Here is a 72089-nt window from a genome sequence, read left to right on the forward strand (position 1 = left end):
GCACTCTCTCCAATTTGTCCACAACCTTCTTGTAGTGGGGGGGGGCAAAACTGGACATAACATTCCAGATGTGGCCTCACCAGTGCTGAATAGAGGGGAATAATCACTTCCCTCGATCTGCTGGCAATGCTTCTACTAACACAGCCCAATATGCCATTAGCCTTCCTGGCAACAAGGGCACACTGCTGACTCATATCCAGCTTCTCATCCACTGTAAGTCCCAGGTCCTTTTGTGCAGAACTGCCACAGATACAAATCCAAAATCACACCGCAGTATCACATAAAACATGAAAAACATATGCCTATTTCTAAATGTCCAGAGTTTTATTTTAATGGATTATCAAAAAATAGGAAACTTCCACAAGTGAGTGAGCACCCAGGTCTCCAGTGAATAATTCACCTTTTCCCTGAAAATGTTTTTCTTTCTATATACATTGTCTAGGTTATTTACTCTTGGCATAGATGCAACAAGAAAATGAGCAGCTTGGACTTTTGAAGAGTAGCTGCTGAAAAGAACTTGAGAAAGACTGTGAGTCTCAGAACATGTATTTCTTGATTGGTGCCTACCCTCATCTCATTTAGTCAGAACACAATCTCTTATCAGTGCAGTGGGCACAGGGACATAGCCAATTTCTGGTTGACATTTTTGTACTATATTTTCTAAGTGTATTGAGAGACTATGATAGTTCTCTTTTCTCTACCAATTTAACACAAACCTTGTTTTATTATTTGACCCATTTCACTCATGGAAAGTAAAAGGACATTTCAAAATACAGTTTGAGACTCCCTAATTATACCTGGGTTCAATCGACATTCTTCTATGGACAGAATCAGCACATCTCCAAAATGAGAATATTCAGTTCTCTGTCTCCAGAGTTCAAATGTGCTTCTGGTAAGGACAATACTGTACTCCATTTTGACATTTTTTTTTTTTTTTGGTCAGTGGAATGAAAATCTGAGGTGGTTTTGGCAGCTGCAAGAAACAAATGTTGAGGTTTGAAATGATTTTTTCCCCCCAACCAGGGCATCTAGCTGAGTGGCTGCCTTTCTGACTGGCTACACCATTGGTGACTCTTTGTGGTGTACTTACATAACCACAAGTCAAACTGATGTGGGGTCAGCCTGCTTGCAGAAGATGTCTTAGTCTTTTGGAAACATCCAGTTTGCTTCAGTACATTTCAATATGACTTTCACTGGCAATAATGTTTGCTGTTGCTTGCTGTATGTAGTAGAATTTACAGTTAAATTAAATATCCATTGGTAAGGAGGAAGAAGTTCAGTTGTCCATTTTTGTTTGAACTGGCCTTGGAACAGACTTTTACTTGTGCATGATCTCACTATATATTAGTTCTCCTTAGACCAGTTTCTCAGCTGCACAGAAACAAACTCATACATTGATACACACCAATTCTTTCTTTGCAAATATGGCCCAGAATGTTTCTTAACCTAATGATGCTTTATATCTTTAGCTTTGTTATTTTTTTAATTAAAACATGTTAACAAAGCCTAAGAAAAATAAATGAAACTACTCACAAGGAAATTAAATTGAGAAGCTAAACCCATTTATAATTATTGCATTTCAATTAGGCTGTACTAGGGCTGGGTGAATAGATAGATAAAAAGAAACAACCCTGATGTCTGAGTTTCATAAATGTTTCCTGTGTCCTGCCTGTGAAGTCTAGAATATTCATGATAAATAACATTTTAAAGCATACAAACATTTTTATGCCAATTACTGCACTAAAGAATAAAGTCATAATATTACATCATAGAATCATAGAATCATAGAATATCAAGGTTGGAAGGGACCTCAGGAGGTCATCTAGTCCAACCCCCTGCTCAAAAGCAGGACCCATACCCAATTAAATCGTCCCAGCCAGGGCTTTGTCAAGCCTGACCTTAAAAACTTCTAAGGAAGGAGATTCCACCACCTCCCTAGGCAACGCATTCCAGTGTTTCACCACCCTCCTAGTGAAAAAGTTTTTCCTAATATCCAACCTAAACCTCCCCCACTGCAACTTGAGACCATTACTCCTTGTCCTGTCCTCTTCCACCACTGAGAATAGTCTAGAACCATCCTCTCTGGAACTACCTCTCAGGTAGTTGAAAGCAGCTATCAAATCCCCCCTCATTCTTCTCTTCTGCAGACTAAACAATCCCAGTTCCCTCAGCCTCTCCTCATAACTCATGTGTTTCAGATCCCTAATCATTTTTGTTGCCCTTCGCTGGACTCTCTCCAATTTATCCACATCCTTCTTGAAGTGTGGGGCCCAAAACTGGACACAGTACTCCAGATGAGGCCTCACCAATGTCGAATCGAGGGGGACGATCAAAATGTATCCAAAGAAAGGATAGGCCAGACCCTCAGCTGATGCAAATCAGCATAACTTCATTGCCATCAGAGGAGCTATATTTATACCATAGCTTCATAGATTTTAAGGCCAGGAGGGACCATTATGATCCTCTAGGCTGGTCCACTGCAAAACATGGGCCATGGAGTTTTACCAAGTGATTCCTGCATCAAGCCATAACTGAACTAGACCATATATTTTAGACAGAAATCCAATCTTGATATAAAGACTTCAAGTGACAAAGAATCCAACATATCCAAGGTAAGTTGTTTCAATGGCTAATTTCCCCACTGTTAAAAATTTGCACCTGATTTCTAGTCTGCATTTGTCTAGCTTCAGTTTACAGCCAACATATTTTGTCACCTTCTCTTCTAGATTTCTATTAGAAATCTTCTCCCCATGTAGGTTATTATAGATGTGACCAAATCATCTCTTAACCTTCTCTTGGATAAACAAAATACATTGACATCCTAAGTCTCTTACCTTACAGCATGTTTTCCAGACCTTGAATCGTTCTTGTATCTCTTTTCTAAACTCTGTCCATTCTGAACCCTTTCTTCACTAGCTGAGGCTTTGGTCCAATGTTTCTATTTTGAGATTAGTTCAAGAATTAGAATTTAGCTCAATTTGGGAGAGCCAATATCATACTTAAATTATGTTTTAATAGCCTAGTTTGTTAGTAATTTTCCTTTATTTGAGAAACCTTTTTTCTTTAAAAAAAAATTCAATAATCTTAGAACTAATTAAAAAATACTATACATCTGAAACAGGAGCAGAATATTTTCAAATTAAATCTGTTTTTACATATAAAGTATTATTTTATAAAGACAAACTCTAAAAAAATCATGTCAAATTTTCTTACAAAATGGTGGGTATTATTTTTTTAAATTTCTTAAAATAAAAAACATATTTTATCCCCAATTGTGCACACACTTATGCATATACTTAATAGTAAGCATATAAATAGAGCCTCCAACTTCCGTGGGGTTACTTGCATGTATGAAGTTAAGCATGTACATACGTGCTTGGAGGCTTGGGGTCTTGATGTTTTATAAATGTTAAAATGCACTTTTCCATTTCAATATTACAGTCATTATGAGATAATCCTTTGCAATTTTTCTTTAGTTGTGTCTTTGATTAGAAATGAAATTTTAAATTCATATGTTTGTTTTCCCAAACTGAAAATGGTAATGCATGATTCCCTCAAGTTGTTTAGGACAATTAGTTTGAATGGATTTCAGTGTATTTGTTGCAGTTAGCTTTTGTTACGTGCTTGTCTCCTAATTTTGTAACCTTAAAGTAGCATTTGGATTGGCCTCACGTTGGCAAGTGATTACACCATCAGTCTGATCAGTACTCTCAGGAGTATAAAACACAGATCTAGGGATGGATTTTCAAGCAGAAGGTTGCAATTTTATAAATTTTAAACTTTATGGTGGGGAGGGACTAATTCCAGGCATTTATTTGCATCCTGTTGTCTCCTTGCCTAATAACTAATTTTCAGGGCCAGATGTCTTCAGCCTAACCACCTCTGAATCCTCTCACTCTCCCTCTGCGACGGGGAATGAAGATACACATGAAGGGTACCTAAGTCTGCAAAGACTTACAGTCTCCCCTTCTTTCTCTAGGATAATAGGGTTCACCTCTCATCTCCTAGGTCTCATGATTACCACTTGGAGTTGGCTTCCTTGAGCTCTTCACTCCCGCTGGATACCAGTCACAAGTTGTGATGACAGGTTTCAGAGTAACAGCCGTGTTAGTCTGTATTCGCAAAAAGAAAAGGAGTACTTGTGGCACCTTAGAGACTAACCAATTTATTTGAGCATGAGCTTTCGTGAGCTACAGCTCACTTCATCGGATGCATACCGTGGAAACTGCAGCAGACTTTATATATACACAGAGAATATGAAACAATACCTCCTCCCACCCCACTGTCCTGCTGGTAATAGCTTATCTAAAGTGATCATCAGGTGGGCCATTTCCAGCACAAATCCAGGTTTTCTCACCCTCCACCCCCCCACACAAATTCACTCTCCTGCTGGTGCTAGCCCATCCAAAGTGACAACTCTTTACATAATCAAGTCGGGCTATTTTCTGCACAAATCCAGGTTTTCTCACATCCCCCCACCCCCATACACACACCAACTCACTCTCCTGCTGGTAATAGCTCATCTAAACTGACCACTCTCCAAGTTTAAATCCAAGTTAAACCAGAACATCGGGGGGGGAGGGGTAGGATAAAACAAGAGGAAACAGGCTACCTTGCATAATGACTTAGCCACTCCCAGTCTCTATTTAAGCCTAAATTAATAGTATCCAATTTGCAAATGAATTCCAATTCAGCAGTTTCTCGCTGGAGTCTGGATTTGAAGTTTTTTTGTTTTAAGATAGCGACCTTCATGTCTGTGATTGCGTGACCAGAGAGATTGAAGTGTTCTCCGACTGGTTTATGAATGTTATAATTCTTGACATCTGATTTGTGTCCATTTATTCTTTTACGTAGAGACTGTCCAGTTTGACCAATGTACATGGCAGAGGGGCATTGCTGGCACATGATGGCATATATCACATTGGTGGATGTGCAGGTGAACGAGCCTCTGATAGTGTGCCTGATGTTATTAGGCCCTGTGATGGTGTCCCCTGAATAGATATGTGGGCACAATTGGCAACGGGCTTTGTTGCAAGGATAAGTTCCTGGGTTAGTGGTTCTGTTGTGTGGTATGTGGTTGTTGGTGAGTATTTGCTTCAGGTTGCGGGGCTGTCTGTAGGCAAGGACTGGCCTGTCTCCCAAGACTTGTGAGAGTGTTGGGTCATCCTTTAGGATAGGTTGTAGATCCTTAATAATGCATTGGAGGGGTTTTAGTTGGGGGCTGAAGGTGACCGCTAGTGGCGTTCTGTTATTTTCTTTGTTAGGCCTGTCCTGTAGTAGGTAACTTCTGGGAACTCTTCTGGCTCTATCAATCTGTTTCTTTACTTCTGCAGGTGGGTATTGTAGTTGTAAGAAAGCTTGACAGAGATCTTGTAGGTGTTTGTCTCTGTCTGAGGGGTTGGAGCAAATGCGGTTGTACCGTAGAGCTTGGCTGTAGACGATGGATCGTGTGGTGTGGTCAGGGTGAAAGCTGGAGGCATGCAGGTAGGAATAGCGGTCAGTCGGTTTCCGATATAGGGTGGTGTTTATGTGGCCATTGTTTATTAGCACTGTAGTGTCCAGGAAGTGGATCTCTTGTGTGGACTGGACCAGGCTGAGGTTGGTGGTGGGATGGAAATTGTTGAAATCATGGTGGAATTCCTCAAGGGCTTCTTTTCCATGGGTCCAGATGATGAAGATTTCATCAATATAGCGCAAGTAGAGTAGGGGCTTTAGGGGACGAGAGCTGAGGAAGCGTTGTTCTAAATCAGCCATAAAAATGTTGGCATACTGTGGGGCCATGCGGGTACCCATAGCAGTGCCGCTGATCTGAAGGTATACATTGTCCCCAAATGTGAAATAGTTATGGGTAAGGACAAAGTCACAAAGTTCAGCCACCAGGTTAGCTGTGACATTATCGGGGATAGTGTTCTTGACGGCTTGTAGTCCATCTTTGTGTGGAATGTTGGTGTAGAGGGCTTCTACATCCATAGTAGCCAGGATGGTTTTATCAGGAAGATCACCAATGGACTGATCATCGATCATTGATATCAGGAAGTCAGTGGTGTCTCGAAGGTAGCTGGGAGTGCTGGTAGCGTAGGGCCTGAGGAGGGAGTCTACATAGCCAGACAATCCTGCTGTCAGGGTGCCAATGCCTGAGATGATGGGGCGCCCAAGGTTTCCAGGTTTATGGATCTTGGGTAGTAGATAGAATATCCCAGGTCGGGGTTCCAGGGGTGTGTCTGTGCGGATTTGATCTTGTGCTTTTTCAGGAAGTTTCTTGAGCAAATGCTGTAGTTGCTTTTGGTAACTCTCAGTGGGATCATAGGGTAATGGCTTGTAGAAACTCCTGTTGGAGAGCTGCCGAGCAGCCTCTTGTTCATATTCCGACCTATTCATGATGACAACAGCACCTCCTTTGTCAGCCTTTTTGATTATGATGTCAGAGTTGTTTCTGAAGCTGTGGATGGCATTGTGTTCTGCACGGCTGAGGTTATGGGGCAAGTGATGCTGCTTTTCCACAATTTCAGCCCGTGCACGTCGGCGGAAGCACTCTATGTAGAAGTCCAGTCTGCTGTTTCGACCTTCAGGAGGAGTCCATCTAGAATCCCTCTTTCTGTAGTGTTGGTAGGGAGACCTCTGTGGATTAGTATGTTGTTCAGAGGTATTTTGGAAATATTCCTTGAGTCGGAGATGTTGCTTCTCTACAAAAGAAAAAGGACACTAAACTTTCTAAACTACTACATGCTACAAGGGGCCACAGCAATGGTTCCCTCAACCCACCTAGCAATATTGTTAACCTATCCAACTATACTCTCAGCCCAGCAGAAGCAGCTGTTCTATCTCGGGGCCTCTCCTTCTGCCCCTCCACCCCCACGAACATGATACAGTTCTGTGGTGACCTAGAATCCTATTTTCGACATCTCCGACTCAAGGATGGACTACAAGCCGTCAAGAACACTATCCCCGATAATGTCATGGCTAACCTGGTGGCTGAACTTTGTGACTTTGTCCTTACCCATAACTATTTCACATTTGGGGACAATGTATACCTTCAAACCAGCGGCACTGCTATGGGTACCCGCATGGCCCCACAGTATGCCAACATTTTTATGGCTGACTTAGAACAATGCTTCCTTAGCTCTCGTCCCCTAATGCCCCTACTCTACTTGCGCTATATTGATGACATCTTCATCGTCTGGACCCATGGAAAAGAAGCCCTTGAGGAATTCCACCATGATTTCAACAATTTCCATCCCACCATCAACCTCAGCATGGACCAGTCCACACAAGAGATCCACTTCCTGGACACTACGGTGCTAATAAGCAATGGTCACATAAACACCACCCTATACCGGAAACCTATTGACTGCTATTCTTACCTACATCCCTCCAGCTTTCATCCAGACCACACCACATGATCCATTGTCTACAGCCAAGCTCTACGGTACAACCGCATTTGCTCCAACCCCTCAGACAGAGACAAACACCTACAAGATCTCTGTCAAGCTTTCTTACAACTACAATACCCACCTGCAGAAGTAAAGAAACAGATTGATAGAGCCAGAAGAGTTCCCAGAAGTTACCTACTACAGGAGAGGCCTAACAAAGAAAATAACAGAATGCCACTAGCGGTCACCTTCAGCCCCCAACTAAAACCCCTCCAATGCATTATTAAGGATCTACAACCTATCCTAAAGGATGACCCAACACTCTCACAAGTCTTGGGAGACAGGCCAGTCCTTGCCTACAGACAGCCCCGCAACCTGAAGCAAATACTCACCAACAACCACATACCACACAACAGAACCACTAACCCAGGAACTTATCCTTGCAACAAAGCCCGTTGCCAATTGTGCCCACATATCTATTCAGGGGACACCATCACAGGGCCTAATAACATCAGGCACACTATCAGAGGCTCGTTCACCTGCACATCCACCAATGTGATATATGCCATCATGTGCCAGCAATGCCCCTCTGCCATGTACATTGGTCAAACTGGACAGTCTCTACGTAAAAGAATAAATGGACACAAATCAGATGTCAAGAATTATAACATTCATAAACCAGTCGGAGAACACTTCAATCTCTCTGGTCACGCAATCACAGACATGAAGGTCGCTATCTTAAAACAAAAAAACTTCAAATCCAGACTCCAGCGAGAAACTGCTGAATTGGAATTCATTTGCAAATTGGATACTATTAATTTAGGCTTAAATAGAGACTGGGAGTGGCTAAGTCATTATGCAAGGTAGCCTGTTTCCTCTTGTTTTATCCTACCCCTCCCCCCCCGATGTTCTGGTTTAACTTGGATTTAAACTTGGAGAGTGGTCAGTTTAGATGAGCTATTACCAGCAGGAGAGTGAGTTGGTGTGTGTATGGGGGTGGGGGGGATGTGAGAAAACCTGGATTTGTGCAGAAAATAGCCCGACTTGATTATGTAAAGAGTTGTCACTTTGGATGGGCTAGCACCAGCAGGAGAGTGAATTTGTGTGGGGGGGTGGAGGGTGAGAAAACCTGGATTTGTGCTGGAAATGGCCCACCTGATGATCACTTTAGATAAGCTATTACCAGCAGGACAGTGGGGTGGGAGGAGGTATTGTTTCATATTCTCTGTGTATATATAAAGTCTGCTGCAGTTTCCACGGTATGCATCCGATGAAGTGAGCTGTAGCTCACGAAAGCTCATGCTCAAATAAATTGGTTAGTCTCTAAGGTGCCACAAGTACTCCTTTTCTTTTTGCAAGTTGTGATGAAATTACAAACTCATGTACAATTTTTAGAGCCTGTCTTACTCCTTATTAACCTAAAACCAGGCCTCCAGGATGCTGTAAAAAAGGGAAAATACCCTGCCAAAAATCTTGCTATGAGTGAAAAAATTCCTTCCTGATCCCCAAAACTAGTGATTGGTCAGACCCACAGCATCTTGGTAACACAAATCAAATAATATGTCTATAATAGGGTAGGGAGCATGGGAAGCAATCACATCAGATGATTACCTCATGCCCTGAAGGCTTCATACAAAAGAAAGGAAGGGGGATGAGACATGAATCTACTCTCCCCTCTCCCATCATAAATGTCTAGGTAGCAGGGAAGACACAGGGAATTCTGTCCGCGTCATCTTTCCACAACCCACACTGACATGATATCCACATGCATTCTAAGTCTGGGGGAAGGAGGGAAGGCTGCAGAGGCATTCTGAAACTGGGTAAATACAGGAACTCCTCACTTAACATTTCAGAGTAGCAGCCGTGTTAGTCGGTATTCGCAGAAAGAAAAGGAGTACTTGTGGCACCTTAGAGACTAACAAATTTATTTGAGCATAAGCTTTCGTGAGCTACTTAATGTTGTAGTTATGTTCCTGAAAAATGTGACTTTAAGCGAAAGGATTTTAAGCAAATCCAATTTCCCAGTAAGACTTAAAGAAAATGAGGGGGTTAGGTTCCAGGGAAATTTTTTTCACCAGACAAAAGACTATATATATATATATATATATACACACACACACACACACAGAGTATAAGTTTTAAACAAACAATTTAATACTGGTACACAGTGATGATGATTGTGAAGCTTGGTTGAGGTGGAGGAGTCAGAGGGTGGGATATTTCCCAGGGAATGCCTTACTGCTAAATGATGAACTAGCAATTGGTGGAGCCCTCAAGGGTTAACTCTCACACACTACAAGGCAGCAGGAAAGGAGGGAGGGCAGACAGAGACAGAGACACACACCCCCTGTGTGTTTGAGAGATAGAGATGTGCATTTCCCCTTTTAGTATGAAGCGTGGGGTCAGAAGTACACTGCCTTGTTAATTAGATCAGCAAGCTGAGACTGGACCGCAGCTCCCTCTGTCACCCCCCCCGCCATGGAAGATGGGGTAAGCAGGGTGTAGGGGGGAGGGGGACACCCTGACATTAGCCCCCCTCTTCTTCCCCTCCCCCCACACAGCAAGCAGGAGTCTCAGGGAGCAGCTCCAAGACAGAGGGCAGGAGCAGCACATGGCAGTGGGGGGAGGGACAGCTGAACTGCTGGCAATTGATTGCCTGCTGAGCAGCAGCTGCACAGGGAACTTAGGAGAGCGGGGAGCTGATAGGGGGGCTGCCGGTCCACCCTGATTCCAACCACCCACCAGCTGGCTTCAACGGGCTGCTCTTCCTGCAAGCCGTGGACAAAGCAGGCGGCTGCCAAACGACGTTAGAAGGGAGCATTGCACAACTTTAAGACTAAGAGAGCCACAGAAAGGAACATACAGGCTAGTGAAGGGAGTGTGTGGTGGTCTGGCAGTGTTTTGGTGCTCGTTGGGCAGGGCCAGCTCTAGGCACCAGCAAAACAATCATGGGGTACCAGCCGTGCAGCCCCCAGAAATGTGCCCCTGCCACCCCAGCTTGCCTCTGCTCTGCCTCTGCCTGTTCCCCTGAGTGCACCGCCGCCACTCTGCTTCTCCCCTCTCCCTCCCAGGCTTGCCACATGCAAAACAGGTGTTTCGCATGGCAAGCCTGGGAGGGAGGGAGGAGAAGCTGAGCAGCAGCGTACTCGGGGGAGGCGGTGGAGAGGAGGTGAGCTGCGGCGGGGAGTGGTTCCTCTACCCCTCCCGTTACTTCCTGCGCTCCCCCTCCATCCTTGCTCACCTCTGCTCCACCTGCTCCCCTGAACGCGCTGCCTCTCCCTCGCCTGAGAGGGGCGGGGGAGAAGTGGAGCAGCGGCGTGTTCAGGGGAGCAGGCGAAGCCGAGGTGAGCTGGGGCGGGGGGTTGTGAGGGAGGAGCAGCAGTAAGCAGTGGGAGGGGGAAATGCGGCTTGCCTGGGGGAGGAGGTGGGGCTGGGGATTTGGGGAAGGGGTTGGGAAGGGGAGGAGTTGGGGCAGAGCTGGGGGTAAGGGGGCACCTAAAAAAAGCGGGGGAGGCCAAAAATTTTTTTGCTTGGGGCGGCAAAAATGCCAGAGCCGGCCCTGTCATTGGGGGGTTGTTTTCCTGTGGGTGGTTGTGTTTTGGTTTGGTTTGTATTTCCCGGAGTAACAGGACTTAGGTCAGAAGGCGATGATAGATACAGAGGCAGCAGTAGTAGTGAATGAAGATGACTGGATGTAGAAGCTGCAGCACATACATGATCCTGGAGGGGGTACCTGAAAAGAGTTTTGTCTGCATGAAGTGCCCACTGATAGAGCTGATGGAAGAAAAGATCAGAGGATTGGAGATGCAGGTGGAAACTGTTTGAGTTTAGAAGGGGGTTCGAGTGGATGATGGAGCAAAGACATGAGGAGGCTGAAGGGAAAAGCTCAGACTTGCAGATGAAAGCAGTACCAAAGAACTCTGAGGGAAGCCTGCTGGGTGAGGAAAGTTGACAGTGGAAGCATGTGACTAAGAGAACCAGGCAAAGGTAAAGACGGGCTAGTGAAGCAGAAACAGAGCTCAGGAACAGGTTTGCGGAGTTGGAAAATGAAGAAGGGGCACAGCAGGTGGTCACTGAAGGTGATAGGGAAAGGAAGAAGTCCGAAGGGAAGAAGGCAAGAGTCAGTGGAGATAACAACACCAAATATGAGCCCCAGGAAGATACAGGATGGGTTGCAGAGGATTGCAAGGGACAATAGGAATCGAGAGGACTTGCGACCCGAGGGAACAGGGGATAGACTGGAGAATTGCACCATTGCCAGGAAAAGGCAGGTCTACATGATTGGGGATTCCTTACTGAGAAGAATAGACAAGATTGTAACAAGAGCTGATCCAGAGAACAGAAGGGTGTGCAGTCTGCCAGGTGCTAAGATACGGGATGTGGATCTGAGGCTGAAGAGGATCCTAACGGGAGCGGGAAAGAATCCACTGATTGTCCTTCATGTGGGAACAAATGATATGGCTAGATTCTCTCTGGAACATATCAAGGGAGACTATGCCAGGCTGGGGAAGATGCTTAAGGAAATCGAGGCTCAGGTGATCTTCAGTGGGATTCTGCCTGTTCCTAGAGAATGGCAACAAAGGTGTGACAAGATTTTGATGCTCAAAATATGGTACAGGGACTGGCGCTATAAGGAGGGTTTTGGAATGTATGGCCACTGGGAAGCATTCATGGACAGAGGACTGTTCTCTCGGGATGGACTTCACCTGACTAAGGAAGGAAATAAACTTCTAGGATGGAGGATGGCATAACTGGTCAAGAGAGCTTTAAACTAGGAATCTGGGGGAGACGGCTGGGAGATGTCCAGGTAATCTCCACGCTGGATTTTAACATTGAAAGGGAAGAAAACAAAATAAGAAAGGATATAGCCATAGGTAGGAGAATGGACATAAGGAGGAAGGGTAGTGTGGATACCAGTCTAATAGGTCATACTGTTGGTAGAATGTCTGTGCTTAATCGGGTAAAGAATGTGAGTGAGGCCAAACAGCAAAAATTAAGATGTTTGTACACTAAGGCAAGGAGCCTAGGTAACAAAATGGAGGAACTAGAGCTACTGGTGCAGGAAGTGAAACCAGATATTATAGGGATAAAAGAAGCATGGTGGAATAGAAGTCATGACTGGACTATAGGTATTGAAGGGTATGTGCTGTTTATGAAAGACAGAAATAAAGGCAAAGGTGGTAGAGTAGCATTGTATATCAATGATGAGGTAGACTGTAAAGAAATAAGAAGTAATGGAATGGATAAGACAGATTCTGTCTGGGCAAAAATCACATTGGGGAAGAAAGCTACTAGAGCCTCCCCTGGGATAGTGCTTGGGGTGTGCTGTAGACCGCCGGGATCTGATCTGGATATGGATAGAGACCTCTTTAATGTTTTTAATGAAGTAAATACTAATACTAATGGGAATTGTGTGATCATGGGAGACTTTAACTTCCCAGATATAGACTGGAGGACAAGTGCTAGTAATAATAATAGGGCTCAGATTTTCCTGGGTACGATAGCTGATGGATTCCTTCACCAAGTAGTTGCTGAACCGACAAGAGGAGAAGCCATTTTAGATTTGGTTTTGGTGAGTAGTGAGGACCTCATAGAAGAAATGGTTGTAGGGGACAACCTTGGTTCGAGCGATCATGGGCTAATTCAGTTCAAACTAAATGGAAGGATAAACAAAAATAGATCTGTGACTCGGGTTTTTGATTTCAAAAGAGCTAACTTTAAAAAATTAAGGAAATTAGTTAGGGAAGTAGATTGGACTGAAGAACTTGTGGATCTAAAGGCGGAGGAGGTCTGGAATTACTTCAAGTCAAAGTTGCAGAAACTGTCAGAAGCCTGCATCCCAAGAAAGGGGAAAAACAATTCAGAGACAGGAGTTGTAGACCAAGCTGGATGAGTAAGCATCTTAGAGAGGTGATTAAGAAAAAGCAGAAAGCATACAAGGAGTGGAAGATGGGAGGGATCAGCAAGGAAAGCTACCTTATTGAGGTCAGAACATGTACGGATAAAGTGAGAAAGGCCAAAAACCATGTAGAGTTGGACCTTGCAAAGGGAATTAAAACCAATAGTAAAAGGTTCTAAAGCCATATAAATAAGAAGAAAACAAAGAAAGAAGAAGTGGGAGCACTAAACATTGAGGATGAAGTGGAGGTTAAGGATAATCTAGGCATGGCCCAATATCTAAACAAATACTTTGCCTCAGTCTTTAATGAGGAGCTTAGGGATAATGGTAGGACGACAAATGGTAATGAGAATATGGAGGTAGATATTACCACATCCGAGGTAGAAGCCAAACTTGAATAGCTTAATAGGACTAAATCGGGGGGCCCAGTTAATCTTCATCCAAGAATATTAAAGGAAGTGGCACATGAAATTGCAAGCCCATTAGCAATTTTTTTTAATGAATCTGTAAACTGAGGGGTTGTACCGTATGACTGGAGAATTGCTAACATAGTTCCTATTTTTAAGAAAGGAAAAAAAGTGATCCGGGTAACTACAGGCCTGTTAGTTTGACATCTGTAGTATGCAAGGTCAATTTTGAAGGAGAAAGTAGTTAAGGACATTGAGGTCAATGGTAATTGGGACAAAATAAAACATGGTTTTATAAAATGTAACTTGTGGGGGAGGAATAGCTCAGTGGTTTGAGCATTGTCCTGCTAAACCCAGGGTTATAAGTTCAATCCTTGAGGTGGCCATTTAGGGATCTGGGGCAAAAATTGGGGCTTGGTCCTGCTTTGAGCAGGGGGTTGGACTAGATGACCTCCTGAGGTCCCTTCCAACCCTGATATTCTATGATTCCCTCTTTGAGAAGGTAACAGATTTTTTAGACAAAGGAAACACAGTGGATCTAATTTACCTCAATTTCAGTAAGGCATTTGATACGGTTCCACATGGGGAATTATTAGCTAAATTGGAAAAGATGGGGATCAATATGAAAATTGAAAGGTGGATAAGGAACTGGTTAAAGGGCAGACTACAATGGGTCACACTGAAAGGTGAACTGTCAGACTGAAAGGAGGTTACTAGTGGAGTTCCTTAGGGATCAGTTTGGGGACCAATCTTATTTAATCATTTTATTACTGCTCTTGGCACAAAAAGCAGGAATGTGCTAATAAAGTTTGTGGATGACATGAAGCTGGGAAGTATTGCCAATACAGAGAAGGACCGGGATATCATACAGGAAGATCTGGATGACCTTGTAAACTGGAGTAATAGTAATAGGATGACATTTAATAGTGAAAAGTGCAAGGTCACGCATTTAGGGATTAATAACAAGAATTTTTGTTATAAACTGGGGACGCATCACTTGAAAGTAACAGAGGAGGAGAAGGACCTCGGAGTATTGGTTGATCACAGGATGACTATGAGCCACCAATGTGATGTGGCTGTGAAAAAAGCTAATGCGGTCTTGGGAGGCATCAGGTGAGGTATTTCCAGTAGAGATAAGGAGGTGTTAGTACCGTTATACAAGGCAGTGGTGAGACCTCATCTGGAATATTGTGTGCAATTCTGGTCTCCCATGTTTAAGAAAGATGAATTCAAACTGGAACAGGTACAGAGAAGGGCTACTAGGATGATCCGAGGAATGGAAAACCTGTCTTATGAAAGGAGACTCAAAGAGCTTGGCTTGTTTAGCCTAACCAAAAGAATGCTGAGAGGAGATATGATTGCTCTCCATAAAATATATCAGAGGGATAAATACAACGGAGGGAGAAGAATTATTTAAGCTCAGTAATGTTGACACAAGAACAAATGGATATAAACTGGCCATCAGGAAGTTTAGACTTGAAATTAGACTGGCTTCAAGCCTAAGCTTGATAAGTTTATGGAAGGGATGACACGATGGGATAGCCTAATTTTGGCAATTAATTGATTTTAAACTATTAATGGTAGATATGCCCAATGGCCTATGATGGGATGTTGGATGGGGTGGGATCTGAGTTACTACAGAGAGTTCTTTCCTGGATGTCTGGCTGGTGAGTCTTGCCCACATGCTCAGGGTTTAGCTGATCGCCATATTTGGAGTCAGGAAGGAATTTTCCTCCAGGGCAGATTGTCAGAGGCTCTGGGGTTTTCCGCCTTCCTCTGCAGTGTGGGGCACAGGTCACTTGCTGGAGGATTCTCTGCACCTCAAAGTCTTTAAACCACGATTTGAGGACTTCAATAGCTCAGACATAGGTTAGAGGTTTGTTACAGGAGTGGGTGGGTGAGATTCTGTGGCCTGCGTTGTGCAGGAGGTCAGACTAGACGATCATAACGGTCCCTTCTGAGCTTAAGGTCTATGATTCTATGAATCATCAACTTATTTGTCTGAAACACATGTAAATAAATATGTTAGAGATGTTCTTTAAATCCCACAGTGGTCTGGTACTCAGTTTTCTGAGAGTCCACCTGTGACTTGTTCATGACATTTAGAATCAGCTGGGAAGACGATTCTGTTAGAACCTAAGTTTGAATATGATGCATTTACTTATCCTCTTAAAACAGTCAGGATTTATTTCACTGACATGTAAAGTCAGTGTAAGTGAGTGGAGAACTATGTTCAGAGCATCCGGTGATGGGGGGCTCCGATAGCTGAAGTATCCATTCTTTGCTATCTATATCTGCTGAAAGTATCTCACAGCCTGTGAGTTGCAATCTTCAGGAAATAATACAAAACACTTTATTTTATTTAGCATTTCAGTAGCTAGTTTTGTGTGTCAATTTAATCTTTGTCATTAAATTGCCTAGTCGCCACAGTGGTATGCTATAGACAGCAAAAAAAAAAAAATACATAAGAATGAATAATAAAGAAGATGAAGAAAATTCAGGAAAAGGAGCGGAGATGTTCATGCTAAACAAATATGTAACTGCTCTGAAGACAAGAACTCTCAATCACATGGAAGTTGATTTCTTTCCTAAATGCTTCACCACTAAATACATAACTACATATTCACAACAATAATTACTTCTGATCTTTAATAGTAGTTTTATTTCCATATTGTAGGAAATATAATGATACATATGGTAGTAATTAGCGCATGTTGAATAGTGTTTACTTCTTCAAAGTGCTGAAGGGCATTAAACAATTATTAATTAATGGATTTAGCCCATTGTATTAAACTATTTACCTTTTTCTTACTTAAATGCTCTCACCAGTCATCCCTCAAGTGTATATAACATTTTGGGTACTGCCTTAGTATACAGAGATTTTGTTAAAGACATGCTCATATAACAAAAAGGTGGCTGAAGAGAGTGATAGTAGGACCCCAGCTGATGCACCATGACCATATGCCAGAGAAAAAAATGCAGAAGTAACTGCTTGGTTTAACATTCTCAGCCATCAAGGGAGGCCCAGTTTAGACAGTCCCCTCCCTCTCTCTATCTGTGTGTCTTTCTCTCTCCCTCTCCCTTTGTTAGATTCACACACTCTGCTTTTCCAATTGCTTTAGCCTGAAGCAGTTGACATTTACCCCAGCTAGATAATCGAGGAATAACATTTGCGTTACAGTTTAACATGACCTCTGCCTCTACAGCTCTTTTTAGATTACCTTCCAAAAAAAAATGGTTGCTGACACTATAGTGAGGCAGGAGGTGGGTGGTGGGGGAGGTGGGGAAGAAAGAAAAGGGAAGCTTATTATTGTAGTGGTGCAGTCAATGTCAGGAGAAGCTGCACTGCCCTTTTCAGTTGTGGGTGAGCAACTATTAAGGAAAAGGTATTAAAAAGGAGGAACAACTGTGATGCGAGCGACACACAGGTTAAGCTAAAAGCAAAGGTTAATGGATTGACTGTTACCTGTGTATGAGGCTTAATGTTGGCCTATACACAAGAGGATTGCTTCTAGGTTGTATTTTTTTCCATGAAACTAAATTAAAGGGCTAATTTATTCCAGCATAAAAGAATGAGATGGCTTTTTCCCCCCTCAGAAATACACAAGGGCATATTTTCAATTCAAAATCTTTGCTCTCTAGTTACATCACAATCAACATGCTTATGCGTGGGGGTTGGGGAGAGGGATGGAGAAATAACCAATATATTTAGCAAGAGTTTCTCACATAAAATCTAAATGGAGTAGTTGACAGGACTGGTTGAGATAATTGAACATATGCTAAAATAGTTATTTAGTATTCTTAATGAAAATGAAAATAGGTTGATTTCACACAGAAATGGAGAAATATGAAAATGTGAATATTTTCAAAGAATAGGAGAATACAAAAATAGTTATTTGCTCTAACTTTCTAATTTCTGTCTTTAGAAATAATTTTTGAAATGTGCACAAAGCAGAAGTTGCATCTCATTTCCTAGTGATTTTGGACTGAATTTTGGAGCTTACATAAAATAAAAGATTTATTCTTTTATCAGTCAGTCTGTCTATCTATCTAGCTCACCTACATGTGATGAAGATAAATTACCTCCATGAATTCCACAAACTCCAGGACAGAATAAATAAGCTCACATAATTGAATGTTGTTATTCTCACTGCTGTTATTTCAATAAAATGGCATACCTATTGACTTAACACTTTGATTTCCGTAAGTTCCTAAAAACACAACAAAATTTGGCATTTTATAAAGTTTTCACTGGTGTATCCTAAGTGCACTAAGTATTGTGGAGCAGCCTTGGAGAGCTGCTAAGTGTGTTTGCGTGAACTCAGTCAATACCTTTCTGTCCCCCAGAAGATGAAATAATGGGAAGACAAAAACATTTAAAGGAAAAACCACAGTACCAGCTTTAGACCATGCAAAGTGCTTTTTTAATCATTGTGCAGATTTCATTATCTAACTTATATTTTTTAAAAGTACCATCTTCTATTTGTACCAGTCTTACGAATATTAAAAAAGTCTCAAAAATAATACGGAAGTTAGAAGTGGAAAAAATAGTCAGACTGGGAAATTTTTCAAAATGATGTTAACAATGCACCCACAATTTTGCACCCAGTTATTTGTTTCTGCAATTTTGTGAGTGCAAGTCATTTGAGGGGACAAATAATAGAGTTTAGAAGTCTTAATTACTTAATTAAGGAAAGCAATCAAGTAGATGTTTGTATACTATAATTTTCACCCTCAAATGATTGGTATTTGCAAAATTGTCGGTGCAATTTTAGATCCCACTTTGAGGCTCATATGAAAATCTTTCTTGTCATTGAGTTTCCCTGCCAGTGCTGGATTGTTTCCTACAGTACGTTTTCTGGTATTTTGTCCAGTTTAGTTTTAAGTATCTCAAGTGACTTCCATCACTTCTCAAGAGAGTCTGTTCTGCAGCATAATAATACATCTCACTGTCAGGAAGTGTTTCCTGGTATTCATACTTATACTCCTGGGTAATGCTCTAAATTATTTTTCAGTATACTTGAGTCCAAATTATGACCTCAGTTATACCTTTGAAGTAAATATGATTGCACTCATGTTCCGTAACTGAGACCAGAATTTAACCCTTATTTACACCCTTCAAGTATCTGTTGTGATTCCTTTAGTTAGCTCTTAGCCAATCTGTTGTTTTCCAGTATTATATCTTGTATTAAGGATCCAAACCTGCAGTATTTTCTCAGGCAATTCTCCCACTGAAATCAATTATTGAACTCTGTTTTTTTTTCCATTGAAATCAATGGGAGGTTTGACCAATTACAGATTTCAGGATCAAGCCCAAACCATGCAATACAAAGGGATAAAAGTACCTCTTTTTCCGTTGTCCTGCTGTAAGAGATTAGCATGCTAATGATCATGAAAGATTTATTTCTTCGGTCATATTAGCAATTTTTTTCATACCTTTGTATTTGTTTATGCAATTTGTATAGGGTACATCTATATTGTAAAAAGAAACCCTGTGTCTCAAATCTCAGAACGCAGTTCAACTGACTTGGGCCTGTGGGGCTTGTACTATAGGGCTGAAAATATCAGTATAAATATTCCCGCTCAGATTGGAGCCTCTGTGATCCAGTGATGGGGGAGGAGCTTAGAGCTGGAGCTCCAACCCAACTGCTATTTTCAGCCCCGTAGCACAAGCCCCAGGATCCTGAGTCTGTTGGCTTGGGCTCTGAGACTCACTGTGGCAGAGTTTTCTCTGCAGTGTAGACAAGCCATCTGACTCCTTCTGTAGCTTAAGTCCCATGTAGGGGACTAGTTGGACAGATCAAGGAATGTCAGCACACAACATTGGATACTCCAGACTGGCCTCTGACATGGGTGCCTTGGGTCCCCTGACTCCAACTGAGTGCTCAGTCACTGGAATTTTTCAAATGAAGCTGTCAGACTAGTCATACCTTCATGTCTACTGATGTGTTTCCCAAATGCTAACTGCAAGAGTGTCCCTCACAAGAAGCTACAAATGAGCTAGGTGATGACCATTGGGCAACAGGAAGAACCTAAACAGACACAAGAAACATACCTGATATCAGACATGAAAAAGTTGTTTGTTTATACCTACTCAAGCTAGGAAGAAGTTGGAGAAAGGAAACTACACCAGACAAGGGACAAATTATGCATATTTTGTATTTTATACTAAATGTTTTGTACATCAATAAAAATTGTAGACAACATCTGGAACCGCACATTGCCAGGAGCATTTCAGATCAAGAAAACCAGAGGATATCATGATAAGCTTTGGTCTGTGACTTTCACATAGAGCTTGGGACAGGAGGAGTGGAGTGGAATGATCTCTATTGAATGGGAAGTTACCAAGAACAGTGTTCTATCATTGCAGACACTTACAAATAGGAACAGAAATAACCAGGGATGCTACCTGCAGACATGTCTACTCAGCATTCCTATTAGAAATCAACTCTACATTAGGTGCAATGAGCCACCAGCCAACTTTGCCCTCCAGGATGTTAAAAGGATGATGCCAGCCCACATCATGTCAGAAATTAAGTGGAGTGCAAGCTTCATCAGGGACAGAGGAATGAAAGCTCTAGCTGATTCAGTTAAAGACATCCTAGCGAAATGGGTTTACCAGAAGTTAGCTTGCCTGGTCTGGGCTAAGATGAGAAGACACTTTACAGTGACTGATGTTCATTCCACTTAAGCACTGCTACACACCAAGGCATTGGGGCTGCTGGAACCCAGCACCGAACAAGGGGCTATGGTTTACAAATAGAATTAAAAATCAGTTAAAGAACTGATCAGTAAAATTTGTTTGCAATTACATGACATGATATCATGAAAGGAGAGATAATACAGTCGCAAGGGAGAGTATGCCAGGGCAAGGGAAACATATCTATATAAACAATAGGGAGGACACTCTCACTAGCTACATGCAAAGCAACCAAGATAGAGACCCTATTTGTATGGGGATTACTGGCCTCAACAGGCCTATGGCAAACATAAAATATTACCTTGTCATTTCAAAATCCCACCCACTCTGCCATTCACTGGTGGCAGAACTTGATGTGGAACAATTGAGGAGGGACTCCCCTTTCCACCCCTATCAGCAAATGGCAGGATTCCTAATGAAACTCAAGCAGGACACAGCGGCTAATGCCCCTGAATCTTATGTGGGATCAGATTACTCCCTCAGCAATCACCTGGGTAAAGGTGTTAAGGAAGAGATTTGAAAGGTGGAGTTTATAGATTTATTTACTTTGTTGTTTAGGAAATAGCAGACAGAGTAACGGGGCAAAACAGACAGAAAAGACGAAGACAAACCCCACAGACTTAAGGTGCCTCAAACTCTTGAGAATTGGTCTGTGACCTTCTGCATTTATGAGCATATAATTTGTGTAAGGAGCCCCAAGGGATGCATTTCCTGTTTCAAGTATGAGGTCTTAATAGTGAGGGCTAATGCTGCATATGGTGGAATAGCATGGTTAAGGTCTGACAGAGAATTTAGACAGAAGGCAGCAGAGAAGCATGAATTATCCTGGGGTTAATTTTGGTTAGAGTGTATGACTTCTTATCACTCCCCCCTTCCAGATGACATTCACAGACAGTGGATTGTCAGTGCCCAAACCATGGCTTCAAAATGGAAATAGAAAAGCCAATCTGTGCTTTGCATTTAATGCTGTGAAATGTTTTTGCTTCCAATGCAGGCACAAACACTGCTATAGGAGGTGCAGGGATCAGCATAGAACATGCTCCTATTATGGGGGCAAATTTTGTTCCAAAACAGTGCTTCCAAACCCAGTGCTGTGAGAGATGCCACAAGGGAAGCCAATAACCATGGGAAAGGCTCCTTCTCTAGTTAAGATCCAAGTGTTTTGGAATTTGTTATTGGACTATCCCAAGACAGAAGTTTCATCTTATTTATGGAATGGATTTTCAGCTGGTTTTCAAATCCCATATGAGAGTGACATGCCACTTCTAGGCAAACCACTTGAAGTCCATTAAAAGTTTTGAGCATATAGTAAGGGCAAAGATCACTGTGGAAGTGGCAGCAGGCAGAGTTCCAGGCCCCTTTAAGTTCCATCCATCATTAGAGGTTTTTAAGACCTGGCTTGATAAAGCCCTGGCTGGGATGATTTAGTTGGGGTTAGTCCTGCTTTGAGCAGGGGTTTTGGACTACATGACCTCCTGAGGTCTCTTCCAACCCTAATCGTCTAAGATTCTTTAACTCTCTTGGGTTTCATTTTGAAGGCTATTTTGATAAACCTATGCCCATGGGTGCTTGGAGTGTCCTATGCCTCTACCTCCTAAGTGCCCTATGCCCATGTGTCGCTTTAAAAGGATTCAGCTCCATGTTGGAATGGGTGACTGTGTGTGAGAAACTGTGTCACTTCTTATTTCCAGGAAGATTAGGAACAAGGAGATGAAAGTACTTGGTTCAGACATTCCAGAACCTAGCCTCGGCATGGAGAGGGCAGAAGACTCCGCCCATAGTTCAACATATCTGGGATTGAACTAGACACAGTTCAGGATGTTTCTAGGTTACCTGCAGCAAAGTTGGAATTGCTCAGGGCACTGATACCAGCTCTCAAAGGGGAAAAGAAAATTATGTTGAAGGAACTACAACTGGTCTTGGGGAACCCAAACTTTGCATGCTGGGTGATGGCTCCTGGTCAGGCATTCTGTGTCTGCCTGGTGTCAGACTCCTCTGGAGTGCAAAAATCCCACCACTTTGTCAAAATAAAGGGAAATGAAGGAAGATTTAGAAGTATGGGAAAGATTTCTGGAGCAGTTTAATGGGATTTCCATATGGCATTCAGACTGGTTGCTCAAGATTGAGCTGAATGTAAAATCTGATGCCTCAGAAGGAATAGGTTTTGGGGTTTGTTTTCAAGGACAGTAGTGTGCACAGAGGTGCCCAGAAAGCTGGTTGGTTCAGGTCATTACAAGGGACATCATTTTCCTCAAGTTATTTTTTTCCTATAATGGTGGCAGTCCCTATTTGGGAAAAGAACACTCAGAAAAAAAAAAATCTGTTTCTGGTATCACAGTCCATCCACATTACAAATAGACAGTTAACTAAGACTGCTTGGTTAATGAAGCTGGTGAGGGCCTTCATTTTATACTGCCCGAGTTTTAACATATTTTTTTCATACAGTGATGTCCCAGGAGTGGATAATGGTGTTGCTGATGCTCTATCTAAATTTCAGGATGACAGATTCCGCTTGCCAGTAGGGATCCAAGGGTGTTGCCCCCAACAACACTGAAACCTTGGCTCATGGGAGCTGTGGGACAAGTCAAGGACTCAGTTGTCCCATAGACTCTAAGGGCCTATAAGGCCAGCCTTAATGAAATTTAATGAAAGTTAATGAAATTTAGGGGACAGGAAGGGCTTCTTTGGGATGTGTCATAAATATAAAGGGAAGGCTAACCACTTTTAAATCCCTCCTGGCCAGAGAAAAAAAGCTCTTTCACCTGTAAAGGGTTAAGAAGCTAAAGATAACCTTGCTGGCACCTGACCAAAATGACCAATGAGGAGACAAGATACTTTCAAAGCTGGAGGGGGCGGGGGGAAACAAAGGGTTCTCTCTGTCTGTGTGTTTTTTCTTTTGCCGGGACCAGAGCAGGAATCCAGGTCAGAACTCCTGTAAAGGGTTAATAAGCAATCTAGTTAGATATGTGTTAGATTCTGATTTGTTTAAATGGCTGATAAAATAAGTTGTGCTGAATGGAATGTATATTCCTGTTTTTGTGTCTTTCTGTAACTTAAGGTTTTGCCTAGAGGGATTCTCTATGTTTTGAATCTGATTTCCCTGTAAGATATTTACTATCCTGATTTTACAGAGGTGATTCTTTTACTTTTTCTTCAATTAAAATTCTTCTTTTAAGAACCTGATTGCTTTTTCCTTGTTCTTAAGATCCAAGGGTTTGGGTCTGTGTTCACCTATGCAAATTGGTGAGGATTTTTATCAAGCCTTCCCCAGGAAAGGGGGTGTAGGGTTTGGGAGGATTTTGGGGGGAAAGACATTTCCAAGTGGGCTCTTTCCCGGTTATATTTTGTTAGACGCTTGGTGGTGGTAGCAATAAAGTCCAGGGACAAAAGGTAAAATAGTTTGTACCTTGGGGAAGTTTTAACCTAAATTGGTAAAAATAAGCTTAGGTTTTTTTCATCCAGGTCCCCACATCCGTACCCTAGAGTTCAGAGTGGGGAAGGAACCTTGACAGGGGGTGACCCATATTTACACACAATGTGGTGCGATATGTGGTGTATTTGGCCCACCAGGTACTGGCTCCCTCCACCATATTTGGCTGTTTAGAGGGCCTATCCTGCTGGAGTAGGCTCTCAGATTTCCTAGGTAGAAACACTGACCAGATATTAAAGACCTATCACACATCTGCAGTGGTGGGAGGAAGGCCATTTTATTTATGTTAGCATTTGTTGTTGCCTTCTTTGGCACTTTTAGAGTGAGTGAGATGGCGCCTTTGGCATCTGTAGACAGGTTCCAGCATGCATTGAACTTCAAGCATCTATGACTATTTACAGGAGCAGTGTTCCTGCACTTAAGGTGCTCAAAAATGAACCAGAAGGGAAAAGAGATTTATGTGGTGTTGAAGGCATGCTGATGGATGCTTGTGTCCTACATAGGCAGTAAAAGATTTATTAAAAATGTGGGGCTCACAGGTGGGCGCCTGCTGTTCAGTGATGGCTGCTTCCTGACAAGGTACCATTTCACTGTAATACTGAGAAAAATCTTGAGCTATTGCGGTCTTGACCCAGGTAAATTTGGTATTCATTCTGTCCAGATCAGGACAGCAACATCAATGTCTGTAGAGGGTTTAGGTCTACGGATGGGGCTGGAAATCAAGGTTTACAGGACTTACATCAGCATCAGGGATACAATGGCAGGGAATGGTAAAACATAACTAACTCAATGCACTTCTTTGTTTCAGAGGCTACCCAGAGCATATGCACTATTTGGATTTGCAGGCATTCTGTAGTGCATTGGGTCCAGAAGAGGGCAGCAAAGATAGCTGCCAGATCTCCGCTGCGTGTCAGGGCCTAAACTTTTTGCATCCAGTTGTTTGGCAGAAGAAGAATGCAGTGGGATCACCTTATGACTCTTCTGCACTCACCAATGAACAACATGAACCCACCTCACAGCCTGGTTATTCATCTCATGGAGAACGATTTCGGGACTTCACAGGTGTCAACTTAAAGGATAAAATCTAGAGGGATGTTGGCTTGATGGCCAGAGGTCCGGTTAGTATGGTCAGACATGCTTATGATGTGGGTTCGGTGGGGAGCTGCAGAACCCAGCCCATGTGGACAAAGTTAGGAAAAAAGTGAATAGAGAGGTCATCAGGATATTTCTGGAGATGGCAGTTCAGTGATACAGCATAGGGGCATCTGTTAAATCAGCCTAAATTTTTCAGGGATGATGGTGTACATTTGTCAGAGGGAGGCATTGACATATGGCTACAGAATGTGAAGGAATGGACTAGGCAGGAGTTGTGACAGCAGTCAGCATGGTTGGGGGAGATCAAGCTAGTCACTGGTGCCCCCTGTGATTGGTTCCCAGTGTGGTTGAGAGAATAATGAACAGTTCCCAAAAGTAAAATATCTGGGATTTGGTGATGGATCTTGGGCTCATGGGATAGGGTAAGACCTTGTCAGATAAAGTCAGATCTTGTGGTCCTCACAGGCTGAGCTCCCCACCCTTCTGCACCTTCTGTCCCCCTCATGGGGTGGAGGAGTGCTAGGAGGACTCAGAGTGAGATGAACCCTGGGAAGGTAGGCTGAGGAGTGCCTACCTTAAGTTACAGGTTATATGGTAAGGAGCCCTGTAACCCCTGCACTAGAACCAATTAGTCTGGTATAGGAGAATATAGGTGATGGGCAGATGGCACTTCCCCTGTGTTTAATAAAAGTTTAGCCACTTAAAATCCAGCCATGTGTCTGTCCTCATTTCACCACTGTGTCCAATCAAATGGTACCCACCTTCCTGAATGGGTGGAGGAACTTTAGGAAGCCAGCAATGAAAAGGAACAGCTTCAGCAGTGAGGGAGGGAGGGAGACACTCACTGGAGACAATAGGTAGCTCCTCCTCCCCCAAGAAGTCTCTGGCACCTATTGGCCAGGTGGGAGACAGGGATTCTGATTGACCAGCAATCTCCAGCTCCTATGATTTAACCTGGAGCGGGGCAATCTGGAGTCTCTTCCATCTTAGAATCATAGAAGATTAGGGTTGGAAGAGTCCTCAGGAGGTCATCTAGTCCAACCCCCTGCTCAAAGCAGGACCAATCCCAGCCAGGGCTTGGTCATGCTTCATTTCAGCTGCCCCATCCTACCCACCCTGTACTAGGAATCCAGCCTAACAGATGTTGTGGATGTAATAGATTGCCCTTTTAGGGGCCAGAAAGGATTTTTTTTCTCCCATGGGTCAATTGGCAAAAGACCAGGGAGTTTTTTTACCCCTCATTACAGACACAGTGGGTTATGCAGGAATATGCTTGGTACCTAACTGAGGTACTTGGCTGAGTTGTTAATTTGTTACAGCTTGTGGCTAATTTCCAGTGCAGTTAAAAGGATCAAATGAACAATTCCTAGAGGTAACAAACCTGGGATTTTCATGATGAGTTGTGGGCTTATGGGATAAGGTGCAACCTCTTGGCTCTCATGGACCCCAGACCTCATGACCAGGGAGGATGGTAGGACTGCACCCTGATTCCTGAGGGGTAGGCTGAGGAGAGCCTTTCCAAAATTATAGGTTATATGGTTGGAGCCCTGTAACCCGTGCACTGGAACAAATAAATGCCTGGTATAGAAGAGTATGGGTGATGGGCAGGTGCACCTCCCCCACATGTTTAAGTTTAATAAAAATTGGCACATGCTACTTACAATCCATCCATGTTCCTATCCTCATTTCACCACTGTGCTTGCATCAAGGCAAATAGAGACTCAGGTTCGTCCCTAAATTTTCTGTCAAATTGTCTGGTAGTTGCATTACTGCCACCAGTGATCCACCAGTGATCCATCATGACCTCATCACCCTACTCCTCTCCAGCACAAAGTAGCAATGTGTTACAGAAAGAAAAATAGCAGACAGAATTTTGGCTGCTGCATGGCACAATCTGCCCAAATGGAAATCAACAGGTAAATTAAGTAAAAAACAAATGCACCTTAGTGGCTGCTCAGGCCATCAATACTGTGCTGATATCTGTTGTCTGATGAGTACACTGACCAGATACTGCGTGTTTGGTTGCCCACTGATTAATCACTTTTTCAGATACACACTGAGGTCTGACTGTTCAGCACCATGAGGGTCTGAGCATGGGATGTGGAATTTTCAAAGCCAGATGGGTATTTGCCCCATAAGGGCAGCCCTGAATGGGTCAACCCCTAATATCCTCATCTACACATGTAAATAGCCAATATCCATCCCCTCAGTGTGTTCTTGCTAGGCAAGGCAAGATGGTGGCTGCCACCAGAGCAAGGTCAAGAGTTGGAGCAATACCAGGATAAGATCCAGGCATGTGGCAGCATCCAATAATGGCCATGGGGATGGTAAGCACACGCATGCTGGGGAAAAGGAAACCAAATTGTACAGACTCAGAAATATAGTAGAACTCCTATTTTATTAACTAATTGGGGATTGGAGAGTTCATAAAATCAAAAAATTGATTACAGTAGATCTGATGCATAAGTTACATTATCGTGCACTGCATCCCTTTCTTCTTGTCCTTCACTCCATGTAAGGCATTGGAATACAAAAGGAAATTGACTAGTTCTTCATCCATATCATTTTTATTATGTGATTTATTTATTTTTCCATTAGGAAACTGGTCTGTATAACCGATGGTTCATAAGTTTGGTATTTGTAAAATCAAGGATATACTGTAGGTGTGATTATCAAGGAGGTAACCTCCACCATGAAGTGCTTTTGGACCCACAGTCCAAAACACATCCACTGTTGAGTTACAAATAAAGAGATGCACAGAAGAAGCCATTTGCAGTGCAAAACAGTAAATGTTATTGATTCTACAAAACCCAGGAACTACAGCATATTCTTGAGCATCATTTAGTTGGACCTTAACTATTTGCTAAACATTTCATATATAAAGACATACATCACTCTTATAACATCCACAGCCCAGAAGAACAAGCAGTGGTGCGAGATTCAGGAAAATCCTAATTTGATCAGGTTCCACATAAGTCATGACTCCTGTATGGCACCTCCTTCAGTCAACCCTACTGCAGGTGAATATTGTTTTTCAGGATGAACCTGTACCCCTTGACTGCCTGCATCTCAGTTAGGTCATAGACTCGTGTAGGAAGTTACAGGTACATCCCACATCTCTGAGCCATGCCATGCCTTGACTTCATCCTCCTTTCCTCACTTGCCTCACAGAAACATAGGAATTGCCATTCTGAATCAGACCCTAGGTCTATAGAGTCCAGGATCCTGTTCCCAACAGTGGCCAATATCAAATATTTTAGAGGAAAGTTCAAGAAACCCTACACTAGGCAGATGTGGAATAATCTGTCCCCAGTGGAAATCTCATCTTAATTCCTAATTATACTAATTATAGATTGGTTTAATCCCTGAAGCATGTGTAGTAACCATTATATGTTATGCTAGCATTGTCAGGTATCATATAGTAGCCAGTAGCTGGTGCAGCCCAGACCCAGAAGTACATAGCCAAGATGTACCCTTCCTCAAATTCCCATGCCTCTACCCTACTCATCCTATCCCCAGAAAATCCAGTTCCATCACACTCTAGTCATAGCTCCCAAACCACATTGAGATGGCTTGTTCTCTCTGTTTCTCTGTCTCTACTTCTTTCTCACTCTCATTCTTTCTTACCTATACTGTCCTGTATTTAAGAGCAAATTTTAATATTTGGGGTGGGATTCTTGGGTGTGAGGTGTGCAGAGCAACCAGTGATGAGTAGCTAATACTTGAATGTCTTAATCTTCATCTGCCAATTTAGTGATGCCTGTGACACTATGGTATATGGTTTTTGTGAACAAATTACTTTTTGTTTGTTAGAAAATACATTTAGAAAAGTCTAATCTGGAATAAGAAATACTTTTAAAAGTGAAACAAAAGTTAAAAAGTTAAAAAAATTAAAAGTTTTGAGTTTATTTCTGTTAACACCCTTCTGTAAACACTGTTACCTTGGCAATCTCTTTGAAGGGATGAGCCTTTGACTTCTTTAATGTCTTCTTGAATTATTTAGATTCAGTAAGAAAATATTGAAGAGAAGAATTACAGCCCAGTACAATACAATGATTTCTGTAAGAAATAATTTTACTAGAGGATAGAAAGCCTGGTTCTAAAGCCCTTATCTAAGCATTAATTGCAGAAATTGGATGGGTATGGCACTCATGTGACTTAGAGTTTACAGAGTCACGCCCTCAGTAAATTAATTTAAAATAAGGGGCTTGATTTTTCAAGGTACTGAGTGCTAGATTCACAAGCATGATGTAGGCACGTAACTGCCCTTTTAGGTGCCACTGGCATTCACAAAACATCTGCTCAGCTGTGATTTAACCATGCAGGCACTAAAATTACCTAGGTACCTAAGTTTCCACTGGTAAAGTCCCCACAGCACATGAATTTCTGCCTGTGGGGATGTGCAAATTCACCTAAGCCCGGATACCACTGAGCTGCTTGAGAAATCTCACACACACCTAAGACCTGGTGGGGGTCTCAAACTAGGCATTCCCTCATCTAGTTTACAGGTAGGGTCCAATCCAGTAGGCATGCTCACAGAATGCCTAACTTGCATGAAAGGCAATAGTGATACCCCCACTATACCCAATTGAACAGTGATTAGAGTACTCATCTAGGATGAACACTGTAAATTACAACTCTGCCTGATTCAGAACATGGACTTGAACCTAGGTTTGTCTCCTTCTGAGAGTGAGTGACATAGCCACTGGGCTATGGGGTATTCTGAGGTGCCCTCCCTCTCAATCTCTCCTGTCAGAACTGTTTCTCTTTGTCTTGCATGCTCAAAGATTCATTGAATGAGAGAAAGGGGGGAAATGGTTCTTTAGGCCAGTGCACTTAGCTAGGAGGCTAGAAATCTGGTTTTAACTCTGTTGTCTGAATGAGGCGGAGGGGATATTTGAACCCTAGTTCTCTATGTCCTAAGTGAATGCACTAATCACTGGGGAAATTTTTTTTTTTGAGAGAGAGAAAGGACTGATTTGAATTCCAGGAGATGGTTCATAGCTATGAATTGTGAACTGAGATAAACGCTTCCCTCTGGCCAGGATTTAGGCACCCAACTCCCTCTGAGGGGTGGGATTTGGGACACCTTCTCTTCAGCATCTTTTAGCGGCTAGTTTTAGGTGGCTCCCAACTCAGCATGCTGGCCTCTGTGAATCCCTTTTATAAGCATCTAACTCTTCCCATACAATGTGCGGGGAGCCTGGAGGCCTTGCTTCAGGTTGTAAATCACATGGGGCAGCAGGATGCCCAAGAGTTAGGCATTGCTATGCTCAGCATTGCAACCCATAAGTCCCCCTTATGAATCTAGCCCTGAGTGCCTCTTATTAGGAACTGAACATCCTCAGTTCTCATTACCTTCACTAGTGGCTGAAGGTGCTTGGTGCTTTGCAAGGCTGTGTTAAATTGGTTTCTATTAAAACCTACAGTAGCTCTAATATTTTTTTTTAAATGCTCTAAATGATCAATTCATTCATATTATAATTGCTTATAAATTGCTTGATTCATTTAACTTAATCATTTGTACCTTCATCTTCTTCATCCTGTTGTGCTTCTTCCTATAAATACAGTCAATTGAAAGATGAAGTTTATGAGTAAAAGTTTATCTATCGGCTAAGAAATCAAAATGGCAATTCATTGGGAGATTGTCATTAAGCTATAATCAGTATCTAGCTGACTTTTATATATGTTTGAATCCATACCACACAGAGAGATGATGAAAATAACAATGTTTTTCTTCAGTGTAAAGATTAATATTGTAATAGTTGGTTTAATTCTTAGTTTAACAACACACTAAGGCTCTACTTTTCAGTGGATACATTTATTTCAAGGTACTTAGAAGCTGACTTTTATGAGATTATTTTGGCAGTGATTATTTTTGTTGAGAAATGTGTCTTTTATCCCTCTCTTTCATCCACTGCTAAGATATTTCTGTTTGTCAGAATGCCTCTATTTCTGATAAATGACTGAAGACTGACTGCTACACTTTATTAAAAAGTAATAACAATTTTTGTACGCACCCTTCACATTGTAAGGGGGGGACCATGAATCAAAGGACACTGCCTGTCTGGACCTGATAAATGCATCGTTTACCAGCTGAGGAGTTATTTAGGACTGGCTATTAATTTAAATCACATTTATCTTCCCTGAATGGGGGGAGGTTGCTGTGATAGGACTGCGAATGACCAATGGTGCAGCTAAATGCACATTATTTATTACTACTGCCTGCAAAGCACTGCACAATATGTTGGGATTTTTTTTTCCCCTTAAAAAAACAGAGCCAATTACCATGGTTAATCTACTCAGGGCAGTAACAAATTTCTTTCTAACACAAGCTACTTTTTACACTTGTACTTGTTCTCTTTTAGAAATTCAGTGGTTGCTCAAAATTCCTGATCATTAAAAGCAGGTTATTCATCCTTTTCTAAAGTATGATGGGCAATATTAGTATCTCTAAGTCTCCTCTTTATTATGAAAAAGGAGCCTTTCACTTACATACTCGGGTGTAAGTTTCATAAGTGCACATAAATCAGATAAAACATGATTTTAGGAGATTTTTATTTTGTTCAGTCTGTGGGAGGTAGGAGGGGGAGAAGAGTTCTTTTGAAGCATTTTTTTAACTTTTGGTGGGGGGAAAGTTATACAAAACTGCCATGTGCCAATGCCACACACTTGCTTCAGTGAGATTTACATGGAGAATTAAGATAATTCTGATTTTAAAAGAGAAAGAGCAAGCTTTATAAAACCTAGTGAGAAAAGAGGTGTGTGAAGTCAAAGCTACCTCATATACACTTTAAATACAGCTCAGGTATACAATAATAATTATGGGGCATGGCTATGGGAGATCAGCTGCTGACCGCTCAAAGTGCTCAAAATCTAATGTCAGTACTGGGCAAATTAGTTGAAACAATAGTAAAGAATAAAATTTTCAGACACATAGAAGAACATAAATTGATGGGCAAAAGTTGGGTTTATGTAAAGGGAGATCATGTCTTACTAATCTATTAGAGTTCTTTGAAGGGGTCAACAAACATGTGGACAAGGGGGAACCAGTGGACATAGTGTACTTAGATTTCCAGAAAGCCTTTGACAAGATCCCTTACCAAAGGTTCTTACGTAAATTAAGTTGTCATGGGATAAGAGGGAAGATCCTTTCATGGATTGAGAACTGGTTAAAAGACAGGGAACAAAGGGTAGGAATAAACGGTAAATTTTCAGAATGGAGAGGGGTAAGTAGTGGTGTTCCCCCAGGGTCTGTCCTAGGACCAATCCTAGTCAACTTATTCATAAATGATCTGGAGAAAGGGGTAAACAGTGAGGTGGCAAAGTTTGCAGATGATCCTAAACTGCTCAAGATAGTTAAGACCAAAGCAGACTGTGAAGAACTTCAAAAAGATCTCACAAAACTAAGTGATTGGGCAACAAAATGGCAAATGAAATTTAATGTGGATATATGTAAAGTAATGCACATTGGAAAAAAATAACCCCAACTATACATACAATATGATGGGAGCTAATTTAACTACAGCTAATCAGGAAAGAGATCTTGGAGTCGTTGTGGATAGTTCTCTGAAGATGTCCACGCAGTGTGCAGTGGCAGTCAAAAAAGCAAACAGGGTGTTAGGAATCATTAAAAAAGTGATAGAGAATAAGATGGAGAATATCTTATTGGTCTTATATAAATCCATGGTATGCCCACATACTGAATACTGCGTGCAGATGTGGTCTCCTCATCACAAAAAAGATATACTGGCATTAGAAAAGGTTCAGAAAAGGTCAACTAAAATGATTAGGGATTTGGAATGGGTCCCATATGAAGAGAGATTAAGGCGCCTAGGATTTTTCAGCTTGGAAAAGAGGAGACTAAGGGGGGATATGATAGAGGTATATAAAATCATGAGTGGTGTGGAGAAAGTGAATAAGGAAAAGTTATTTACTTGTTCCCATAATATAAGAACTAGGGGCCACCAAATTAAAGTAATGGGCAGCAGGTTTAAAACAAATAAAAGGAAGTTCTTCTTCACACAATGCACAATCAACCTGCGGAACTCCTTGCCTGAGGAGGTTGTGAAGGCTAAGACTATAGCAGGGTGTAAAAGAGAACTGGATAAATTCATGGAGGTTAAGTCTATTAATGGCTATTAGCCAGGATGGGTAAGGAAAGGTGTCCCTAGCCTCTGTTTGTCAGAGGGTGGAGATAGATGGTAGGAGAGAGATCACTTGATCATTACCTGTTAGGTTCATTCCCTCTGGGGCATCTGACATTGGCCACTGTCGGCAGATAGGATACTGGGTTGAATGGACCTTTGGTCTGACCCAGTATGGTCATTCTTATGTTTTTATGTGCTCCATAACAAGGTGATCAGAAAGGGCAGCTTTCTCTGTGCTTGTTACACCTATGCCAGCATTGATACTAGGCCTGGAATATACTATATTGAAAGATCTCAAAGGAGTATGCTGTCAGACTGGGGCATTGTTTGCTATGGGGCATGCTCCAACTCACAATAACGTATACGTTGGAGCTCATCACTAAAGGAAGAGAACTACTGCCTAATAAATGCTTTAAGAAGTTTTTTTGTAAATCTCTATTGACTGGAACACACAAAGATAATTCTTCTCACTGATGACTGTTTCTTTATCCCACATGTGTCAGCTGCAGCAAAAAAATGTTGTAAGAACTTTTTTTTATGATGAGGTTTTAAAATGGGGAAAGTGTTTTTTTGCTGTCCTTGTACGAAGAAAATGACGGAGCCTTTTTTGCTCAAATACTGGAAAAAAATCTGCAAAAATGTTATCTAAATAGTTTAACAAATTTCTGAATGAATTAAGACAAGGGCTCAGAATGGAGACTTAGGCTAAGTCTACACTACAGCCTACGTCGGCATAATTTATGTCGCTCATGTACGCAGGGGTATGTTGGCGGGAGAGCTTCTGCTGATGCAATATGTATGTATAGACATGGCCTTAGTCAGTCTTGACTATATCTGTGTCTAGTGCTCCAGTAACTATATAAAACATGAAATACATACTAGTGTGATATGGGATTAAGTGTAGGTAATCCCAAACAAATGTTGATGAAACCTTTACAGGTAGAAGTATGCAAAAAAAAGTCCCAATGAAGTATTTTAAAACCTTCCAAAACATTTTAAAATACTTCATTGGGACTTTTTTTTTTGCATACTTCTACCTGTAAAGCCAGTTGCCTTCATTTCTATGAGCTCAACTCTACAGACTACTAAGAGAGAGAAAAATATATATTCCTAAATGTTCCAGGGAAACTAACTGTGAGTCAGGCAGCCTTGGTTTTCTTCCAGCATCTCTGCCCCCCTCTTTTTTCTTCCAACCTTTACATGTCTTGTATATTTACATGTTTAGCTGTCTGGTGCAGGGACTGTCATTTGCCATTAGTTTATATAGTAATTAGTGTAATAGGGGCTTTTAGGCACTACCATAATAAAACTAAGAATAATAAATATAAAATGACTTATAAATTGAAGAAAAAGATGTGGAGGTTGTGGTGGATATTCAACTGAACATGAGCTCCCAATGCAACACTGTGGCTAAAAGGGCTAATGTGATCTTTGGATGCATAAATAGGGAAATATTGAGTAGGAGTAGAAAGATTACAATTACCTCTCTATTTGGCAGTGGTGCGCAACAACGGCTGGAATACTGTGTCCGGTTCTGGTGTCCTCAATTCAAGAAGAATATTGAAAACATAGGCAAAGTTCAGAGAAGAGTGACAACAATGATTAAAGAATTAGAAAGAAATCCTCATTGTGAGAGATTCAAGGAGCTCAATCTATTTAGCTAAACAAAGAGAAGATTAAGGGGTGACTTGATCATAATTTGAAGACAATGTCTGGAAGTCGAATGTAGGCAAATTCGGACAAGAAACAAGGCACAATTTTTTTTTTTAAGTGTGGGGAAGTAATCACTCAAACAACTTATTTATGAACATGGTGGATTCTCAGTCACTGCACATTTTTAAATCAAGACTGGATTTTCTCCCCAAAAAGATATGCTCTAGTTCAAATACAACTACTGGACTTCAAGCAGAAATTAATTCAGGTAAATCATATGTCCTTTCTTATGCAGGAGGTCAGATTAGTCCCTTCTTTTCTTACCATCTATGAAGTTCTATGCATCCCTTTGGAAAGCTGGGAATCTCCCTTTCTAGTGATGTAGAGCTCTTGGTTCTAGCTCTGCAGATTCATGACATGCTGTATTTAAATCTGCCAATGGGCCAGAATGAAATATCAACCTCCAGGAACACAGACCAATGTAAATTTGAGGGGAAATTCCACTTTTTGGGAAAGAATGAAATGAAATCGCCTTCCTCTGTAGCATGGGGCACGGGTCACTTGCTGGAGGATTCTCTGCTCCTTGAGGTCTTCAAACTACAATTTGGGGACTTCAATAGCACAGATATAGATGTGAGGTCTTTTTTAGGAGTGGTGGGTGAAATTCTGTGGCCTGCATTGTGCAGGAGGTCAGACTAGATGATCATAATGGTCCCTTCTGGCCTAAATATCTATGAATCTATGAATCTAAAACTCCTTATACCACTCCACAGCATCATGTATCCTGTATATGTCACATATTAATACAAACATTTTTACTATGATTTTTGAAAATGTTCTTGGTACTATCTATTCTCCTATAAAACCAGATGGATTTGTTTCCATGAGGCCAACTGTACAGGACTAAGCAGGAGAGAACAACTATAACAAATAAACTCTTAAAACCTCTACAAATTATTTTAAATAATTTTTCTATATGTCACGACTGTAATGTTTGATATCTCAGGGCCTTATAGGGCAAGTGCTGTGTGCACTACTGGAAATTAAGGAGTCTCCCCTTTCCAGTAGTATAAATCTTCCATTTCTAGTCCTTCTGGGCTGAAAAACTTTGAAACCCAAACCTGTCTCTATTGCAGTACTGACTACTAGCCATCCTGAACCTCAGAGCCATGTCATGGGGAGGTTAAGGAGGGGGATTCACATTTGGGAAAAAAAGGGACAACTTCTTAGCAGTTTTTCTTTTTTTTAGAACAAAAACAACACAGTGGTTGTGCTGAAGATCCTTAAAGGTTAAAAGTAGTCCTGAGGAGAAGAACTAGGGAGAAAAGTGTAGGTTAGACTGTAAAGATGGATGATAAATATAATTTATTACATGGATACCATCACCAGATAGGATGCAGATAGATAGATACATATGTGTATATACTGAAAGATATAACTAGAAATGAAGTATTCACGTCACAGATAGTTTGAAATCTGGGAAAAGAACCTATTCCTATATCCCTAAATAAGGTGTCATTGTCCCCTAGGTATGAATTATATGAATCCATTCTATTCAGTTGCTTACACCAAATAGATCATCTTGGTATCTGAGCATCTTCCAAAGATAAAATAAACATAGTGACTAACATGTCACTATAGAGAGAGGAACTGCAGGCATTTTCAACTTTCAAAGTTCCCTACTCATTCTTCTATTGGAGTATGGAAGGGGGATGCTTGGATTCAATCTCATTAATATGCAGATGCCTTAAGATCAGGTGTGAATTGCAGGCAATCTCCAGGAGGCTTCTATTATTATTTTTATTGTGATTGTTTAACAATTATATATTATAATAGTGCTTAGAGAATCCAATCAGGATCAGGGCCACATTGTATTAAGTGCTACACAAATACATAAGATAAAGTGAGCTGTAGCTCACGAAAGCTTATGCTCAAATAAATTGGTGAGTCTCTAAGGTGCCACTAGTACTCCTTTTCTTTTTTCCGAATACAGACTAACACGGCTGCTACTCTGAAACATAAGATATAGTCTACTATTCTAGACTGTGAGAGCTGTGCTTCCATGAACTCCCTTTGTGCATCTGTCTTGCTGTCCCCTGGCTCCCCCTGACCGCTTCATCCTACAAAGGATACTTCTTTATAACAGAGAGAAATCAGCACACATACATCCTGAGGGGGAGAATCTGGAGGATCCCAGCCATCATCTTCATCCTGCCTCTGGATGGCAGCCCCTTCCAGGATCATGGAGTTGGAACCCTGTGAGGCTGTTTGTGGACAGGTTATGGGGGAATGGGACAACTTTGAACAAGCAGAAGCTCACTATTGTGCAAAGATGAAGAGGGGAACTTTGGGTCCTTGGATATTTTAATCCATTAAAGCCATGAAACTGACCTTCATATTTCTGCTGGGGAAGTATATAAATAGTTAAAGGCTTTCCTCGTGTAAACTCTGTGCATATCACTTTCAATTTTCAAGCCAGCAGATATGTATCAATGTGACAATATGGCAGCTTTCTGCCAAAAATGCAGAATATTATGTCTATTGACAGGTAGCAGAGCTGCTATCATTTCATGTAGTAGTTTTTCACAATAGAGATATGTATAGGTTGAATATTCAGGGCAGGAGGATTTGCCCCCTAGAGTTTACAGAACAGCCATTAATGCAAAGAGTAGAGATAGGCCATCTCTACATATCACCCATACTTTAGTTTAACTGTCACAATTTCTACAGACAAATATGTAAAAACCACCATGACAATAAATAACTTGGATCATATTTGCATTATACTATGACTTAGAACTGTGTTTTCTACACACAGTATGGAACCAGTTAATCAAGACATTCTGTCCCTTCTCTGAGTAAAAGATATACAGAATGTATATTAGAAGTTACACAGAATGAGAGCAGTACTAATGCGCATGGGTTTTATTTTCTCCTTTTAGGTGTTATAGTAGGTCAGCCTCTCTTGCTTCCTCTGCTTGTGCTGCAGGAGTTCAAAAGGCAGTCCACCCAAATTATCCAATACCCCTTCCTACATCCACAACCCAATTAATAATGTTCAGTGATGTATGAAGCTGAGTTTACATTAATTTAGGATTATTAATATAAAAGTGCTGCATGCTCCAGACTCTTTATAAATAAATGTCACCAATTTATGAATAGTCACACTGCCCTGTGGGAGCTTAGAGAGTGTGAAGGGGAGCAGTGAATGGAGTAACAGTACTACCTCTTCCCTGCATCTTCCCACTCTCTTTGTGGCAATGCATATCCTTGGCAGTATACAAAGAGATTAACCCTCGCACTCCCCCTATATCTAGCCTTTGCTCAGGATGTGACAGGGCTCATGCCTACCCTGTGGGCACTACTCAGAACAGCTCCAGCACCCACCAGCTATTGCCTTCATTGTAAATATGAGTTTGTTTGTTTGTTTTTTATCGATGAGCACATCCATGGATGCTCAGAGTAGACAGAACCAAAGAAAGCTGTTACTTGGACCATATCACTGTTACTGATGGCAAAGCCTGGAGCTCAGTGAGACAGAAAACAAGTGAGTGCTTCACTGAGTGAGGAGTTAGAGTGTGGAAAAGGTTTTAAGTGCAATGTCACAGTGACAGATAAATGAAATGAAGATTATCTGTCTCAGAAATTGGCATTAATTGGAGTTAATGCACGAAGTGAATTCAATATTGCCACTATGTGTGGAAGGGTAAAATATGAGGGAATTATGTACAACAAGAAATGTATTTACATGTTTTATTTCAAAAGTAGCCACTGATTGTGTCTCCCTCAATTTTGGATTTTGGCAGAATGCGCAGAGGAAGCAACTGAGACCTGGCCATCTGTGAATGTTCCACTGATCATCTAGTGTTCTGTGATTGCTGCTCCTCAATCGCTAAGAATTGTGCATAACTTATATTTATTTGTCAGCCCGTTTAATCACATCTTGCCTTTCAGATTGTAAGCTCCTTGGTACCAGTACTTATCAGATGTTTGTACAACTCTAGCACACTTGGGCCCAGCCTGGTTGTGGCCTTTACATGCTACAGTAAAATAATAATAAAGTTAAGCATATGCATAAGTTCTTTTCTAGATTGGGCCCTAAATGTAAATGGAAACTCACATTTACTTTAATTAAATTTGGGTTTAAATGTAATGAAGTAAAGAGAAAAAAAGGACAAGGTTGAGTTTCCCTTCCCTGTTTTTTTGCATAAATAATTAAACTTTGTCTGCTAAAAAGGGTGGATAATTTTTGTTAACCAATTTCACCTTTTTTCCCCTGTATATCTGAGTTCTTCCATCCTTGATTTATAACAAATAAATTTGAACATTTTTGTTTCTTCTTCTTCTTCAAATCAACAGTTAAGGGTTCTGTATAAACGATATTTCCCAGGATGAGTTTCTGCTTGAAGTATTGAAGTTTCACTTTTAGCTGCTATCTACAACCTTTTCTACAACTACATATCCTGTCAGGCAATATCTTGGAATATGCAGTTGCATTGTTCCTTTTGGTCTGTGTGTGCAGACCATTTCTAACCAGCATCAATTGCAATCCAAATAATGCTCAGAAGTTGCTTCATTATTCATTAGGAAAAGCAATCTGGCATGCAGTGTGTTATCGACAGCTGGAATCCAATACCCAAAGGTCACCAAAACAAATACCAGAAAGAAAAGGTGTTAAGGCAAATAAAAATACACCTTTTTAATTTTGACTGAATTGATTAAACAACAATTGAATGGTGTCACAGGTCATAAGGCTTTGAGACGTAAGGTCAGCTTAATAGAAAAGAGCCTGGGGCCATGTCACAGGGTATGCTCTAAGGCCTAGAACTGAGGCCACATTATTGTGCTCCTTCCTGCCCTTACCCCATGTAGTCTGAAATGAAGAAATGCCTAAACAGAATAGAAAACATTCTAAATAGACTAGTGTTTATTGCTGAGGGCTACCCCCTGAGTGAATGCCGCTTAGAACTGATCACTTTATTTGAAGTGAAAGTACTGGGCATCTTTCAGTAAACAGTTATAAAATATGCTAGTCCAGAAAGAAAAAAAATCCTTCCTGCATTGCTAGTACTCTGTAATGTATGTACATCTCATTATTCTTCAAAACAGCTTCACCATTCAGTCAAGATATTTCAATGCTTAGATTAAATGAATGCAGTGGAAAATGATACATTCACTGATAAACAGAAATCCAAATCAGTTTGTGCACAATTTTGAGAACAGTATATTTATGCCAATGTATTCATATGGCTAATAATTGATCCTTTTTGTAGTAGTTTGTTGGTTATCATACGTTGAAAGTTATGTTGCCTCAGACAATAGTTAGTCCATGGAATCCACTGCCACAGAAGGTCATAAGGTCAAATACTATAGGTGGATTTTATGATTAATAATATCATGACAAATCCTGGTTCTGGACCTGATCCAGCAAACTACTTAAGCCTGTCCCTGACTCCTAGCATGTGAGTCGTGCCACTGACTTTAAGAGGACTCCTGACATGTTTCAAGTTAGGTCTGTGCTTAAATAGCTGGCTGAACTGAAGCTACTTGTAATATTTAAGGAAACTCTATGGTCTGCAAGGGCTCCACAGCTGTGAATCCTGAAGGTTGTGTTATCCTTTTTGAGATTGCTGTGCAGCCCCTCCTCCCCTCCAAGTCTGCCTTACGCTGCAGTACAGCACTTAGGAATTATCTGGGGGAGGTGCTGGGTATTCAGAGTGCCTTCCCAATCTTCCAGCAGAGGGAAGGTCCCTCTCAACATGGATTCATGAAGGGCAAGTCATGCCTGACCAACCTGATTGCCTTCTATGATGAGATAGCTGGCTCTGTGGATATGGGAAAAATGGTGGATGTGATATATTTGATTTTCGCAAAGCTTTTGATATGGTCTCCCACAGTATTCTTGCCAGCAAATTAAAGTATGGATTGGATGAATGGACTATAGGTAGATAGAAAGCTGGCTAGATCATCAGGCTCAACGGCTTGAAGTCTGGTTGGCAGCCAGTATCAAGCAGAGTGCCTGAGGGGTCGGTCCTGAGGCCGGTTTTGTTCAACATTTTCATTAATGATCTGGATGATGGGATGGATTGCACCCTCAGCAAGTTCACGGATGACACTAAACTGTGGGGTGAGATAAATATGCTGGAGGGTAGGATAGGGTCCAGAGTGACCTAGACAAATTGGAGGATTGGGCCAAAATAAATCTGATGAGGTTCAACAAGGACAAGTGCAGAGTTCTGCACTTAGGAAGGAAAAATCCCATGCACTGCTACAGGCTGGGGACCGACTGGCGAAGCAGCAGTTCTGCAGAAAAGGACCTGGGGATGACAGTGGACGAGAAGCTGGATATGAGTCAGCAGCGTGCCCTTGTTGCCAAGAAGGCCAATGCCATATTGGGCTGTATTAGTAGGAGCATTGCCAGCAGATCAAGGGAAGTGATTATTTCCCTCTATTCGGCACTGGTGAGGTCACATCTGGAGTATTGTGTCCAGTTTTGGGGCCCCCACTATAGAAAGTATGTGGACAAGTTGGGGAGAGTCCAGCAGAGGGCAACAAAAATATTTTGGGGGCCAGGGCACATGACTAATGAGGAGAGGCTGAAGGAACTGGGTTTATTTAGTCTGCAGAAGAGAAGAGTGAGGGGGGATTTCATAGCAGCCTTCAACTACCTGAAGGGGGGTTCCAGAGGGGAGGGAGCTCAGCTGTTCTCAGTGGTGGCAGATGACAGAACAAGAAGCAATGGTCTCCAGTTGCGGTGGGGGAGGTCTAGGTTGGATACTAGGAAAAACTATTTCATTAGGAAGGTGGTGAAGTGCTGGAATGGGTTACCTAGGGAGGTGGTGGAATCTCCATCCTTAGAGATTTTTAAGGCCCAGCTTGACAAAGCCCTGGCTCTGATGATTTAGTTGGGGTTGATCCTGCTTTGAGCAGGGGGTTAGACCAGATGACCTCCTGAGGTCTCTTCCAACCCTAAACCTCTATGATTCTATGATACAAATTACATGGGTATGTACTCTGATTATGTCTCCTAATCTTTAGGGTCATAGGTCCAAAACTGAACAGTCAGCCAGAGAGGAGACTCTAGGACTGAATGGATGAAAATTCCTTCCAAAATCTTGGCAGTTGTGGGGGAAGGGATTCTTAGAAGAAAGACCCAAGTGAAAGACCCTCCTGCCCACTGACATATAAAGATCTGTTCCTTCTCCCTCCTACCACTTACACCTGTGCTGAAAAACTTCTGTCCCTTGGGCTGAAATAGCACCTGCAGTGCCTGGAGGTAAAAGAGAGAGGTTTGGAATGAACATAGGATTGCTCAGAAAGCAGGAATCTCATTAATAAGATCTAGGCCTCCCAAGTATCTCTGACATACCAATGTGGAGAAAAAAGAAAAAGGAAAATCTGTTTTTCCCACATTCATTTCCATGATAATCTAACTTTTAATTAATAAAAATGAACTTAAGAATTTTGGGCCCAATGGAATTCTGGCTGTGTATCTGAGTCCCCATGACATTGCAGGGATGCAAGATTATTTTAAGTGTGTGTTTCCTTCTTGGAATTCCTCTTTAAGGCAGTTTTCTAGCACAGAAGGGGCTGTACAGAGAAGTTAAAGCCTCTAGCGGCTTTTATTATATATGACTGCAGGGAAGAACAATGCATGTCTCTCTTGCCCGTATGCCATGCCATGCCCTCCCCTTCTTCAAACTCCTTGCCTTTGCTCCACTCCCTATCGGCCACCTCAATATGTGTGGTTTCTTGGACTAATGGACAATCCTCCAGCTATGGGAATGAGTAACAGCACTTTTCCCCCTTGGGATGAGGAGATCTGCATGTAGTCAGTCTCCTCCATGCATGGACATTTAACCTATTTAGTTATGTTACTACCTTCCACACCTATCTTGCTACATCACTGTAAATCCCCTCCTGGGACTCTCATGTACACACTCCTTCTAATCAGCTCCTGGGCTTCGCTTGGTTATGGATAAACTTGCTAAATTGTGTGCTAGATTTTGGCCTGATCACGCTCTCTCTGTATTTAATAGCTAAACTCCTATTGCTTTCAGTGGGAGCAGGGTTGGGCCTTTCATGATGATGAAAAATGTGATGAGATCCCATTTTCATTTGTGACCTCAACTAGAAATTGGCAAGCTAATGCACTAACTCACTACATCATTTAATTCTCAAAAGGTGGAAAACATTAAATAAACTATACATTTTTCAGTGTTAATCTATGACATTTTAAGGAGAGAGAAAAATATTATGCAATATGTAAAATTGTCCAAAGCAATGTAATACCTTCATCTGACTGTTCAACTATTAATTAAAATGTGCTTTCTGGTGTAAGAAATACTTTAGAAAATAGACATAATTGAAGACATTGGGCTAGTTTCTCAGATGGAGTAAATCAACCTCTCTTTCTTACATTCAATGGAGCAAGGCTGAGTTATACCAGCTGAGAATCTGACCCAAAATGAGTTTAACTCTGAGGTTAAGAATAAGCTATTAGAGCAGTTTTTATTTTGTTTGGCTTTAGATGAGTAAAGCTACTTTTAAGACCACCAGCCTGTCCACTTTTCTGTATTTCATGTCTTGTATTTCATGTCCTCTTAGGAGGAAGGTTTGTTTCCCTTTCTATGGGTTTATTTTAAGAAATATCTTTTGCTTTAAAAATAATACTTAAAAATATTATTATATAAACAGTGAAGTTCAGGAGCTAGTCTGTCTACAAACATCTAAAGCAAGGATTTGAACTCACAAATTTCTTACCAAGAGTGGGAAGCCTATAAATCACTCAACAATGGAGAATTTGATTGGTACTCTTTAGAAGGGATTTTAAAGATTAAATTATCTTAAAAGGGTCTCCTTTTTTAGGTGTAGAAACAACTATGTATGCACTTTTCAATCACTAACATCTGCAGATACAGTTGATAGATTCTAATACCTGAACTCACAGGAGATACAATTTTCCTGATCAAAAGTCATTTGGTAGCTATTGGGTGCTCTGCGCTTTTGGTAATTGGCTTGTTTATTTAGGAGCCTGAGATTCAGAGTTTCAAAGACGCTTGATGGAGTTAGACATCCAACTTTTATGGAATTTCATTTTCCTTTGAAAATCCCACCCTCAATCAGGATTTAGGAGCCTTTTCTTTTTGAAAAGAAAAGCTTAGAATTTTTAAATCAGGTGCAATATAACATCCCTCCCTTTCTTCACTATTACATTGTCTTTCAAATACAATCTTTCATCTTATTTTGAATAAGTATAGGGAGACTGCTTAATTAAAAATGTCAATGCTAAAACATCTGTATATGTATATTTAACTTTTCAATTTCTAGAGCACATTTCCCTATACTAATTTTAAATTTTATTTTAATGTATAATCCTTGCTTTTGGCTCATCCCCCATCTAGAATTCTACTTTACACCTTAACTGATGAATGCTTTGGGATTTCATTCAATATTGTCTTCTCAGTAAATAAGCACAGAGCACCTTTTCTGGTTTAAGGGTTCATCAGTGTTTGGATAACCTCTCTTTGAACTTCCCTGACTTCTCAAATTAATTTAGATAACTGAATAAACCCACTCACTTTCTGGTGGACAATGTGAATAAAGAAAAGGAGTACTTGTGGCACCTTAGAGACTAAAATTTATTTGAGCATAAGCTTTCGTGAGCTACAGCTCACTTCATCTCTCTGGTCATCAGTGACCAGTGAGATGAAATGAGCTGTAGCTCACGAAAGCTTATGCTCAAATAAATTTGTTAGTCTCTAAGGTGCCACAAGTACTCCTTTTCTTTTTGCGAATACAGACTAACATGGCTGCTACTCTGAAACCTGTCAATGTGAATAAAGTTGTTTTAAGCAGCCATGCATATATTCTAAAGTATTTAAGAAATATTTTTAAAGTTTTAATTATTGGTGCACTGTATCTGTGTTTGCTCTTGACAAGTTGTGATGGACTTCAGTGGCAGGACTTGTGTGAATAAGATAGTCACAGTTTGGCTTCTCATTAGTTTATGGAGTAACAGAAGTGGACAAATTAAGAGCTCTTCCATAGGGACAATTTAATTGGTATGCCAAAGCCATATTCAAAGGGACTGATCCTGCACTCTCTGTGCACTCAAAACTTTCAGGGATCTCTTCATTGCCATGAAGCCCCTTAAGCTGACACAAAGGAACTGCAGGGCAGGTTTAAATCCCCTAGAAATAATTCTAGTGTTGAGAATCCCCTACACTCAGATACTGAGCTGGCTCTACCAGCTCTCCTCAACTTCTGCAGAATCCCTGAGGAGAAGGGGAGGGTATTCTGAGGGATGGGGGAAAGCTGGGAGGTCTCATGGCAGGGACAGATACTACACCCTTGCAGTATCCATAGGGAACATTGAAACACGTGCTCAAGTTTGGGAAGCCTAAGACAACCCTAACTTGAACTGGAGGCTGAAGCAGCCCCATCAGTCCTTGAATAGGAAAGGTGAACACCACTCCCCTCTGCCATGGAGGAGGTTCACAGTCACTACAAGATTAGGACTGAAATTCTGAAATAGTTGAACTTTCAGTACAATTCAGATTACCCAAAATGTACTTATTCCAAGCTTCTGTTATTAGATGTTCCAATGGATTGACGAGTACTGGAAAAAACAAAGAGCCCACCAGATATTATTACATGGCTTAAAAGTGTCTGGGATACTTTTGTCATGGAAAAAAAAATCACAGAAAATACAAAAATGCATTCTAATGATTTCAGTATATTGGGATTCCTTTCAAAATGTGAACAAAGCAACCCTTCAAAATCAAACCTGAGACCAGATCATTTTAATTAAATAACTTCTGCTGACAGCACTAGGCTCCCATTTGTCTCTAACATCCTCGTTTTAGACATATTTGCTGTTACTCTGTATTTTCTCTTGCCTGTTTTCTTTGCTCTAATGTTTTTTACTTTGTTTTTTCTGAACATGGTTCAATACAAAGTTCAGAAAAAAATGAAAAGGGGGCTATGGAGAAATAAGGTAGCTATAATTTTGGCTGCACCTGATGTTTCTTAAAGCTTCATAGTTGACTGCTTCCTGCAGAAGCAGCAGCAGTATCTTATCCCCTGTAAGGTTGTCTCTAATTGTAAAGGGACACTAATTTCTCCAAGCACCAAGCCAACAGGAGAGAGAGAGAGATAGATAGCTAACTGAGAGCTAAATCTATCTAATAAACAATGAATAGATAGATACATTCCTATCTATATGTACGCTCCTGAAAATCTGAATTCTCTGGTAGACTTAATAGAAAACCAGTACATTTTTGAATTAAATATTCACTTTGACTCTTTTATTTGACAAAAATTCCCAGACCACTATTTCCTTTCACAGTTCAAATGTCAAGCATCCCTTGCACAGTGGTCAGGGTGGCGTGCAGGAAAAGAGGAAACCCCTAAACAGAAATCTTTAACGATGACAAGCCTGGTTAACTCAATGACCACAGTAGCCTTTGTCTCCCTTTCTCCTCATGCTAGCTCCTGCTGACTCAGATTGGGGAAAAAAAGTCAACTAGCAGGGCAGCTGGTCATGCATAGTGTGGGGAAAATGCTTTCTTCACCTTTGTGCACAAAGTGTAAAAGGCCCTTCTATTTCCTCTGCTGTGTTTTTGTTTTTTGTCTTTTTTTTCTGATTGACTAGCTTTATATTGATTGAAAAGTCATTTCCTTTGCCCAGTCTTCTGAAAAATAAAATAAATGTTTTCTGTGACCCTAACATCTTAATTCTTCTTTCATAGAGCTATAGAAAAAGTTTCCTGTCAATTATATTGAGGGAAAAATTATATTGTTGTTTTGAAGCACACTTTTTCTCCCTGTGTGTCAAAAGGGAGCAAATGATGCATTAAAAGCCTAAAAGCTGAAATAAAGATTAGGTGTAAAGTGCTATTGATCCTTTTACATAAAGAAGCTAAGACAGATTCCACTTGGCTGTCAGGTTGCATTTTCAGTAAGTTACCCAGACACAATATTTGAAACTTCTACAAAGGAATCTTTAAAGTGTTGCTGAAAGTATCAAATAAGATTGGACAAGATAACAAGAACAACCATTAAAAAATGGCAGCAGTGTGGCTGAGGTATGATAGGGTTGCTTTGTGCCACCAGGCTTAATGGAGCCAATGTCTGGATGTTCACATTACCTCTATGAAGAACTAGAAAATTTTAGCTTCTCTCTTCTTAATATCCTGACATGTACACTCAGGGGCTTATTTTCAGAAAGATGCCTAACCATCTAAAAGTTCATTTGCAAACTGGGGAGCAATTTCCACTGAGTGCAGCCGAGGGAAGATTGTCAAGGATCTGCTTAGAGCTGGGCAGGAAGTGGTTTTCCTGTCTTGCAAAAATTTTTGAGATTTCAAAAAAACAAAACAAAACAAAAACAAAAAACATTCCTGTCCGAAATCAGGATGAGAAGTCGAATCTGGGAAATTTTGTAAACCAAAAATTTATGTTGTGCTCCCACCTACCTGGTCACCTCCTTGAACGCCTATCTCCTTACAGGTTTTGAAGGACAGGCCTGAGTTCATTTGGATTCATCTCCAGCTCATCAGAGTATAACTTCCTTATTTTTTTCCCATATGAATTTATTTGGCAATGACTCCACCCATCTTGCTGCTTCCTGGCAGGATCAGCAGGGCAGCTCAGAAGGAAAGCTGTAAATAAAATTTCTAAACCCACACTTACTTGCCAGATAGTTGTAAACTCCCAAGTAGTAACACAAATACATACAATATATTCAACACAGTAATTATATTAACTAGGAATTAAATATAACAGGGTAAAACACTACTCTCAGGATCACCAGTGCCCACACTGATAATACCCACAAATTTCTCCAGTCACATGACCTAATAGAGCTAGGGATGTAAAATGTTAATTGATTAACTGGTAAGCATTAGTCTTACCAGTTAACCACCTTAACCATTAACACCCAGGCCGGCCAGCTGGCCGGCCCACAAACCCCAGCGGCCTCACACCAGCTAAAGTGGGCCTTGCCACACCACCCAGACAGAGTGGCCAGAGCAGCCCCAGCCCTAGCTGTGTGGCCCCAGCAGGAGCAGCCCCAGCTGTGCCAGCCAGATGGGCCCCAGCTGCTTAATAGTTAACCGTTTAAATTAAATATTTTAATAGTTTAAGCAGTTAACTTTTTCAATGGTTTTTACATTGCTAAATAGAGCAAGAGAAAAATTGTGTGTCCCACTGGCACACATACTTTGTAGGAGCCCTTGATGACCTGTGACAAAAAATATCTTCTGTAGCAGCAGTAAGCAATTTAGCTGACTTGGTTCAGTACAGCCAAAAGGCTCAAACATGGGATAAAGTGGTAAACCCCTCTACAGGTTTAATAAGTAACAGGTAGTAAAATTCCCAAGCCCTTATCCCCTGGCTTGAGGACATAGTTCAGGCCATGGGGGGTGTTCTCCCACACAAGTTCCCTGAATATCTAACTAAAAGTGGGTGCACTCACAATTCTGACAGCGATCCTCAGGTTCAGAGATGAATCTGGACTCCTCTGTAACTGAAGAGGGGCTGACACTCACATCTGGCAAGTGTCCTCTTCATATAGGAATGGGGCTGCTTCTGCTCCCAAGATTTTACCTCACTGTAAAGGGGTGTAGGGCTCAAGTGCAGATTATAATAACTGTACTAAAATCCTAGCTCTAATCTCCTACCCTAGTGCTCAGTTTAAGGCTATTGCTTCCAGGTAACCAGAGGCCAGTTCTCAGGGGGACCCTGCATGCAGACCTTGGACTAAAGAGCTACCCCACAGCCAGTCCTGCCCTTTCAGTGGCTGGCTCCAGAACACTCAAAAAAAAAATTATACCCTTTCACAGTGCTCCCCAGGGTGGGCCTCTCACTCAGAACCATTCTGTTGGTCAAGGCTAGCTCTTCTTCCAGGGCTTTTACTTGTCAGTCACTGAACTCTAACCCACCTTCTGGGAAACACTGCTCCTCCTCTGAGTCCACTTGCTGGTAGCCATCAAGGCACCCTGCTATCCTTCCCCAAGCTGACAAGACCCCTCTGGCTCGAAATACTATCTCTTCCCACTCCCATTGGTAGCATAGCAGACTCTGAATTTGCCCTTCTCCTCCCTTCTTCCCAAGGACAGAGACTCTTTCTGAGTTACAAGCAGACAGAAACCCAGGAAGCATGCTAAGCTCCTTGAGTTACATTTAAATAAATAAACACACAGACTTTTAAATATAATTTTAAAGCATTTCATTTCAAATTTGACCATTTTTATTTTTTTTACTTTAACTATAATTAGCTTACATTTCAAAAAGGAAAGTTATTTTGAATCACAAAGCCAGGATTTTTCATTTAAAAAATGTCAAAGCAAAACATGTTGACAATTTCTAAACTCTCCCTCTCCCCAAAATATTTTCTCTTGAAAAATCCATCAAAACTGACCTTTCCTTATGAAAAGTTTTGGGTTCAACATATCAGCATTTTCTGATGAAATTTTTTTAATAAAACAATTCCTGAACAGCTCTACTTACAATTCCCTTGCCTCATGCTCTACTCAGCCATAGCAGATGTTAGATCAGTTTGCAAACTATTATAACCTGCACCAGCTGGCAACAGTCCCAATGGGATTAAGGGACTGTCTGCCAGCTGAGTATAGTCAAAGTATATATAGCCTACTCTGGCTATAGCTGCTCCTGGCTCCTGACATGCACCTCCCTGCCCTTGGGGCATCCCTTGCACCATGGGAATTGAGGTAGCCTAGAAACTGACTGAATCTCTAACAGAGGAAATAGGACTAGATAATATTTTCTTTGCACTGCTGTGATGGTCTGGCAAGGCAGAATCTGGTCCAAAATCTACTATGTCCACCCAAAATATCCACATAATCTTTAATTCTTCATATACATCAATAAATAAATCCTGTTATCACATGCAGGGAACAGGAGAAAGATAACAGGGGAATTTCTGAAGAGTAATAACAGATTCTGTGCTTGGAATTATGAATGAGAAAACAGGAGAGAATGGAAACTAAAGAAGACAATTGTAGTTCATGACCACTACAGAAAAGTGAACCAGTAGAAAGTCAACACCGCCAGAGGTATACAATTGATCTCAGGTTCTACACATAGCAGCTGCAGAGAATATAACAGAAGATTCTGCTAGAGGAAAGAAACAGAGAACTGCAGAAAACATATTTGAGGATGGCAGCTCAGAATAACCCAAAAGGACTTCACGCTTGCCCAAGAGACAATCTCCATTTGTCCAAAGAATACTGGCAATGCTTGTTGAGGACTCCATGTTAACAAAAATTGAAAGAACATTTTGCAAGAGCATATAAGCAGCAGGATGGTGTGCTGTCTTCCTGGAGTTAAGATGGGAGATGTTATTGCAACACTAGCAATGTTATTGCAAGACTGAAAGATGCTGGTCAAAGTTCCACTGTCAGTGGTTGACACTAGTAACATGGCTTCCTCATCTGCATTAGAGAGCATATTGTAAGGCTTGTTAGCTATCTTTTTAATGTTATCACTGGATCTAGTTGTGGAGGATATAGGAAGCACAGCATGTACTGCAAGATCAATTCTGTGTGCGTAGACAGCGGAGATCAGAATCTGAGTGAATTCTGTGTTCTGCATGCTGGCACTTCTCTCTGATCAAGGCCATGATCTCACTCATTGGATCAAATTTAAAATTCTTATACTTTCCTTTTAGGCCTTGCAAAATAGCACCTCAGTCTACATCTGTGCTTTTGTTTCTTATCACTTTACACTTCACCACCTTCACTCTGTCAATGATGCCAACTTTTGTACAACTACATTTTTTTTTTAAATCTTCTGTTCTCTTCAACAAGAGTACTTCCAAGCTGGCCTAAAAACAGGGAAATGTATACTCCAAATTCCATTCAGCATTATTAAGTCTTATTTGGGTGACTGTTGGTGCAAACATTTGTGGAAGTGTTGATATTTTTACAAATACCAATGATTAGAAATGGAATTTATTCATGAAAAAGTGTATGTGTTATTCATTATTTGCTATTCATCACTCAGTACTTCCCTTCAGCCTTTCAGTGGGGGAAGAGAAAGTTCAGAAACAATAGCATGTGACTCAGATCACCCATAACAAATAGTGACAAATATACAGACTGTAATTTGTTCAGACAAATGATTTGATGAACAGTTGAGAATATTGAAAAAAAATCAAGAAAATCATACTTGAGTCACAGATAGACTGCAAACACAAAAAAAGCAGTAAATCCAAAAAGCAAATGACTTATTGTGAAACTTTTACCCAACTCTACTACCCTTTATGCCTGGAAACATCACTTTTCCAGTGTAGCAAGCCCCCACATTTTCTTCAAATCCCTCCTCAAACTACACTTCTTCTGCTAATCCCACAAGTCCTACCATGGCAAGTCAGCCCATAGGGAACCGTTATAATGGTGAAACCTCAGTCTCCCAAATATCTGTGCAAAGCTCTCCTCTCCATCCCTCCAGAGGTTCTTTTCCAGAGATCTCTGAGGAGATTGGTCTCACTCAAGATAAACTTCCACAACCCCCTTTCCATTGGTATGGATACCCATGGATGCCTCTATCCATGCCATATGCACCACCCAGTTTCCATATTGGGACCTCTTGGTGGCCTATTACCAGAAATTCTCGAGGGCCTTGAGCATCACTCGTCACAGAGAAAGACAAACTTCACCAACCTCCATCTCTAGGAGATGGAAGGAACCTTTGAGGAACAGGGAGATAGTGCTGAAAAGGTTTCTCCTGCAACCATCTTCTCTTCTCCCTGGATGAAGCTGCTATGTCACCTCCTCCAAACTTGGCTGGTGATTTCAAGCAGCCCCAGGACTGTGTCAAGAGAATTGTGGATTCTTTGCAGATCCCTCTTGAGGTGGTTAAAGAACCACATCATAAGCTGGTTGACATCCTTCATAAACTTCTTCTGCTTGCATTACCCGGCCTGTTAATGAGGCCCTCCTGGAGCCTGCAAAGGTTATCTGACACACGCGGGCCACAATTCTACCCACATGCAATAGAATGGATAAAAAATATTATGTTCCTTCTAAGGACTCAAAATTTTTTATTTTCTCATCCCTCTCCTAACCCTGTTGGCCAAGGATGTTAGCGCACATGGAAGGCAGCACCACATTAAATCTATCTCCTGTGATAAAGATCATAAGCACCTCAATCTGTTCAGTAGAAAATCATATTCGTCAGCTACTTTGCAATTCAGAATCGCCAACTACCAGGCATTAGTGATGAACTACAGTCGCACAAATTATCTAAGCTGAACTCCTTTATTGAGCATCTACCAGCAGTACATAGAGAGCAATTTCAGGCTCTCATTGCAGAATGCAAGATGCTCTCCAGAACATCTCTGAAACATCTCTCTACATTTATGACACTGTCGCTCTTTTGATCTCTATGGTGAGAGTTATGATGTGGGCCTCCTGGCTTCTGTTCTCGGGATTTCCAAAGGAGGTCCAGAATACTGTCAAAGACTTCCCTTTTGCTGGCACTAAACTACTCACTGACATCATGGATCAATCTCTGCACACATTAAAGGGTTCGAGGGCCACTTTACATTCTCTGGGTATCTAAACACCTGCCCACAAAACAACGCTTTGTAAGCACCTGACAGCGCAGAGATCACATCCTGTCCAATTTTCAAACTCTCACAGATCATACAAATCTAAAAGCAAGAGACAGAAGTTCCAGAGAAGATAACAGCATACTTCCCAACCTTTCACCTCCAAGCACCAATTCTGAGGGGGTGGTTGAGGTCCTGAGACACCATTCACTACTAAGAAAGCCACTTTCATGGAGAAGTAGGTTGGGCCTGTGTTGCTGGGAAGACAAGATTAAAGTCCAATTGAGGGGCAGAAAAGAGAAAGAAAGAAAGAAAGAAAGAAAGAAAGAAAGAAAGAAAGAATCTTTAGTAAAAGTAAACTATATTTCTCTCATTTAAAAAGTGGATTCTGGACTCGTGGAAGTGCCAGGTAATCAGTCTTGAAAACTGAAGTCCTGTTTCTTCAGAATGTCAGTGACAATGTAAGTTTTTACCAGACTGCTTCTTGTTGTGGAGTGGGCATCATTAATGCTAATATGATAGTTGTTTCTATTCCCAATCTTTGGGTGAGAATACTAACAAAGACAACTATTTGAGTGGTAGTTTCTATTGTATGGATACTTAGACCACCAACTTGTTTCACACGCCCTTAGGCAGCTTTCATCTGATATTGGCTTTTACCTAGCAAGTGTATTCAAGGTCTCACTACTAGTATTAAAAACTTTAAATTACACCTCTCCAGTCCACCTGAGGACCATCTGTTGTCTTATGTCCTGATGCAACAATTAAGATCTGTAGAGTTGGAATCCACGACCATTCCATGTTCCAACTTTGAGAGCATAGGAAGAAAAGCTTGAGCTCTTGACCTTGTAATGGTCTTCCCTTCAGTATACACCAGAGTAAGCTAAGGCATCTTCAAGGCAAGGATACATACTTTGTTTCCTTTTAAGATTTGTCATTTGAGGATTTTGTGTTATTTGTCTGAGCTTTAGGAACTCCTAAAAGCATAGATGTCTTCACTTTAATATAATTTTGTTTTTATCTAATTTTGTTAATATGCCCAGAGGTCTGAAGGCATGTGTTCCGATAAATGTAAATAGACTTTACTAGAGATAGGCATGACACCCCTAACTTTGGAGAGGTTCAAAACCAGCATCCAGACCCAAATTAAACAGCGGGTCCCACTACCTATAAATATGTCAACCCCAAACTCCAGATGAGAGCACCTCCTAATATTTTAGTAGTTTGAACTAAGGCTCTAGATATAAATATTACACTTTTGATCCATGTCTAACTAACAATAGCATAACAATTATTATTAATGACTTTGATAATTAGAAAATTAGATGGATTTAATTTAAAAATGTGATCTAGTTGTGAAAAGTTCTACATGTCTTTACCAAGCCCTTGAACTTCTCTCAAAACTAAGTTTCTTAATTGAGCCTGTCCACACTTTTTCACTATTGTGGAAGACGCTATCAATTTTTATGAAATCTATAACTCTGCCTTCATTTTAAATTATTGCAATTTGTAAATCCCTAAAATATAAGAGATAACCTTGCAGGACAGGCTTCCCTGCCAAATAACAGTTTGATCATTCATTTCAGACTCATTGATTTCCCTACATTTGCATGTTGATTTCATTATTTTAAATGATAAATTCCTTTAGAACTGGTTTATGTAATACGTTGTTCTGTAGATGTCTTGTTAAACATTCAAATTCTTTTACACCAGAGAGCTTTGGAACAGGTTCTCTGTAACTTTAGCCTTCCCATGAACCTAATGAGTGAGGTTTGAATGTCATGATCTGTGCTGCCCTGAAGGTAGTAATCCTAGCTCTTGCCTTATGTGGTGAGGATCCCTGTACAAGGATCAGTGACAACCAAATGACCTAGGTCACCGATTTCTCCTGAATTAAAACTATTGCTAAAAACAGAAAGAAAATCTATCCTTTTTTTGTTTAGTTGTTCCATTGGTAATAAAAATTGTGCAATTATAAAAAGCAACAGTTATATCATCTATGCTCTGCTTGGGCTCTTCTTCATGCATTAGTAATCCCAGGTTTTCAATAAAACCCTCATCTGCTTTCAGCTGACAATTGTTTAACTTTTCTTTACACCAAGGTGCATGTTCTTTTTGCAGTGTGACAAAGCTTAATGGAGGTGTTGAGAAATGCATTCATTGAAGGTTTGCTTTAATTATAGATGTCCTGTGTGACAAGTTCTTCTTTAGCATATGTTCCTTCACTCCAAGAACACCAGTTTAAGTCAATGATCAAAGAGAAGTTGAGAGAAGTGTTGTGATTTAATAAATTCAAACTTGCTCAGCACCAGCACATCTGATTCCTTTTGTGTATGTGTAGATAATATTCACACCATATGCAAACTATTAGATTATTACAGACATCAAAGGTAGGGCCATGTGTCCATGTTCATTGGATTATTATAAATTTCTGAATATTAATATCTGCTGTGCTGTCATAATGAGTATTCATATAGTAAAACAGAGATAAGCCCCTTCATTTTCAGTTTAAACCAATTTTTACAAAAAAATTCCCAGGTTTTACAAAAAGTATTCATTTTTTTCCAATTTTCACCCACTTTTGTATTAAATATATAAAATATAACTTGTTTTATTTGGAAAATACAATACATTGCATGAAATATATGTATTAGGATAATACATTAGTCTGTGTGTATATGCAAAGCTGTCTGTTGAAATAAGGGTATGTATTAGTCTGAAAGATACACCCAATAAACAAACAGGCATGCATACAAGCTCTGAAGTTCATGTGCATTTGAACATACTGATGAATCTCATGCCCACAACGTACACATTTTAAAGCTGTTAGCAGATGACGCTTTAAAGATTTGACACCCTAAAATGGGAAGAAAACAAAAATCTGTACCAGAATATGTTTCAGAACACAAGGAAGTATTCAAAATTTAAAAAAAAAAAAAAAAAAAAGGTAAAAAGGATGAAGTTCAGTGTAAGCGCTGCAAATGGTGTGCCCCAATTATTAAATGTAAATATTTATAGTCTAATAGTTCTAAGTCTACAACAGTAAACTGTTTATTCAAATGAAAAGTTTTATTTGGGGATAAGAGATATACTGTTTTCTTAGACTCAGAGGTGTCGTGTTTTGAATTCTGTTTTAGTTCTTCAGCAAGCCACATTAACAGAATTCAAAGCATTAATTTACTAAATAGTTTTTTTCCCTCTACCTTTCCATCCACCAAAACAAACCCCAATATTTACTCAGAAAAATGAGTAGTTTTTGCACTGATTTTCATCTGTTTTTGTTGTAGAAATAAACACATAAATTCCTGGGGAAAATAAAATAAAATAAGAACTCAAAACGAAGGGCCCTAGCCTGAGACAATAGCTTGGAGAGACTCTGAAGGCTAATAATGAGAATTTAATTGTGAAGCCTTTTTGCAGAAACATACAGCTAATATGATTATTTATTGTGACTTCATTATATATGTTAGATATGGAAAAGATCTGTTATGGAAAAGATATGCCAGATCATTTTATCTTTCCCCAGGCCATTGCAGAATTCTTATGTAGAGTATATTCTCCAGAGTTTTTCTGCTTTTGTATTAAATATCCCAAACCATGGGGCTTCCATTGTTTCTCTTGGGGGACTTATTCCACACCTTAATAGATCTCACCATTAGGAAGTCATATCTACTTTTTTCCAGGCTCAATTTTTCTTTATTTATTTTCATTTCATTGTTCCTATTTGTACTTCAGGGCTCTGAAACACCGGAGAAGGGAGAAGGGTAGACATCTTCTTATACAGAAGAGATGGTGTAAATTGGAACAGGGTAGAGTCTAGGGGAGGAGGGAAGATGAAAATTGGGGTCAGTGGCTACCAGAAGAGGAAAGCAGCCAAAAAGCAAGGAGGCCAGCAGACAGAGGGGTTCAGGCTGTTATAACCCTGTAATGAGGAACCACTTCAATGTAAAGTAGTTCCAGAATCTTAGCACATTTATTTTACCTACTGTTTTATTCAAACACAATGCAGATTGCTCCTAATATTTAATTTAACAGTATCTGTAGGTTTGTATAGATCTAGCACACATTTACAACAAGGCCTGGACCCTCAAATGAGGTATAAAAAGGTGGAAGTGCCCCAGAAAAACAAATCTCTAAAGCCCTTTATGTGCACTCCATTTATATTTGAGGCTAAATCATGCTATTTAGGAACTGCACTGGCCAGTAGGAGCCTGAGGATGATTAAGGCCTCAGAGCATCCATGCACTGTCTGAGGTAAGTACAAGGGAAATGCACAGTCTACACCATCCTTGCTTGTTCCTCAGAGGAAAATGCAGGGGCCAGGTTATGGCTATGTTCTTTCCTCCCCTTTGGGATGATATGAGCCGCCAGATGTGGATGCAGGGAGAAGGTTCATGAGGGAAGCAGTGATTGTGACCGTCCCTTGCTCAGAAGGCTTATTCCCCCCTTCCCTGCCATTCACCCACACAAGGGCTAGGGATAATCTGGGTCTTGGATTGTAAAATCTTTATTTAGATTTAGACATAAAAGTTTTATTCTTTTTGGAGACTGGAATCTGTTTGGGGAAGAGACTGCATTTTCTTATTTGTCTAAAGAGTACCTAGCATACTTGGGTAACTATATTCAATGAAAAACAAGTGCAGACAAAACCAGTGGATGTTGATATCTGATGGTCACCCGTTGCTCCAAAGGGACAGAGAAGATAAGATGTTAGCCACTGAGAATTAGGTGAATATTACACCCACTCTCCAGCTAGGCATGTGCTAGTCATGATGTCACAAGACAGGGCTTGGGGCACTAACGCTTTCTTCCTTCCTTCGAGTAACGTGGGGAATGGAATCCCCAGCACTCTCCACTGTTATTTTATTATTTTATCAATAAAGCTTTAAAAACTCAGTTACTTGGTGTGCTCTGTCATCTCCTCCCCAAACGATCCTGCGGCCTCAGTCTGACCACCTGATGCCTCAGGCAGACTGGTAACAGAAATCTGTCACAACAAAAGCACAGTAATTGCTGCATTTCTATTTTAAAAAAAAGTTAATTCCAGCTACAGCATGACTTGGATTACATGGAGTTTGCAAAGTGACCGAATTAGAGCTATCTGATCTTTTTACTGATTTCAGCTCATGGTGCTGAAAATGAGCCTTGCACTGTGTCATAAAAGGTCAATGGTGGAGCTGGTTATCTCTGAATCAACTGTATCCATTCTATATTGTAAGAGATTTGAAAATGGTTGCAGTCATAACTTTTTATGTAAAATGGGAAACTAGATGACTCCTAGCATTTCTAAATGTTAATGAAGAGTCACATCAGTGTTACCCACACATCTATAAAATGAACATAAAAGGATTATACATAATTTATTAATTTCTAAGAAATGCAACGTTGAAAAAATATTCTCATCATATTTTCCAAAAAAACAAAATGGTGGATCTGTATTCCTTCATAGGGCCTAGAGGTTCCAGATCAATCTAGTTAAACAAAGCCTTAATAAGTGTTTTGAAAACTTTTCTCAGAAAACTGTATTTTCTAGCCTACAGCCCAGACTAACTGAGGTTCTTGGATAATAATCCAAAACAGAGTGGTCCATAGTCTGCCCATGTAATAAACTAGATTATGCTCTTTTTACTGCCTATGAAACACTAAGAAATCTGATGGTCAATAACATTACAACACGAATCTTGTTTCAACAAAATATTGAAGCATTTGCTTAATTTTAAACATATACTTAAATCCATCCCTACCCTATTCAGCAAGGCACTAAAGGAATAGGATTACACATGTGCCAAAGTTAAACTCAGACCTAAGTGCTTTGCTGAAGTGTGGCCAAAATGCATAAAACACTTCATATAACCCATTGCAAATCTACTAGACAGCAGGCTATGTATTACATCACATATTTTTATGTATATAGCATATTGGATAGTTTAGCTATTTATTTATGTATGTATTATTTAAGTATAGAAGTTAAATGCTCAAACAAATTTGTTAGTCTCTAAGGTGCCACAAGTACTTCTTTTCTTTTTAAGTAGGCAAAGATTTTGTATTCACCCAAATAATAGGCTAGATCTTCAGCTAGTGTAAATTGTCATAATCCATTGACTTCAATAGGGCTATGCTGATTTACACCAGCTGAGAATCTGGCTGAGCATGTTAAAACTTAAAAGTTATCTTTAGCACCTGCTATTCCAGTCATCACCTCTTTCGGGATAAGGGTTCTTTTTATGTTTTTATTTGATTCTGAAGGTGAAGGGGTTCAAATTACACCTTTAGAAACTTGAAGTGTTTTTACCTAAGGTACTTTACTTCTGGCTAGATATAGCCCACATAAGCATCAATGTCCTTTGGGAATTTTCAATATTTCAATATTTGTTTTCATCTGACTTTGCCTTGGAATGAATTTTTTTTAGAAATTTGTATTTGGAAATGTTGAAATGTTTTGTTTTTCCACTTTTGATGGAAACAAAACATTTCAACATTCCTGAATCTAAACATTTCATTTCAGGTTGTTCCATCAATTTTTGCATCTATCTCAGTTGTCACAGAACCTTAAGGGACGCCCAAAATACACTGTGGTGGTTCAGCCACAGGGAGACACCACAGTGCACCATGGTAGATGGTCCAGCAAGGAGCAGGGCCGATAAGGGAAAATAAGGGAATGAGGGACCCAGAACTACCAGTCCCCTTAAACAGCATGTTTCAGAGTAGCAGCAGTGTTAGTCTGTATCTGGAAAAAGAAAAGGAGTACTTGTGGCACCTTAGAGACGAACCAATTTATTTGAGCATAAGCTTTTGTGAGCTACAGCTCACTTCATAGGATGCATTCGTGGAAAATACAGTGGGGAGATTTATATACAGAGAGAACATGAAACAATGGGTGTTACCATATACACTGTAACAAGAGTGATCAGGTAAGGTGAGCTATTACCAGCAGGAGAGCGGGGGGGGGGAACCTTTTTGTCAACTGCTGGAAATGGCCCACCTTGATTATCACTACAAAAGGTTTTCCCCCTCCCCCCCACTCTCCTACTGGTAGTAGCTCACCTTATGTCAAGGTTCCTTCCCCACTCTGAACTCTAGGGTACAGATGTGGGGACCTGCATGAAAACCTCCTAAGCTTACTTTTACCAGCTTAGGTTAAAACTTCCCCAAGGTACAATCTATTTTACCCTTTGCCCTTGGACTTCCACTGCCACCACCAAACTTTATCTGGGTTCCTGAAAAAACGTAGTTTGGAAACGTCTTTCCCCCCAAAATCCTCCCAACCCTTGCACCCCACTTCCTGGAGAAGGTTTGGTAAAAATCCTCACCAATTTGCATAGGTGACCACAGACCCAAACCCTTGGATCTTAGAACAATGAAAAAGCATTCAGTTTCCTTACAAGAAGACTTTTAATAGAAGTAAAAAAGAATCACCTCTGTAAAATCAGGATGGTGAATACCTTACAGGGTAATTAGATTCAAAACACAGAGAATCCCTCTAGGCAAAACCTTAACTTACAAAAAAGACACACAGACAGGAATAGTCATTCTATTCAGCACAGCTATTTTCTCAGACATTTAAAGAAATCATAATCTAACGCATATCTAGCTAGATTACTTACTAAATTCTAAGACTCCATTCCTGTTCTGTCCCCAGCCAAAGCATCACACAGACAGACACAGAACCTTTGTTTTTCTCCCTCCTCCCAGCTTTTGAAAGTGTCTTGTCTCCTCATTGGTCATTTTGGTCAGGTGCCAGGGAGGTTACCTTTAGCTTCTTAACCCTTTACAGGTGAAAGGATTTTTCCTCTGGCCAGGAAAATTTTACACCTTACCTGATCACTCTCCTTACAGTGTGTATGGTAACACCCATTGTTTCATGTTGGCAGCTCTTCATAGACACTGATCATTGGAACAGGGTGAATCATAGATGAGGCATAGGGCTATTATCTTCTTTTCTTCCTCTAGATCTCAGATTGTTCCCCTTGTTGAGATCAGATCCTTGGGAACTGGAAAGATTTCCTCTTTCAGACTAGCTGCTGGACACACTAGAAATCAGTGACCAACTTTCAGGTGTCCAAATAATATCTCAGATGCAAATGTCTGTGTCTTTGACACCACTTAAAGGCATTTCTGCTTCTCAATAGACTACTGACTTATCTGTTCTCAACCTTTTAGGCAGGTCCTTTGAGAGAAAATTTTAATTTTACAGCTCTGTCTCCTTCTTTGTATTGCAGTAGCACCTAAAGGCCCCAGCTGACATCAAGGCTCATTGTGCTAGGCTCTGTGCAAACAGGGACTAAGACATAGTCCCTGCCCAGGAAAGTTTTCAGTCTAAATTCTATACCTTTTTATTCTGGTTCTTATGAAACAATGATCAATATGGCATCTATAGTATATTCTAGAGTTTAACAGCATATAAAGTAACTTACATCACTAAAATGTATTTACCTTTACAAGCCCCTAGGGAGTGAAAATGTTCTGGATAATTATAATTTCTTTTAAAAGTGTGTGGTCAATATATTGTATTAGAATATGAATTACTATGTGAGAAAGTAAAGTCAAATCAGTGTCATTATTGTGTAGATTTCCACAGTGATCAATGGCTTAATGACTAGTTGGCAGCTGGTATCAAGCAGAGTGCCCCAGGGGTCAGTCCTGGGGCTGGTTTTGTTCAACATCTTTATTAATGATCTGGATGATGGGATTAATTGCACCCTCAACAAGTTTGCAGATGACACTAAACTGGGGGAGAGGCAGATATGCTGGAGGGTAGGATAGGTTCCAGAGAGACCGAGACAAATTGGAGGATTGGGCCAAAATAAATCTGATGAGGTTCAACAAGGACAAGTGCAGAGTTCTGCACTTATGAAGGAAGAATCCCATGCACTGCTACAGGCTGGGGACTGACTGGCTAAGCAGCAGTTCTACAGAAAAGGACCTGGGGATTACAGTGGATGAGAAGCTGGATATGAGTCAGCAGTGTGCCCTTGTTGCCAAGAGGGCTAATGGCTTATTGGGATGTATTAGTAGGAGCATTGCCAGCAGATCAAGTGAAGTGAATATTCCCCTCCTTTCAGCACTGGTGAGGCCATACCTGGAGTATTGCATCCAGTTTTGGGCCCCCCCACTACAGAAGGGACATGGACAAATTGGAGAGAGTCCAGCGGAGGGCAAGGAAAATTATTAGGGGGCTGGGGCACATGACTTACGAGGAGAAGCTGAGGGAACTGGGTTTATTTAGTCTGCATAAGAGAAGAGTGAGGGGGGATTTGATAGCAGCCTTCAATATCCTGAAGGGGGGTTCCAAAGAGGATGGAGCTAGGCTGTTCTCAGTGGTGGCAGATGACAGAACAAGAAACAATGGTCTCAAGTTGCAGTGAGGGAGGTCTAGTTTAGATATTTGGAAACCCGAATATGTCACTAGGAGGGTAGTGAAGAACTGGAATGGGTTACCTAGGGAGGTGGTGGAATCTCCATCCTTAGAGTTTTTTAAGGCCTGGCTTGACAAAGTCTTGGCTGGGATGATTTAGTTGGTGTTGGTTCTGCTTTGAGCAGGGGATTGGACTAGATGACCTCCTGAGGTCTCTTGCAACCCTAATATTCTATGATTTCAGGCTTGTGCTGGAGACCCAGCTCTAGGACCCTATGGGGTGGGAGAGCCAGCTGCAGATTTTTCTTTGCTGTGTAGACGTACCCATAGTTGCTATTGGGACATTTAGTGCACTGGATGAGGTACACCACATGTTGTTGTGATAGGCAGGTGTAGAACCCATGGATCTTGAAAGGTGTGCTGTGGATGGTGTTGATCATTGTAGCAATGAAGATATATCTTGCATCTATTGTTCTGTCTGGGTCTGGTTCCACTTTGAGTTGGTGTGTCCTGTGGGGGGTTTGCTTCCGATGATGAGGTTGGAGAGGTTGGAGGGTTGTTTGAAGGCCAGAAGACCTCTTTCAAATCCACCCCCCCCCCCGGTCTTCTTGTCTCTGTGACCTACAGATGTTGGTCCAATAAAAGATATTACCTCACTCACCTTGGTGAATGATGGCTTCACTGATTTGATGAGCAAAGCTGTTCCAAGCATTTGAAATCCCAGAAGATGAGATGGTTCTGCTCCAGGTGTGATGGTCGTGCGCTTCTCTCTGCCTTAATTTCCTTTGTATCTTTTTACTGGACTTCGCATTGGTGAACTGAAAATAGCTATATGTTGTTTTCCTTAATCTTCAATGCCACTTTCTTTCTTCCTTTATTCAAGCTTTGTTTTTATTTTTGTTTATCAGAATGCTGTATAGGAACAAAGGAATTAGATAAATTTAGTGGTCTGTCTAGCTTAGTATCCTGTGTCTGACTGTGGCCAATAACAAAGGACTTAGAGGAAGATTCAAGAAACCCCTTAGTGAAATAACCTGCTTATAGGGAATGTTCTAATTACCTATATCAGGGATTGGCAACCTTTGGCAGGTTCAGCCAATCACAGCTCCCACTGGCTGCGGTTTGCCGTTCCAGACCAATGGGGGCTGTGGGAAGTGGCATGGGCTGAGGGATGTGCTGTCTGACACTTCACGCAACCCCCATTGGCCTGAAACAGTGAACCGAGACCAGTGAGAGCTGCAGTCGGCTAAACAAACCAGCAGGTAAACAAACCATCCTGGCACTCCAGCGGATTTCCCTGACAGGATGCATGCCAAAGGTTGCCAATCCCTGACCTATATAAATGTCTAATCCTTTTTGATCCTACTAACCGCTTGGCCTCAAAAATACCTTGTGCCAATAAGTTCCATAGGCTAATAGTGCATTGTGTGAAAGAGTATTTACTTTTATCATTTTTAAATTTGCCACCTTTCAAATTAGTTGAATGCCCCCTTGTTCTTGTGTTATGAGAAAGAGTATATAGAAGTGTCCTATTGACCTTCTCCATATTACATTTATATAACTTTATCATGTTGCCTCTTCTTCTTTTCCTCTCTAAAATAAACATGCCAGTCTTTTTAATTATTCTTCTTTTGGAAATTTTTCTATGCCCCTAATAATCTTAATACCTTCTCAGTACCACTCTTCCTAACTCATAGAATCATAGAATCATAGAATATCAGGGTTGGAAGGGACCCCAGAAGGTCATCTAGTCCAACCCCCTGCTCGAAGCAGGACCAATTCCCAGTTAAATCATCCCAGCCAGGGCTTTGTCAAGCCTGACCTTAAAAACCTCTAAGGAAGGAGATTCTACCACCTGCCTAGGTAACGCATTCCAGTGTTTCACCACCCTCTTAGTGAAAAAGTTTTTCCTAATATCCAATCTAAACCTCCCCCACTGCAACTTGAGACCATTACTCCTCGTTCTGTCATCTGCTACCATTGAGAACAATCTAGAGCCATCCTCCTTGGAACCCCCTTTCAGGTAGTTGAAAGCAGCTATCAAATCCCCCCTCATTCTTCTCTTCTGCAGGCTAAACAATCCCAGCTCTCTCAGCCTCTCCTCATAACTCATGTGTTCCAGACCCCTAATCATTTTTGTTGCCCTTCGCTGGACTCTCTCCAATTTATCCACATCCTTCTTGTAGTGTGGGGCCCAAAACTGGACACAGTACTCCAGATGAGGCCTCACCAATGTCGAATAGAGGGGAACGATCACGTCCCTCGATCTGCTCGCTATGCCCCTACTTATACATCCCAAAATGCCATTGGCCTTCTTGGCAACAAGGGCACACTGCTGACTCATATCCAGCTTCTCGTCCACTGTCACCCCTAGGTCCTTTTCCGCAGAACTGCTGCCTAGCCATTCAGTCCCTAGTCTGTAGCTGTGCATTGGGTTCTTCCGTCTTAAGTGCAGGACCCTGCACTTATCCTTATTGAACCTCATCAGATTTCTTTTGGCCCAATCCTCCAATTTGTCTAGGTCCTTCTGTATCCTATCCCTCCCCTCCAGCGTATCTACCACTCCTCCCAGTTTAGGATCATCCGCAAATTTGCTGAGAGTGCAATCCACACCATCCTCCAGATCATTTATGAAGATATTGAACAAAACCGGCCCTAGGACCGACCCTTGGGGCACTCCACTTGATACCGGCTGCCAACTAGACATGGAGCCATTGATCACTACCCATTGAGCCCGACAATCTAGCCAGCTTTCTACCCACCTTATAGTGCATTCATCCAGCCCATACTTCCTTAACTTGCTGACAAGAATACTGTGGGAGACCGTGTCAAAAGCTTTGCTAAAGTCAAGAAACAATACATCCACTGCTTTCCCTTCATCCACAGAACCAGTAATCTCATCATAAAAGGCGATTAGATTAGTCAGGCATGACCTTCCCTTGGTGAATCCATGCTGGCTGTTCCTGATCACTTTCCTCTCATGCAAGTGCTTCAGGATTGATTCTTTGAGGAATCATGTGTCTGGTATATTATTTTTTGAGATAGGGTGAATTTAACTGAACAAAGTACTCCAGGTGAGAGCACAGCATTGATTTGTGCAGTGGAATTATAAAATTTCACTTGTTTATTTCTATACCATTTTTGTGCATCTTAACACTCTTGTTTTCTGTTGCTATTTTTTGTGTTTTGTTTTTGTTTTTTGTTATCACAACTCAGAATTCAGCAGATCTTTTCTTTGGCCTGTCCACAGTAATGTGCAGGTTTTTCCCTGTATGGCTACAGTTAATGTAGAATCTAGCAATGAATATGAGTAGTTCAAATTATTTCTTCCAATGTTCATTATCTTGCATTTGTGAACAGTACATTTCATGAGCAATCGCGCTGCCTATGTATTTTGCCTTCTAAAGTTCCTCAGCCTTCTCCAATCCTTAAATAGTCATCAACATATTTTGCCACCTCACTCTTCACAGTCTCTTCCAGATCATGAATATATATATATATATATATATATATATATATATATATATATATATATATAAAAACACCAGCAGTTCTAGTACAGTCTAGTACAGTCTAGTCATAGTCTTTTCTCATGATGCAAATTCCTTATTTATTCATTTTCTTTGGTTTCTTTCTTTACCAGTTCTTAACAATTCACATGCGCAGGGAACAAACTAATCACCAGATTTGGGGTTGGGAGGGAATTTTCCACCAGGTCAGATTGGCAGGGACCTTGGTGAGGTGTCACCTTCCTCTGCAGCATGGAGCATGGATTGCCTGCTGGGATCATCTGGGCATATCTGACCTAATCCATTCCCTGTCATCGCAGGGGCCTTCATTTTTGATAGCACCCTGGTCTATATCCTGTTCTTTGTTCTTTATGCAGCAATTTAGTCTCTTGAGGACAGAAATACTTTAGTCTAAACAAGTTATTGGGCTCAATACTGGGTGAAATTTAATGGTCTGTGTTGCATAGGAGGTCAGACTGGGTGGTCTTAAGGCACTTCTGTCCTTGAACTCTTTGAAACTATGAAACCCATTGGGTCATCTCTTCTGATTGCTTCTACTCCTTCCTTCTTCTTTCTTCTGCACAAAGCCAAGAGTACATACAAATTAAAATATTTATTCTGATCATATGCATAAATGATGAGATAACCCTGGAAGAATTAAAACTTTCTTTGCTTTCTGTTTAAAATAAAAATAAAAAAACCACTTACATTTAGTTATTCTTTCTTTCAGAAATTTCAGACAATCTAGCAGAGTTTATACCTTGTTAAGGTAAGAAAAGACTGTCTTTAGTCCTTGAAAGTCTTGGGGGAAAAAACAAGGAGGACTCCAGCTTCATTCAGTTAGGGGGTTGGTTGATGTGCAGTGGATATTAATTTGCCCTTTGGAAATCTGTTCTGTGTGTTTAGTAGTTATATGGAGGTGCTGTTCATAACTCCATAGTTAAGGCTGAGTTCCATTTTGTAGGAACAGATGAAACTCTTTGTTTCATATGAAAAATGCAACATAGCTTCCTCAAATTTACAGCATTTATTCTTTGATTAAAGAATGAATTTTCTAAGAGTTTACAAGTAAATGTATTAATTAGTTTATTAATTAAAATTAATTAAAAACTGGATCCTTTAATAAATATATAATCCTGTATCAGTCTTCTGTTTGTCCCAAATGACTTTAACAATGGAGTAACACAGATATTTCATACTTTCCAAAAAGATATCAGATGAAATCTTGGGACCATCTATGTTTGAAGAAATTAGGTAGCAATTAAGCACCCAAACAAACTTATTTTTTCTCAATTGTGAGATAATATTATAATTAAGGCATTTTAGTGTCTATGATCACAGTTTAGATTAAATTGATTTTTAAAGAAAGAGATTTTTTTTCATATTTTTCCTTTAATGATATCACTAAAGGTCAGAATTAAAGTTGTTTGGGTAACCTAATTTATGCATCTCTTAGTTTAGCATGTTTGGATTTCTTTTAAGTGTAATCTTAACTATGAATGTCCTGTGATTATAATAGTTGGTTCTGGAATAATAGCAAGAACTCTCTCTCTCTCTCTTTTTTTCTCCCCCCTAAACCTATTGAGATGCACTCTGAACCTTAAGCAATTTTAATGCAGGTGTTTTTCGGGAGAGGTTGTTTTTGGGTGATTTTTTTTGTTTGTTTTTTGGTGGGCTTTTTTTTTTCTTTGCCACTGGGAACAATAAACACCTCTATAATAATCAGTGAAATAATGAGTAATTAAAAAAACAGATAAAATTTTAAAAACATAATAACAACCAGGGAAAAATCCATGACTGGCAGGGCTAAAGACAGTTCTGGGGGAATGCCCAAAGATTCAAAGAGTGCTAATCTACCAACATTCCAAAAGGATGAGCAGAATGACCCAGATAAATACAGGCTGACATAATTTCTGGTCAAAACAATGGAAAAGCTGATATGGGAATCAATTAATAAAGAATTAAAGGATAGGACTAAAATGAATACCAGTCAGTGCGGTTTTATGGGAAATAGGTCTTGTCAAACAAATCTGATTACATTTTCTGAGGAGATTACAAGTTTGTTAGATAAAGGTAACTGTATAGCTGTAATGTATTTAGCCTATGTAGGGCATTTGACATTCTGATTGAAAAATTAGCACTGTCAATAAAGCACACATTAAATGGACTAAGAACTGGCTTACTGACAGACCTCAAAAAGTAGTTGTCACTAGGGAATCATCATTGAATGGAAGTGTTTCTAGTGGGGCTCCTCAGGGATAAGTACTAGACCTGACATTATTCAACATTTTATCAATGATCTGGAATTAAATAGAAAATACATCACTGCTGATAAAATTTGCAGATGACACAAAGACTGGCAATATCCTGGAAAGCAACGATCTTGTATCTATGGAGCCATAAAGAAAAGGAGTACTTGTGGCATCTTAGAGACTAACCAATTTATTTGAGCATGAGCTTTTGTGAGCTACAGCTCACTTCATCGGATGCACACTGTGGAAACTGCAGCAGACTTTATATACACACAGAGATCATAAAACAATATAGAGCCATAGTGGACAAGCAGCTTCACATGAGCTCCCAGTGAAATGCTGTAGCAAAAAAGGGTGATGTATTGGATGTACACACTAGAGCTGTGTGAATTTTTTTGATTTTTTTCTCCAGTGAAAAATGCAGATTTGGTGACACTGAAGCATTTTATGAATTTATGTCAATTCCACCATATTGTTTGGTTAAAAAAATAAAACAAACACCCTAAAAAATCCCCCCCTTCAATTCAAAATATTTTATTCTAATATTTTCAAAACAAAACTTTTCAACGTTTGAAATTGCTTTATTTTTGAAATTTTCTGTAATTATATTTGTTTATGAAATATTAAAACAACACTCAAAAATGACATAAAATGTTTAATTTGGGGTCAAACAAAATGTTTCATTCAATCCACGAAATTTGTGTTCAGCTTTTTAATTCACTAAAAATTTTGAAAAATTTCAGTTTTGGTTTGACCCCAAATTATTTTTTCTGGCAATTTTTCAGAATTACTGTGAATCAAAAAATCTGTTATTTAAGCTCTAATATAAACAGAAGAGCAGTGAGAAGGAGTAGGGATGTGATTTTACCTCTGCATACAGTACTGGTGAGACTCATACCGGAATACTGCATGCAGTTCTGGTGTCCACATCGCAAAAAAAAATGTTGATAAATTGGAGAAGGTGTACAAAAGAGCCAGAAAAATGAACTGAGAGCTGGAAAAAATACCTTGCAGTGAGATACTAAAAGAACTCAGTCGGATGAACTAATATCTAGAAGCTGAATATAAACAAATTCAAATTGGAAATAGGGCATACATTTTTAACAGTGAGGGTTTTTAACTATTGGAACAAACTACCAAAGGAAGTGGCGGGTTTTCCCTCTCTTGATGCAGGCATAGGTGCTGACTTTTAGTTTGCCCCATCCTGGCTCCGCCCCCTTCCCCAAGGCCTCGCCCTCACTCTGCCCCACTACATCTCTTCCTGCCCCCTTAGGTCCTCTCCCCTGAGCATCTCCTGCCCACTGCTCATTCCTTTCTGCCCCCTCCTGCCCTGAAGGCAAGGTGTGTGTGTTTGGGGGGGGGGGGAGCTCAGCCTCCCCCCCAAAACTGGCAATTTTCAGCATATTTATACACTTCTTTCATATTCTGTTATTGAATGCGTGTCTATCATTGGTATCTTAACAATGTAATCATTATTAAAATAGTAATGAATATATCATTACATTATCATGATTTACAGTATATTAAACTCATTACACTCAGCTACAAGCTGTCTTCACTAGCATGCCAGTGTAAAGACATTACATTTGCTCTGGGCTTCACACCTGCTTAGGGCATGTTTGGGAGCTGAGGCCACTGATCGCTGTGGGAAGAAGGTGGATGGGAGGGACAAGCAATGGGGAGTCTTTCCCCTCTCCCTGCCCCTTCCTCCTCTCCCTTCCTTTCACTTTTCCTGCCCCTTTCCCTTTCTCTTGTTTCTTCTCTAAGCCCTTGCTCCCCTTCCTGATGTTTCCCCCTTCTTGCTTCCCACTCATGTCCCCTTTCCCATCTCTCTCTGCTCCCCACCTCCTGGTGACTCTGTCTAGGTGCCTGCTCCCACCCACACACTCAAAGTGGCAGAGGAGGTTCCTCCTCGGGTGGGAAGGTTGCCTAGTGGTTAAGGCACAGGCCTTGGGCTCAGGTGTTCTGGGTTTGATTCTCTGCTCTGCCATAGACTCCCTGCTTAGCCTTGGGAAAGTCACTTCACCTCTGTGTGCCCTAGATCCCACCTGCCAAATGGGGCTCATGCTGACCCTGCCTCCTAGGCTAAATCCATTCATGGCTATGTGATCATGGGGGAAATGGAGATACTAATGTGGGTAGATTTGGGCTGAATTTCTTCACAGCCAGAGAGTGAGAGCCAGCTCTGCAGGGGGGACAGGAGAGAGAGGGGCTCAGGCCAGCTTCACACAGAGTGGGGTCAGGGCTTCAGCCCTGTAGCTTCTGCCACTAGGGTGGCTGGGGCTACCAAGCCCGGGACTTCAGCCCCACAAGTTCTGCCTGGGTCCGGGCCTTCTCCTCCTCCTCCTGATCCCAGTGCAGCTCCTGCCGAGGTCAGAGATTCTCCTTCCTCCCCTCCCCTCCAGCACAGCTCCTGCTGGAGCTTCTCCCCACCCCAGCATGGCTCCTGTCGGGTTCTGGGGCTTCTCTTCTCACCCTTCCCCAGGCGAGGCTCCTGCAGGGGTCAGAGCTTCTCCTTTTCCCTCTCCCCCACAAGCGTGGCTCCTGCCAGGGTCCAGGGCTTCTCCTCCCTCTCCCGCCAGTGCAGTTCCTGACAGGGTTCATGGCTTCTCCTCCCCTTAATCCACCACTGCACCCAGCCCTAGCTTAGTGGGGCTCCCTTGGGTCACCTGATGCCCGCTGTGGCCAGAATCGAGCCTGGCTGGCAGGGAACAACCATGCACGTGGATGCCTTGGCCATCAGCCCAAGAGGTGTGGGGTGACCCTAAGTGAGCAGGGACTGGCTGTGCTGCTGCTGATAACCCAGGACTCTTGCTCATGCCTAACCCTAAGGCTTTTTTTTTTGGTGAGACTCCCTCTGCCCCTGCTGGAGCAGGGAGGTGGGAAACAGCTGATCTGAGACTGCCCTCCAAACAGCTGATCACAGCTGTGCAGGCTACCCATAGGAAACAGTTCATCTGCCAAGGCACTCCGCAAAACAGTTGATCCCTGGCTGCCAACAGCTGGTCATCCCAGTGGGTGCTGAGCACCCCCTATTTTTTTTCCGTGGGTGCTCCAGCCCCAGAGCACACATGGAGTCGGTGCCTGTGGATGCAGGTACAATTCTAGCCGCCTTTCTGTCAACTGGAACGTTCAGTTGATGGCATATGGCTTGTTTGGAGAATCAGGTCTTCCATTTCTAGCCTCCTTTATTCTACCCCTTTTTTGGTGGATGATGGCATCCTAACACTCCATGGAGTCCTCACCACAGAGTCAAACACATAGGTGAAAAATTTATAAACTGTCAGTTGTCTGAGATGATGAGCATTTATATATTGTGTAGGTTTTAACTTCTAGCAATTTTAATATTTCTCATGTTTTGGTAGCTACATTTGGCAGATACAATGTGTTGGCTTCAGAGGAAAAACGTGTTATTTTAATAACATGTTATAAGGCCGACTAGGTTATTTAGCACCAAAAACCCTAAGAAATTTGGTGAGTGACTTTTGTTGTTTGACTGCAAATTCATGTTTTTCCCTGCAGCTGAAATACTTTATACAAGCCACTCTCCATTTTTCCTCCAAGTTTCATTTTGTTTTGCTTTGAAGAACAATTATTACCTCTAATACTCATGCAAAATGTTGTCATTAAATACAAGATGAAAATGTTATATCTGCTTTGATGTAGCATCTGATACTTTGACTGAAGAATCACTGTTTCAATCTGTTAAACTGTACGCATTTAATGTAAGAGAAACATTTCAATATGGATCAGATTGAAAGATTGCCTGTCTAAAATGGAATAAAAGTATGCTTAATTATTTTACATCTTAAAACATTAGCACACATGCAGAATTGATTAACAGACTAGTACTGTGCAATGTGAATGCGACATATCTTAGTAAATATAAATCATTGGTGGTAAATACTTTGGGCCTGACTTATACACATTTTTATTCATGCACATGAAGGCCTATTTTTAAAGGCCCATTTTGCATGCACATTTTCCCCCCTGAAAGTTCTGTACATGCATGGCTCAGACTCCAGCGTGTGCATTCACAATGAATTGCTTATGCACATGAAAATCCAGAGCCTTGTGTGAAGTAGGTCAATGTGCACAAACAAAAAACACTGTGGATGTCATACAGACCGACACATTACTCTGGAGAAATATGGCAGCATAGAGACAAAAGCCCCATATGTTTTCAGAGTCATCACTGTTTTTGTTCTTGTTCTTACACTTATTTATTTGTAAAGTGAAGGCAGAATGCTCTTTCCTCTGCAAGACACAGATAAAGATATGGTTCACTTTAATCTAAAACTGTGGTTTTCAAACTTTTTTCTGTCTTGTAGGTCATTTCCTTTCCCTCCTACACTCTCTTGACCATCTTTCCTCCCATTAACAATTGTGTAACATCCATTTTTGATGCAATAAATGTTTTGTACTTAAAAATAAAATTAATGTCTGCTTTTGCTTTTCATTTAATTTCTCTTCACATCTATTTTGTTTCTTGCTGCTGAAAATAGAAGGCCTATCATCACGTAATCAGTCATTAATGATCTGGAGGATGGTGTGGATTGCACCCTCAGCAAGTTTGCGGATGACACTAAACTGGGAGGAGTGGTAGATATGCTGGAGGGTAGGGATAGGATACAGAGGGACCTAGACAAATTGGAGGATTGGGCCAAAAGAAATCTGATGAGGTTCAACAA

The 72089-nt window shown here is 41.0% G+C and overlaps 1 long non-coding RNA gene across 1 annotated transcript; it reads left to right on the plus strand.

The window, feature by feature from the left end:
* Positions 1-9771: 9771 nt before the first annotated feature.
* Positions 9772-38994, plus strand: LOC125631965 (uncharacterized). The gene is made up of 4 exons (XR_007355118.2): positions 9772-9860; positions 24615-24924; positions 34550-34972; positions 36698-38994. It is a non-coding gene; the product is annotated as an uncharacterized LOC125631965 (long non-coding RNA).
* The last annotated feature ends 33095 nt before the right edge of the window (positions 38995-72089 follow it).

This window comes from Caretta caretta, chromosome 2 (genome assembly GCF_965140235.1).
Source record: "Caretta caretta isolate rCarCar2 chromosome 2, rCarCar1.hap1, whole genome shotgun sequence".
NCBI lineage: Eukaryota > Metazoa > Chordata > Testudines > Cheloniidae > Caretta > Caretta caretta.